The 51365-nt window shown below is 49.5% G+C and overlaps 1 protein-coding gene and 1 pseudogene across 1 annotated transcript; both read left to right on the plus strand.

The window, feature by feature from the left end:
- Window positions 1-32068: 32068 nt before the first annotated feature.
- Window positions 32069-33720, plus strand: LOC125522176 (aspartic proteinase nepenthesin-1-like). The gene has a single exon (XM_048687263.2). It carries the CDS (start codon window positions 32187-32189, stop codon window positions 33537-33539), a length of 1353 nt encoding a protein of 450 aa, XP_048543220.2. The 5' UTR covers window positions 32069-32186; the 3' UTR covers window positions 33540-33720.
- Window positions 33721-38390: 4670 nt separating this feature from the next.
- On the plus strand, window positions 38391-40742 carry LOC147956926 (uncharacterized; annotated as a pseudogene).
- Window positions 40743-51365: the final 10623 nt, after the last annotated feature.

Raw genomic sequence — 51365 nt, forward strand, 5'->3', positions numbered from 1 at the left:
TTAAACTTCCAAAACCTCTTTATGATTCTCGGTCTGACCGATACCCCACTTTCGGTCCTACCGAGATCATTAAGTTGATCTAGGTTTTCGATCTTGGTGCAACCGATTTGAACCTTTCGGTCACACCGAGTTTCAGTAACTGCCTGCAGTTATGAATCTCGGTGCCACCGAGTTGTTCCACTCGGTCACACCGACAGGGTCGGGCTATATATAGTCACGGGCAAAATTTTGGAAATTTCTCTGAACCCCTTCGCCCGCGCGATAGCCCGCTCTGCCAACGTGGTCTCCGGATCGTCTCCTCGCCGCCAGCCGCCTCCAGTCGCTGGTCTCCGTCGCCGTCAACGGGAATTCTACCCCGCCGTTGCCGCCGTAGCGAGTCTGCGCCGAACTAGGGTATGGACTCGATCTTTGTGCTATTCTCCAATCCGATTCTTAGCACATTGTGATCATCATGATTCTTGCCACGATTGAAACACTCCTATCCAGTCAATGCGCTCGTAGATTAGGTTTGATTCGAAAATTTTAGGGTTAGGTTTCCGCCGAAACCATCTCGGACCCACCGAGTTGAAAAACTCGGTCCCACCGACTTGGCTTATGCCATTGCACAAGTGAGACTCGGTCTGACCGAGAATTACTTATCGGTGTGACCGATTTTGGAACTCTGTGAAACCCTAGCAGTCTCGGTGCCACCGAACTGTGACTCGGTCTGACCGAGTTCACTAGTTTAGGTGCCAAAACTGCTTCGGTATCACCGAGTTTAAAAATCGGTAGATCCGAGATGATTTCAGTGGGAAACTAAAACTAAGTTTTTGGATCATTCTTGTGCAAAAATCTCTACATTTTGTGATGCTCATCTATTCTACCTCATCTATAAACTGTTCACAGGGTCAGCAGTCAGCTTGTTCAACATGTCAGATCAGAGTGACAGCCAGAATGTGTCAGAACAGCAAGTGGTGATGAGTGAGGGCACTAGTCCCTCCAGCTCTTCAGATGATGGCAGCAGAAGTACCCCAAGCAATCTGCCAAAAGCTGCCACTAGACAAAGGAAGAAGAGAACTTCTGATTCTGAAGATGAAGATTATGTGGCAGAGGAAGAGGCCACATCAAAGAGAGTTGAGCCAGCTCAAGGCACAAAGCCAGGACTGAAGATCAAAAGGCCAGCAGGCAGGCAGCCTATGTCAAAGTGTAAGTGCATCTAGTGCCACCCTAGTTGGTTTTGGAGTATTGATGACAAACCTAGTTGAGGGACTAATGTGTTCGTGAGAATTGCAGGATAACACAGGTAGAAGTCCCTCATTGATTCGGTTTTACTACCAAAGATGACCCCCAAAAATGTATGAAGACATTGAAGCCAAAGGTGGTATATGAAGATATTCACATTGAAGACTATGACAAAAGAAGACACGTTATGAAGCCTATGGAGCTCGAAGACTTAGATCTTTCGTAGTTCCTTTTCTTTTGTGTTGAGTCATAGGAACCACCGTACTATTAAGTGGGGTCCAGGAGAACCAGTTAGAATGACTGAAGTGATGCCTAAACCAAAAACCTATGTCTTCGAGTGAAGACAATGAGAGCGAATCTTGTCCAGAGCCGGACAAGTCAGCTTTGCTTGTAGCCCAAGTAAAGTTGCCATGAGAGTTTGAAATCTGACCTTTGAGACACGTGTCAGTTCCTTAGTGACCCAGAGTCATTTCGGACAAATCAGGTCGGGTTGCCAAGTGGCTATAAATAGCCCACCCCTACAACCATAAACGGTTGGCTGCTCAGATTTCAGTGCACGGCTTTTGTCGTTTGAGAGCAACCCACCTCGAAGCCTTTAAGAGAAAATTCCTAGCGAGGAGAAAAGCCCTAACCACCCAGAGCCAGAGTAAATTGGGCATCACTTAAGTCTTCTTGTCTGTGTGATCTGAAGACTTATTACACTTAAGGACTGTGAATCCTCCAGACGGTTAGGCGTCGCGTTCAGAGCATCCAAGAGACATTGTGGATTGCCAGTGAACGAAGTCTGTGAAGGTTTGGGAGTCTACCTTGAAGACTTACCAGAGTGATTGGGCGAGGACTAAGTGACCTTAGCTCAAGGAGAATACGGTGATGACTTGGTGTCCTGAGCTGCGTGTTCAGGACTCGGTGTCCGGGACTGTGTGTCCTAAGGTTTAAATACCTAGCCTCTCCAACCAGACGTACAGTTGTCACAGCAACTGGAACTGGTCCAACATATCATTGTCTTCAACGCGTCACTGGTTTCATTTTCACTTCCTTTTACTTACTGTTACTCATTGTGAAGCCATTGCATGCTTGTTCTATCTTTTGTCTTCACAACGTGAATGTATGATCTGTTTGGCATCATAACTTCTTCCTACCTGATCCTTATTACACTGCAGCTGTTTGTCTTTGTGCTTTCACTCTATTGAATACTTGACCATGGCTTGCCTAGTGTAATCTAACTTCCGCTGCATAGTAATAGGCATAATCTTTGCTGTTTGTCTTCATAACTCCCACGTTTTGAAGACTTTCATAAAAATCGCCTATTCACCCCCCTCTAGTCGATATAACACACTTTCAATTGGTATCAGAGCAAGGTGCTCCCTTGTTCTGTGTGATTCGGTTTAACCACCTGGAGTTTTAGCTATGTCGACTGCAGGGATAATCAAAGTCTCCCCTGCGTGCCCCGTCTTCGATGGAACTGAATATCCCTACTGGAAGAATAAGATGCGCATGCATCTTGAAGCCATTGACGTCGACCTATGGTATCGTCGAGAACGGCGTTCCCAAGGCTGGAGAAGGTGTCACTGCTGCTGATGTCAAGAAGTTCACTCAACTGGACTCTACTGCCAAAAATATCATCTGTGGTCATCTGACAAAAGGACAGTATGACTGTGTGAGTGCCTTGAAGACATCCAAGCTGGTCTGGGACTGGCTCTCCAAGGTCAATGAAGGCATCTCAACCCAGAGAGATCAAAGAATCAGTGTTCTTCGCAACCTCTTCAACCGCTTCAAGCGAAATGACAATGAGAATGTCCAGCACATATTTGACCGGCTCACTGACATCACAAATGAGCTTCAAGCCCTCGGCGCCACTGAGATCACCAAACATGAAATCGTCAAGACGCTGCTGAGATCACTTGATAGTTCGTTTGACATCCTAGCCCTGATGATTCAAGAACGTCCTGATTTCAAGACACTCGATCCATCTGACATACTTGAGAGGCTCAACACACATGAGTTTCATCTTTCTGAGAAAAGAGATATCTACGGTCCAAACTATGGGTGAACTCGTGCCTTGAAGGCAAAAGCTGTTTCCTCATCTAAAGAAGAATCTGACAGCAGTTCTGATGATCCTGAAGACATTGGAAGAGAACTTGCAATGCTAGTGAAGAAGTTCCAAAAATTCACCAAGAAGAAAGGCTTCAGAAAATCTTCACGGTCAAGCTCAAGGAATGATGAAGCTTCTGCTCATGACTACAAGAAGAAAACATGTCACAAGTGCAAGAGAACTGGACACTTCATCTCTGAGTGTCCACAGTGGGACAATGAGAACAGAAGGAAGAAGAAGAGCAAGGAATATGATTCTGACGACAAGAAGAAGAAGAAATACTCAAAGTCTTCTTCCAAGTCTTCCTCAAAGTCTTCATCACACAAGAAGAGCTCATCTGGCAAGGCACGTGCGTTTGTTGGCAAGGAAATGGATTCAGAGGAGGAGTCCGCTTCTGAGGAGGCAGAGGTGGAGTCTGAGGAGGAGTCTGATTCTGGCATTGCGAGTCTGGCTACAGCATACGTCGCCAAGTCCATCTTCAACACTGAAGACAATGACTACATCACCGACACCGATGCAAATGACAAGAACGACTCTACTCCTACCTACTGCTTCATGGCACGCGGTGCCAAGGTAAACACACGCACTACTCGCTATCAAACATCTAGTAACGATGACTCTGACTGTGATTCAAAACCCAGCTACAAAACACTTGCTAAAATTGCAACTGAACAACAGAAAGCTATGGAACATATTCAAAAACTGTTAGACAGAAGCAATGATCTGTTGGGTGCTGAAATGACTCGATCTGAATCCTTAATTGAAGACATAAAAAATCTTCACGTTAAGTATCAGGAACTTGAAGATCGTCTTGATACTCTCTCAAAAACTCATGAAAAGCTTTCATATGATTATCTTCAAAGGAAGCAAGAACTTGAGAAATTGAGAGCGGCTCATGAAGATCTTCAAAAGGAAAACGAATCACTTCGCGCCGAACAGATCAGTTCCGCTCAGGAAGGATTTGAACCACCATGTCTTAAATGCATTGAGCGTGATAATGCTACTTCTGTTGCTGAATGTTCCACTGCTACCGCTGTTGCAATATCTTCAACTGTTGATGTGGTGACTAACCCCTTTGATGAGGATACCACTGCTATTGCTGATGAGAATGCTAGGTTGAAGACATTGCTTGAAACAGGGATGTACAAAAGTCTTAAAGGACATCAGACATTATGTGATGTCCTCAAGAAGCAGATTCTGAATCGAAACCCTAGGAAAGAGGGTGTTGGGTTCGTGAGGAAAATAAATGCAGATGGCTCTTACTGGAAACCTGAGCAGTACCCCAACACCACATGGGTTGCTGCAAAGGAACTTTCAGCAGATCCATCCAATTTATCTGGCTTCACTTGTGCTAACCCCATTATCATTGATGAATCCTCTGATGCAAACTATAAATTGTTTAAGAATCAGAATGGTGAAGTGTTTGCCAGGTACATTGGTACTAACTGCAGGAATGGACCGCCTATGAAGAAGATCTGGGTACCGAAAAAGTGTCTGGAAAATCTTCTTGTGAATGTCTTCATGACACCTCACTTGAAGAAGACAAACCTCAGACCAAAGGCTTCATACGGTCCAAAGGCTTCATACAAACAGAGGACTCACCTGAGTCACACTAACGCAAATGTTTTGCAGGGAAACCATACTCAGGCATATGAATATGAGAGCGGTTCATTGAACCGTCATGTTCATATGACCAAAAATTATTCTGCTTATTCCTATGAGTATTATTGTCCACCTGCAAGACTGTTTGCTAAGGCTTCAAAGCCAAAGTTCTCAGATGCTGCACTTAGACTTATTGCTTCTAAGCCACCCTTGAAGATGTGGGTGGTTAAGAAAGCTTAACTCTCTTTTGCAGGGAAAGGTCTCCAGCAGAAAAACAAAATCTTCTGACGCTATTGCTGGGGACCTTAAAAATCTTGTAGGGCGCAAGATAAAATGCCCGAATGGCATCATTATGTACTTCGTTCCTGAATCGCATGCTACTCTCCCTATTAGTCCTAATCTGGATCTAAGTTTTCATAACCCACTGATTCGTCAAATGTTTTTGCTTCACAATTCTCTTCGTGAAGCCTATCCCCCTAACTGCACTGTAGGGTACGACACCAGCGTCTTCAAAGTCTTCAGAATGGATTATTGACAGTGGATGTACAAATCACATGACTGGCAAAAGAAGCCTTCTTATGGACTCAACCTTACGTCCATCCGACAAGAGTCACATCACATTTGCTGACACTGGTAAAAGTAAGGTATTGGGTCTAGGTAGAGTTGCAATCTCAAAGGATCAACACATGGATAAGGTCATGCTTGTTGAATCCCTTGGCTTCAACTTAATGTCTGTCTCAATGCTTTGCGATTTGAACATGATCGTAATGTTTGGAAAATATCGTTGCCTAGTACTAATGGAATCTGACAAGTCTCTAGTGTTTGAAGGGTATCGGAAAGATGATTTGTATGTGGTAGATTTCTCAGCAGGGCCACAACTTGCAATATGTCTTCTTGCAAAAGCTTCAGAGTGCTGGCTTTGGCATCGGAGGCTTGGGCATGCTGGCATGAGGAACCTCCACACCCTTGCGAAGAAGAAGCATGTCATAGGCATCGAGGGCGTCAAGTTCAAGAAAGATCACTTATGCGGTGCCTGTGAAGCAGGGAAGATGACGAGGGCAAAACATCCTTCGAAGACAATCATGACTACTACACAACCCTTCGAACTGCTCCACATGGATCTTTTCGGTCCCACTCACTACTCAACCTTTACTACTACTGCTTGCCTCTATGGCTTCATCATTGTTGATGATTACTCTAGATATACTTGGGTGCACATAATCCTTTACAAGACTGAAGTGCATGATATCTTCAGACGCTTCGCCAATCGAGCTATGAACAATTGTGGCGCCAAGATAAAGCACATCAGAAGTGACAATGTCACTGAATTCAAGAACACTGGCCTTGATACATATCTTGATACCTTGGGCATCACACATGAATTCTCAGCTCCATACACGCCACAGCAGAATGGCATCGTCGAACGCAAGAACAGAACACTCATTGAGATGGCCAGAACAATGCTAGATGAATACAAGACTCCAAGAAAATTCTGGATTGAAGCCATTGACACTGCATGCCATACAATCAATCGTGTTTATCTTCACAAGCTTCTGAACAAGACATCTTATGAACTCCTAACAGGCAAGAAGCCAAATGTCAGTTACTTTAGAGTATTTGGCGCAAGGTGCTGGATCAAGGACCCACACCACACCTCAAAGTTTGCACCAAAAGCACATGATGGCTTTATGCTTGGATATGGAAAGGATTCGCACTCCTACAGAGTCTTCATTCTCTTTCATTACAAAGTGGTTGAAACAGTGGATGTGCGGTTCGATGAGACAAATGGTTCACAAAGAGAGCAACTGCCAAATGTGCTAGATGAAGTTCCAGCTAGTGAATCAATCAAGCTTATGGGAACTGGAGAGATTATACCTTCTGAAGCTCATCCTGAAGAAAAACTTATCATCTCAGCACCTGATCAACATGAAGACAATGCTCAGCCTGAAGACATTCCTCCCAACAACAACACAGATCAGCAAGAGCAAAGTCTTCGCCCTGTACATCCTCGTGTTGCCAATGAAGTGCAGATTGACAGAATAATTGACAGCATCAATGCACCTGGTCCACTCACTCGTTCAAGGGCAACTCAGCTAGCAAATTTCTGTGGGCACTTCGCATTCGTCTCAATATCAGAACCCAGGAAAGTTGAAGAAGCCTTCATGGAACCTGAATGGATTCAAGCTATGCAAGAAGAGCTTCAACAGTTTGAGCTGAATAATGTATGGGAACTGGTTAAGCGTCCTGATCCACGGAAGCACAACATAATAGGCACCAAATGGATATGCCGCAACAAGCAAGATGAGCATGGTCAAGTTGTCAGAAACAAAGCTCGTCTCGTTGCTCAAGGATATACTCAAGTGGAGGGCATTGACTTCGATGAAACAATTGCTCCTGTGGCTAGGCTTGAAGCCATACGCATACTGCTGGCCTATGCAAATCATCATAACATACTTCTATATTAGATGGATGTGAAAAGTGCCTTTCTCAATGGCAAGATTGAAGAAGAAGTGTATGTTGCACAACCGCCTGGCTTTGAAAATCCAAAACATCCTGACATGGTATACAAGCTCAACAAGGCACTGTATGGCCTCAAACAAGCCCCTAGGGCCTGGTATGACACACTCAAATACTTCTTGAAGAGCAAAGGCTTCATACCTGGTTCCCTGGATCCCACTCTTTTCACGAAGACATATGATGATGAACTGTTTGTGTGCCAAATATATGTGGATGACATTATCTTCGGCTGCACCAATCAGAAGTACAGTGAAGAGTTTGGATATATGATGCAAGAGCAATATCAGATGTCCATGATGGGGGAGCTGAAGTTCTTCCTTGGTCTTCAAATACGACAACAACGCAATGGCATCTTCATATCTCAAGAGAAGTATCTCAAAGATTGCCTGAAGAAGTTCGGTATGCAAGACTGCAAAGGCTTCACAACACCAATGCCAGCCAAACATCATCTAGGTCCTGACGAAAATGGTAAAGAGTTCGATCAAAAGGTATACCGCTCCATGATTGGTTCTTTGCTTTATTTATGTGCATCTAGGCCAGATATTATGCTTAGTGTTTGCATGTGTGCTCGATTTCAAGCGGCACCAAAGGAGTCGCATCACTTAGCTGTGAAGCGAATTCTTCGATATTTGGCTCACACCCCAACTCTAGGATTATGGTATCCAAAGGGCTCAGAGTTTGATTTGGTTGGATTTTCGGATGCTGATTATGCCGGTGACAAAGTTGATCGCAAGTCTACATCAGGCACATGTCACTTTCTGGGACGATCACTTGTATGTTGGTCTTCAAAGAAGCAGAACTGTGTATCTCTCTCCACTGCTGAATCTGAATACATTGCTGCTGGATCTTGCTGCGCTCAGCTTCTATGGATGAAGCAAACACTCAAGGACTATGGCATTCATCTGAAGCAAGTGCCACTTTACTGCGATAACGAAAGCGCCATCAAGATTGCCAACAACCTAGTTCAGCACTCGAAGACAAAGCACATTGAAATTCGTCATCACTTTCTCAGAGATCATGTTGTGAAGGAAGACATTGATATCATACACGTCAACACTAAAAAACAATTGGCAGATATCTTCACCAAGCCCTTGGATGAGAAGAGATTTTGCAAGTTACGGTGTGAGCTAAATATCCTGGAATCCTCAAATGTCCTGTGATCAGGCACACATCCTAACACTTATGCATATGATGACTTAGATGTGCAACACACAAAGTAAAGTATATCTTCAATCAATGAAGACATACATTCTAAGTGTGAATACATTAATGTGGAATTTGACTTCGGAGCGCCACGATAATTGTGCGCCGTGTCTGGGTCTAATACTTCCTATACGGTGGGTAACGCACCACCAAACGTTCCATTTTGAAGTGTTTCACTCATGGCGTTACCTTGCAATATCTTCACATTTGGTTTGGCTTCGAACTCAACATGTCTTCATGATTATCTTCACTACGCTGATTATATAGATATATACATACTAGTGTTCTGTCCTCTACAGCATTCACTTATAGCTATGTCTTCTTGGTTGAATCTTTTGAACTAAGTGAATGTGATCGGACCCTAATCTCTCTATGCTTTCTATCTCAAATTCTATCTCTCCAAGTCATATGCATTCTATTGAAACTGTCGAATGTCTTCACTGCGTCCTTGTCAGCAGAAGATAAAGAGACAACCATAAAGTCCGTTTTCAATTCTCATTCCTCCACATAAAATCCGGAGAAGCAGGAACGACCGCCCGACAATCCAGGCGTGCGTGGGACGTGGAACAAACCCCAAACTTCCGCAAACAGGCCACGCGTTCCTCAGATGCGAATCGCCAGGGGCACCTGTGTAATAGCACAGTGCCGCCCCTGTGCCTATAAATTCACAATTACCGTGGTCATTATCTCCTTCTTCCACCCTCGCATGAACCCTAGCGCCACCACTAGCTCTCGACGATGCCGGAGACGAAGCGCTTCGCTGCCGCAACTTCTCCGACACCGTCCTCACGCCGACCGCGGACATCGTTCTCTCCGCCGTCGCCGTAGGTGTCTTTCGTCGCCAAGTTAGGGCACGGAGGACTGAACTGCTCGGCATCATCTCCCACTTCCGTCTAGCAGTTCTAAGTGTGGTAAATAAAACTTCTTTTTACAGCCCCTTTTGATCTCATGGCTCTGTCACTTTCTACCATAAGAGGTTTATCTTCACACAAGTTAGATCTCTCAATCTGCATCTCATAACATGCCTAGTATATTCACTTGTGCTTCATAAAGGAGTTAGATTCCTCACTTGTACTGATCTGTGGGTTCGTACAAATCTGGAACCAACTTCTTATCTATGAGTGAATGTCTTCGCATGATGAGGTCAATGTCTTCTAAACTGATTAATCTTCAAAATCTTCTGAGAATGCATATGACCTCTTCCCCTTCCCTCGCACCTTAATGCTGTCACAGGTACATGTCCGTGGGAGAATCCTTCGGTTCTCATAGTCTGCATTCATTTGCAGAATTCCTATAGCATCACATAAACTCTCCTGAAGCCAGTTCCTGTTGGTCCAGCAAAAGAAAGCCTTTGAAGCCTTTGAAAGTTTTGAAGCCTTTCAAGGTAAAGTTTATGGCTTCAGAAGCAGCAGCAAGGAAGGGGGCAGACAGAGACGTGAAGGAACTTCCAAAGATTTGCCTGAAGACTTGGCAGAGATGTATAAAACAGATCCAGAAGAGAGTTATGGGCAGCGCAAGACCCGAATCCAATGGATTCGACGCTATTGGGCAGAACAGTGGTTCAAATACCGCTTCGTCACTCAGGAGTATGCTGAGAAATGTGCCATCAAGAAACCATGGGGGGACATCATTTACAAGAATCTCATACCCAGGACCAGAGATGAAGCCATTGCTCAAGGCTTCTACCCATGCATGGTCCGAGGACCACAGCCTGATGATGCGCATCCGTCGTCACTCCTCTGGTGTCGTGATGACAATCTGTTCAAGCGCAACTTCTAGTTTGCCCAACAATCAGCGAAGCTGAACAAGAAGAAATTTGGGTTAGACTTCAACCCTGGCCCCTCCGCACCAAGGGCAGATGGCACACGCTACGCAGAACCCAATATCATCGGTCTGTTTGCCAACCTTGAGGGCCTCATCACCCACATCTTAGTCCAAGGGACTGCCGTGAATGACCCTCTAGCTGACTCTGAGTCTGATGAAGCTCCTGCTGAACCGAAGCCAAAGCAGTCGAAGAAGCCAAAAGCTTCAAAGCCGGCCCCTTCCTCAAAAATCTCAAGGGCGAAGCCATTGGCAACTGCACCTCCTGAAGACAGTGTGCAGTCTGAAGACGTATCCCGCGTCTCCAAGCCCCAGAAGGACAAGGTGCCTTAGCCACACACCGGCAAAGAGCTCACAGCTGCTGCCATTCTGCGCAGCGAAGCCATTGATCTATCAAGTGATGAAGATCTTGGAGGTGGCGCTCTAGAGCAGCTCATCAAGAGCAAAGAAGAAGCTGAAATCTTCAACAATTTGCCTCTCTTTGATGTCGCCATCATCCACAACTTCATCGACGAATGGTTTGCCACGCCAAACATAAGCTTCGAAGATCTGCAGCTGCCCGTTGGCCTCAGCGTCGCCTTCCAAGGCGCAATTGCTTCAGAACTTGCCATTGCTCAGCGCATTGTTGAGCTGAAGCAGAAAATTGATCATGAAAAGGCTCAGTTCAAGTAGAATATGGCCAAGCTCAGTGTGCAAGAAGTGAAGAGCTTCAAGACCATGTTGCATGAGCTCAAGGAAAATTTTCTGAAAAAGCGTGCAGAAGCTCAGGGCTCACGTGAGCGGATGAAGTCTTTGGCTGAACGTTGTGTGCAGGCCTACAATGAGGCCGAGAAGCGCAAGGCACTTGGGCGTCCTGGCATCAACCCCAAGATGGCCGCGAAGAAGAAGAAGAAGCCTGCTGTGAATGAACCAGAGGCACCAAGGCAAGAAGCTGTCCCGATTGTCTTCCCAACCGCCACGACTGGCTCGAAGCCAAAGAGCCGGTTAACCGCTTCAGAGCTTAAGAAGACACGGAATGCAGAGGCTGAAGCCAGAAAAAGAAAAAGCTCTGAAGCCTCTCCTTCTGACCCCAGCAAGAAGAAGCGAAAGATCAAGAAATCTCGGGCTGCTCCCATAGAGCCCTTGATAGTTGAACCTATCTCTATGGTTCACCCCAACGCAGAACGCCAATTGACAGTTCATGAGCCTGCTTCCACAGAGGCTCCTGAAGCTGAAGACACACCAGCAGCCGACCCCATTGCTGCTGAAGACATTGGTCATCAGGACAATTTACAAGATGATGCAGCTCTTCCTCAGTATGAACAAAGAGAGCTCATCAGCATTGGTCGTCCTCTGACGCCAATTGCACAAGATGCGTCATGGGCGGATCGCCCTCAAGAGGAAGAAGACTTTGAGGCCCAGCCCGCTCCAACACCACATGCGTCGTCTGCGTTCCGCAGGCTTCACAAAGGTCCAAGGCCTCAAGTCTATGCTGAAGACATTCCGGCTGCATCAGCCGAAGAAAATGAAGAAGTACCACAAGATCCTACTTCCCCGCTACACCATGAAGCAGTTCTCCAGGAGAACGTGGCTAAGTCTGACCCTCCAGCTAGTCGAGTGGAGGCTGAAACTGTTGAGGCTGCCACAACAAACACTGAAGCCAATGTGGAGCCCTCCCCACCAAAAGCTTCAGCAGACAGCGAAGCTACTGATCAAGACACTTCTGTTCCCGAGTCTGCTGCAGGTCCTCAATTTGATTATCATGTTGAGCACAGGCCTCATGTCCAGAAGCCAGTCCCAAGGCTGCCAAGGTTTCCAGGTCCTGCATCAGCACCTGGTTCCTTTGATATCAATAGCTTCAATGCAGACAATACATTCTTCAACAGCTCCAAGAACCCCTATTCAAGGGAAAGGATTGTATCAGATAGGTTGTGGAGCTATCCTCAGCGCAGCTACTATTCATGCATCCTATACAACCAAGGTCGCATCTTCCCGCACAAGCGCCTTGAGGTTGAAGCCATTGCTGGTCTGCCCTGTCTAGAGGAAGCTTTGGATTGCTTTAAGCAAGTGGGTCTGCTGCAGTTTGTCACTGATGAAGAGCACTGGAATGAAGAGCTTCTGCTTCAGTTCTATGCCACCATCCATATTAAAGGATACAACAGAGATCCGAAGACTTGGGTCCTAGAGTGGATGACCGGCAATGTCCATCATGAAGCCAATGAATTTGATATCATTGAGCTCACCGGCCTGCCCACTCCTGGCGAATTCTTCGAGGAAGGCTGTCAACTACATGCTGAAGCTATTGAGAGCATATTCCAAAGGCCTGAACCAAATATGAGTCAGATGATCTCAATGATGAAGCCATTGCCCCATGATACACCCTATCCAACTGAGTTCTTCGTTGAAGACCTTGAGTACCTGCCCAGGACCATATATCACATCATCCGGCGGACTCTCTGGCCCATTAAGGGACACTCTCCACATATCAAGATTGAGGGTGCAATGAAGACTCTCATATTCTATATCCTTCATGGCAAATGCTTCAACGCACAGGATTTCTTCATACGCCAACTTGCAGCGTCAGGCTCAGATTTATTTGGTTTGAATTTCTATGCTCCTTGGGTGATGAGGCTGATCAAACTGCACTCTGCGATCTCGTATCAGCCCTCAGCCCGAAACCATCGGATCTTCTTGCCAGATGTGGATACCTCTGCTGAAGCTATATATCCTGAGCCTGCCAAGCAACCTATAAGTCTTCAGAATGCAGAACACCAGAGCTTCACGCAGAACGTTGAAGGTGTTGAAGCCATATCCAGGGTGTATCCGTTGGCTGGCACTACACGTGCACCAGCATCTACTGAAGCCACAAACAGCACAAATGCTCAAAGACCCAAGAAGCGCGCTCGTGTCCTCAATGACCGAGAGCTTCTTGTGGCCCTTCACCAAAAGCAAGATAGGCATCACGGCTGGCTAAAGCGTCAGATGAAAAGCCTCTTGGTGGATGTTAATCGTCTTCGAAATCTTGCCACCAAGAATGCTTTCGTCACTCATGAAACCTGTCGTCATACATGGAAAGGGCTATCAATGATATGTACTAAAGCTGAACTTGAAGAGGATGGCTTCACAGAGCGATTCAAGTTTGACACCACACCTCCTAGAAGGGCTGTGATGCGCAACACACCATCACTTGAAGACTCTGAGTTTTCTTCATCTGCTGCCACAGTCACTGCCAGAAACATTGATGAAGAAGACGATGCTACATCACCGCCACCTGCTTCAGTGCCTCCAAGCTCTTCTGCACCGCCAAACACCTCCAACGACCCTGCTGCTCCTGGGAACGAGTAGACACTCTATGTCTTCAAACCTTTTTGGTCCTTGCTGACAAAAGGGGGAGAAGCATATGGGTTGATAGTCTTCAAGCGGGTCCATATGGGCGGGTGCTTTATGTTTTGCTATATTTTGCTTCGTGCTTACAACTCTCATTTTTGCTTCATTTGGTTCTTTGAGTTGTAACACTAAAACTCGATGGTCGTCTGCTACTCGTTTGCCACCCTGTTTGCGAAGATAAATTCCGCATGTGCGACGATAAATTCCGCACTTATCTCATTCTGCAGACGTCCATTTTCCATTATGCATGTCATTATCTTCATATACTTTCACATGCATAGTGGATTGTCATCATAAGCTGAATTGGATCTCCACAAGTACAACCTGCCATGTGCATTTGCATTCCAAAAGCAAATTAACTTATATGCACATCTTCAGGGGGAGCCCTTGAAGCTTATGAAGACAATCCCTTATCCTTTACAATTTCACAGACTATATTCCCCGTTGAAAACTTCAACTAGTTTGTCATCAATCACCAAAAAGGGGGAGATTGTAAGTGCATCTAGTGCCACCCCTAGTTGGTTTTGGAGTATTGACGACAAACCTAGTTGAGGGACTAATGTGTTCGTGAGAATTGCAGGATAACACAGGTAGAAGTCCCTCATGGATTCGGTTTTACTACCAAAGATGACCCCCAAAAATGTATGAAGACATTGAAGCCAAAGGTGGTATATGAAGACATTCACATTGAAGACTATGACAAAAGAAGACACGTTATGAAGCCTATGGAGCTCGAAGACTTAGATCTTTCGTAGTTCTTTTTCTTTTGTGTTGAGTCATAGGAACCACCGTACTGTTAAGTGGGGTCCAGGAGAACCAGTCAGAAGGACTGAAGTGATGCCTAAACCAAAAACCTATGTCTTCGAGTGAAGACAATGAGAGCGAATCTTGTCCAGAGCCGGACAAGTCAGCTTTGCTTGTAGCCCAAGTAAAGTTGCCATGAGAGTTTGAAATCTGACCTTTGAGACACGTGTCAGTTCCTTAGTGACCCAGAGTCATTTCAGACAAATCAGGTCGGGTTGCCAAGTGGCTATAAATAGCCCACCCCTACAACCATAAACAGTTGGCTGCTCAGATTTTAGTGCACGGCTTTTGTCGTTTGAGAGCAACCCACCTCGAAGCCTTTGAGAGAAAATTCCTAGCGAGGAGAAAAGCCCTAACCACCCAGAGCCAGAGTAAATTGGGCATCACTTAAGTCTTCTTGTCTGTGTGATCTGAAGACTTATTACACTTGAGGACTGTGAATCCTCCAGACGGTTAGGCGTCGCGTTCAGAGCATCCAAGAGACATTGTGGATTGCCAGTGAACGAAGTCTGTGAAGGTTTGGGAGTCTACCTTGAAGACTTACCAGAGTGATTGGGCGAGGACTAAGTGACCTTAGCTCAAGGAGAATACGATGAGGACTTGGTGTCATGAGCTGCGTGTTCAGGACTGGGTGTCCGGAACTGTGTGTCCTAAGGTTTAAATACCTAGCTGCTCCAACCAGACGTACAGTTGTCACAGCAACTGGAACTGGTCCAACATATCATTGTCTTTAATGCATCACTGGTTTCATCTTCACTTCCTTTTACTTACTGTTACTCATTGTGAAGCCATTGCATGCTTGCTCTATCTTTTGTTTTCACAACGTGAATGTATGATCTGTTTGGCATCATAACTTCTTCCTACCTGATCCTTATTACACTGCAGCTGTTTGTCTTTGTGCTTTCACTCTATTGAATACTTGACCATGGCTTGCCTAGTGTAATCTAACTTCCGCTGCATAGTAATAGGCATAATCTTTGCTGTTTGTCTTCATAACTCCCACGTTTTGAAGACTTTCATAAAAATCGCCTATTCACCCCCCCTCTAGTCGATATAACGCACTTTCACAAAGGCTAGAGCTTCAACTGAAAAGCCTGCACCCAAAGAGCCAGTTGTTGCTGAAGGCAAGAAGAGGAAGGAAAGGGTCAAGAAGACCGTAGCCAGAGTGCTTGGAAAGGCTTCCATTATGGAAGAGGAAGAGGAAGAAGAGGTTGCTGCACCAGCACCTAAGGCACCCAAGCTAATGGGTGATGCTATCAAATCAGGGGCTACTGCATCTAAGCCCAAGGCTGTATCAAAGGTCAAGACAGCACCAAAGAGAAATACAAGGAGCATACCTGCTGCTGAAAAGAACAAGGCCCCAGTGCCTGAAGCTGCTGAAGAAGAGGATGAAGAGCAAGTTCTCAGAAAACTCAAGCCCAAGATCCCAGACCACAACGATGCTCATCCTGTGGCTGAAGACATGAAGCTCAGGAGAGACTCAGGGCTGAGGAAATGGAGAGAAGCAAATCCGTATGCTTCAAGGAGAAGGACTACTGTGGATTACAGATTTCACACCAAGGAGCAGCAAGATTTCTATGAGACAGTACTGCTTGACAAGAAGCCCATTGTTTGTGACATGAGATGGGTCGACTGGACCTACATGAAGGAAAATGAGGAACACTACCCTGGAGTGTATGACAGCTTTAGTGCGTGTGGAGTTGCAGACTTTGTTGGGCAGAAGCTCACAAAGTGGAACGAGGAGCTTATCATGCAATTCTACTCCACAGCACACTTCTACCCAGATGGAAGGATCACATGGATGTCTGAGGGTACGAGGTACCAATCTACTATTGCTGAGTGGGCACAGCTCATCAATGCCCCAGAGGAGCATGAGGATGACTTGGATATCTACGCCAAGAAGAAGATGGATCATAACTCAATGTCCAATATGTACAAGGAAATTCCCAATGAAGCTCTTGATACTTTCAAGTTTGGGTTTGTGCATTATCTTCTGTCAGGGCTGCCTACTATAAATTGGATATTGAGGCACACTCTCTTGCCCAAGTCTGGAGATCACAAGATGATCAGAGGCCATGCAATCAACTTGCTACATGTATTTGATGTGCCACAGAAATTCAAGGTCATGAGCCTCATAGTAGAGACTATCAAGAGGACTGCAGCAGATCAGAAGAGGAGCTGTGGTTATGCCCCTCAAATTCAGGAGCTCATTAACTCCAAGATGGGCACGTGCATATACTTGTTGGACAAGGAACACTTGCCCATCCATCCAGATTTTGAGGACAATCAAGTAGTCATGACTGAGAATGAGCCATCATATGCCCAAGCACAAGCCAAGAAGGAGAAGGCAAGGAAGGAGAAAGCTGCCAAGATGCCAACCCAAGAGGAGGCATCTGAGTATTTCTTGAAAACTAAACAAGAGCAGCTTGGTTACCTGATTGCATCCACCCTGCGGATTGAGAAAGGACTAGCTACCCTAACTCAGAACCAGGCAAGCTTAGAGAGGATCATGGAACAAAAGTTCTATGACTTGGATGTCAAGGTGACAGAGATTCAGACTGCAGTGGAGCAGCTCCAAGATGACATGCAGGAGAGGAGAGGCAGGACTACCACTGATGCCTTTGCCAAAGTGCCACGAGGTCCAAGGTCGTCTGCCGTGCCAGTTGCTGCCACCAGAGCCACCACCTCAGCACCAGCTACAGCCTCAGTTCCACCAGCTCCAGCATCTACTTCAGCTCCAACTCCAGCGTCTACTTCAGCGTCTACAGAAGCCTTCGTCCTTGGAGTGATCCGGACTCCACCACCACCTGAAGATCAAGCCTGAGCGTCGACTTAGCACTATGCATTTTTCTAGGAACTTTTTGGTAAATTGTTGCCGAAGGGGGAGAAAAATGTATAGATCATAGGCTTCGAGAGAGAGAGTGTTGCTTTTCTCTCTTGCTTTATTTGGTGGTTTTTCGAACTTGTTTGCTTTTGAGTGCTTGAGATACTATGTCATTGCTTGTGAGACATTGATGATCATGTGTTTGATCATAAGCTACACTTAATGCTTGCTTAATGCTATTATCTTATCTATCTTATGTGATCATTCACTACTCTTGGTGATGAGTGCATGTATTTCATTCTTATCATTTTAAGCGCTCCACCAAGATGTATGTGACATGGAAGAGTAACCCATGACTCTAACTCCTTGTGCATTTGCAGTCCAAAGCAAATTTTAAATATGCACAAACTTAGGGGGAGCTCTTACTTATCACATACTTCTCAAAGCGACGATATATTTCATGCTTATTATCATTTGTCGAAGCTTTGATCTATATGTTGTCATCAATTACCAAAAAGGGGGAGATTGAAAGTGCAACTATCCCTAGGTGGTTTTGGTAATTCATAACAACATATAGCTCATTGAGCTAATGCTATTCCAAGATGATTATTTCAGGAAAGCTCAATGATTGGCATGGCATGGATGTGAAAGTGGAACCCTCAAAATGCTAAGGACAAAGGATTGGCTCAAGCTCAAAAGCTCAAGACTCTTCATTTTATATTTTAGTGATCCAAGATCACATTGAGTCTTTAGGAAAAGCCAATACTATCAAGGAGGGATGAGGTGTTGCTTAATGAGCCTCTTGCTTCATGTGCTTAGTGATATGCTCCAAAACCCTCAACTACTTTCCCATATCCACATATGACCTAAACCCTAAGCCAAACTCGGTCCTACCGATTCTTCCTATCCGGCGCCACCGAGTTTCACTTGTCATAAGCCACTGCCAAACCCTAGCAATTCGGTTCTACCGATAGGGATCTCGGTCTCACCGAGATGGGATTGCAAACTCTCTGTTTCCCTTTCGTAACTTTTCGGTCTCACCGAAAGAGCGAATCGGTCCCACCGAGATTGCAATGTAAATTCAGTGTTTCCCCTTTGTAAATTTTCGGTCTCACCGAAAGAGCAAATCGGTCCCACCGAGTTTGCCTGACCAACTCTCTGGTTAGCTAATTACCAAATTCGGTCTCACCGAGTTTGTGTAATCGGTCTCATCGAGATTACGTTATGCCCAAACCCTAACCATATCGGTCCCACCGAGTTGCATGTCAGTCCCACCGAAAATCTCTAACGGTCACTAGGTTTACATTTTCGGTCCGACCAAGTTTGTTGATTCGGTCCCACCGAGATTGGAAAACTGTGTGTAACGGTTGGATTTTGTGTGGAGGCTATATATACCCCTCCACCTCCTCTTCATTCGAAGAGAGAGCCATCAGAACACATACACAATTCCTACTCATATGTTCTGAGAGAGAACCACCTACTCATGTGTTGAGACCAAGATATTCCATTCCTACCATACGGATCTTGATCTCTAGCCTTCCCAAGTTGCTTTCCACTCAAATCTTCTTTCCACCAAATCCAAATCCTATGAGAGAGAGAGTTGAGTGTTGGGGAGACTATCATTTGAAGCACAAGAGCAAGGAGTTCATTACCTACACACCATTTGTTACTTCTTGGAGAGTGGTGTCTCCTAGATTAGCTAGGTGTCACTTGGGAGCCTCTGACAAGATTGTGGAGTTGAACCAAGGAGTTTGTAAGGGCAAGGAGATCGCCTACTTCGTGAAGATCTACCGCTAGTGAGGCAAGTCCTGTGTGGGCGATGGCCATGGTGGGATAGACAAGGTTGCTTCTTCGTGGACCCTTTGTGGGTGGTTGCTTCTTCGTGGACCCTTCGTGGGTGGAGCCCTGTGTGGACTCGCGCAACCATTACCCTTTGTGGGTGGAGCCCTCCGTGGACTCTCGCAACCGTTACCCTTTGTGGGTTGAAGTCTCCATCAACGTGGATGCAGGATAGCACCACCTATCCGAACCACGGGAAAAACATCCGTGTCTCCAATTGCGTTTGATTTCTCCAAACCCTTCCCTTTACATTCTTGCAAGTTGCATGCTTTACTTTCCGCTGCCAATATACTCTTTGCATGCTTGCTTGAATTGTGTGATGATTGCTTGACTTGTCCTAAAATAGCTAAAATCTGCCAAGAACTAAAACTGGGAAAAGGTTAAGTTTTTATTTGGTCAAGTAGTCTAATCACCCCCCCTCTAGACATACTTTCGATCCTACACTAACCGGCGAGGGGCCAGCGTTCTGTGCCACAAACTCCTCAAAGCTCATCAACACTGGTTGTGCTGGAGGGCATTGTGCTGGAGGGAACTGAGGACACCTGCCGGCCGCCATATCCTGAAAAGCCTGCTGCATCTGGCTATCCCTCTGCACTTGGTGTTCATAAAGCCTCTGATGCCACGCCATGGTCTCCTGGCGTGTGTACTCCATGTAGGCCTACGGTATGACATGATGGAACTCATAAAACTACTAAATGCGGAAAATGAAGTGAGCAATGAAGATAAGAGGGAAAATACTTACAGATTGTTGCTCCTGAAAGAGGGACTGTGTACTGGTCACTGGCTGGCTCGTGCGCTGGCTCAGGCTCGGGTCGATCCGACGAAGCTGTGTGTAGGACATACTAGGAGTGATCACAACATCGAGAACCGCCTCCCGACCGTGCTCCTTGGGCCCCATTCTCACCACCGCCCTGTCGTCCAGAGGCGCCGCAATGGGGTCAGGTGTGTCAGGATGCAACTTCAGATACGCTTCAGAGTAGGCCTGCTTCCTCCCCGCGGTCTTCTTGCCGTAGTACTGGGGCTCGCCAGGCTTGGAGTCCTTCCGCGTATGGGCGATCTCCCACGCCTGCATGTCTGAGAGCGGCCGCTTCAGTTTCTCCTCCTGCACCACCAAACAGAGGTTAGTCATAAATAAGAAAGTGATGGTAAATAGAAGAAGAAGAATGTTTAATGGGGTTAGTCATACATTAACTGCCTTGTGGAGATAGTGGTTTCGGTTTCCCTGAGCATGTACTCCCTCCGTCCCTTGGTTAGCCTTATTTTTAGTTCTCATAGCCGCCCAGGCTCCAGCCTCATCACACCAAACATCCACTAATGCCGCCCAGGACTCGTCTTTTCCATAACACCAATTTGGACACACCTACATAATAAAAACATAATGGCATGTAGGTGTGTCCAAATTGGTGTTATGGAAGCATAAAGCATAAAGCATAATGTACCACAAGGTAATGAAATCATAATGAAAGCATAATATATGAAAGCATAATGAAAAATCTTTTATACTTACTGCCAAGAACTCGGGCCTCTCCAAGGTAATGCCCATCCTCCGCGCTTCTTCCTTGGTCATCTTCACACCAAGATAGTCGTGGTAGTATGTGGAGATGGCCACATAGCGCACCTCGTACTGCATCTGGCGGGCCTTCTTCTTGCATTGGCGCAGCACGATCTGGTCCGCTCTAGACCTGTGCTCTGGAAGAACTCGATAGAATGTCTACAATCATGCATGAAACAAGAATGGAAGAAGCCATGAGTTAAATCATTCATGAAACTAGAATGGACTTGTGCTTCTGAAGAGAACTCACCCAGAAAGTAGTGATCACGGCCTTGGCATGGGTCTCATGGTCCGCGTGGCGGGCCGCTTCCTAGTGGTCCCAGCTCATGGCCAAAACCCGACGGTCCGACTGCCTGACTGGATCAGGACAGTACAACCCCGGCCAATATAACTTCAGCAAGACGGTGATGAGGCCGTTGGGAATACGGACCCCTTTAGAATATATCCAGTTGCTGCAAAAGAATGAACTATTAGCATGTGACAAGCAAAATAAATAACAACCGGAATAAGCATGTGACAAGCAAAATAATGAACCACTTACTCTTTTCCCGTGGGCTCAATGAGCCACTTCTGCTCCTTAGTAGCAGGAACCTGCTTTGGTAGCTTTGCGTTGCCACGCAGCCACCCCTTCTTGTCAACCCCCTTCCCGTCACCGCCATCATCCCCGCCACCACCCTCCTCCTCGCCTGCCTCCCCCTCCCCAACCTCCTCCTCCTCCTCCTCCTCCCTAGAGTGTACCTCACTAGAGGAGGGTACCTCACTAGAGGAGGGCCTCAAAGACAACACCCCTAAGTCGGTGAGGGTGCGCTCTTTCTGGCCGCGACCCCTTGTAGTGGCTCTCCCCCCAGCACCTCGTCCTCTAGAGGCTCTCCCCCCGCCCCCTCCTCCTCTAGGGGCACCTCTCCCTCGACCTCCCTGTGAGGAGTCATCGTCAAGTAGCCGAGGGGGAGGATTACGTTCTCGACCACTCCGACTAGGCAGGCCGATGACCTTGCGTAGGAAACCCACGCCGTCGGCCTTCCCCTTGCCCATGTTCCACGAACTTGCATTGAAAAGAGAAAAAGCAATTAGTAAATTAATGAAATGAAGGAAAAGGCATGATAATAAACACATTAATAAAAATGCATAAAAAGTCATATTCCTAAACTATAGAAAAAAAATACTTGAAACGTACATCTGCTAGAACCCATATGAATCATCACTATTGTAACCTGTTTCTCGGTCCGTCTCATCATCACTATCAATCATATCATCTTCGTTGTCCGACGGAGGTGGAGGCTCTTCCTCGTCGTACATTTGACAACATTTTTTAGCAAGATCATCATGATAAAATAACTAACCAATATACATCAATCCATCCATTCATCCATACAACATGCATCTATCACATAACAAGCAGTAAAAAATGCAAAAAAAATGAAAAAAAGCTCACCGGGCCAGCCGGGACGGCGAGGCAGGGCGGCCGGGGCAGCGGGCGAGCAGGGGGCGGCGGTGGAGGGCCGAGGCAGGGGCGGCCGGGGCAGCGGGCGAGCAGGGGCGGCGGTGGAGGGCCGAGGCAGGGGCGGCCGGGGACGGGAGGGCCGGGCGCGCGGGCCGGCAGGAGCTACGGCCGGCTCGCGGTCGGGGGGAGGCTGGTGCGGCGTTGGGGTCGGGGGAGGCCGGGGCGGCGCAGCGCGGTAGGGCGAGGCCGGGGCAACGGCGGCTTCAGGCGGCGACGGGGGAGGCAGGGGTGGAGACGGCGAGGACGGCGGGGAGGGGGGACGGGCGAGGGAAGGGGAGAGTGGGCGGGTGGAGCGGCGGCGGGCGGGCGGCGGGCGGCGGCGGCAGCGCGGGTCGGGCTCGGGGGCGCGCGGGATCTGGCCGGGGACGAACGAGTGGAGGGGGTTGACTGGATATGGATAAGGCAAATATGCCGACGGCTAAGCCGTCGGCATATGTAGTGATGCCACGTGGCACCTATGCCGACGGCTTAGCCGTAGGCATAGTTTTTTTTATTTTATATAAATTTTTTAATGTTTTCTTATAGTTATATATTTATTCTTTTTTATTTTATATAGATTTTTAATTTTTTTATAGTTATAATTTTCCTTTTTTATGTATTATTATTTCATATAGATTTTTTATTTTTTAAAACCGCTCAGCCCTCTCCTCTCCCGGAACCACACAGAGGGGAGGGGAGGGGAGGCGCCGAATTCGAGTAGCTTCGTCCGCCAAGACCGTGGCCTGGTCGCGGGTATGGGAGCGCCATGGCCGCCCTCGATCACGTGCTCGATCTGGAGCTTAGTTCGTCAGGTGAGTGAAGGGGGAGGGGGTCGTCGACGGTGAGGGTGGGGTGGGGGCGGGGGTAGCTTAGTTCGTCAGGTGAGTGAAGGGGGAGGGGGTCATCGACAGAGGGACACCTGGGAGCAACATCCGGGCCAAACCCACTGCTACATATCCACACCGTGTAGACCCGACACGTCCGTTTCCCCCCTCCGGGTGCCGGCGGCGGCGCCGTCCGTTAGGGGGCCACACCCCGAAGATGCGTGTCGCCTCTTCGGACATGCCACAACACCACCCCGCATGTATGAGGGCCCGGTACGACGCTCCGGTGGCATTGCTACCCCCCAGGTCCCCCGTCCCGCCTAACCCTGTAGCGTTTGACCATGGGATCTAGCCCTTTGACTTTGCACGGACGGGCTTTGACCAGCGGACCTCCCCACCCGGTTGTGTTAGGTCAGACCATAGGAACACTTTGGAGAAACATCCGGGCCAGACCCACAACAAGATCCCCTCCGTGTAGACCCGACACGTCCGTTTCCCCCCTCCAGGTGACGGCAACTGCACCGTCCGTGAGGGGGGGGCACACCCCGGAGACGCGTGACGGGCGTTTGCAACCGCCACAACACTTCCAGACTTGTGAGAGGCCGCCTACGCAAGATTTGGCGGCATGCTAGCCCCCGGAGGCCGCCGGCCACAGCCGTAGACGCGCGAAGGGCAATCCGCGTAGAGGGAATTTTTCGGAGACTTCTCCATCACCAAAAATTATGAAAAAATAACATCATTCCTATAGCACATGTGCCCGCGTCGTGCAAAAAAAATTATGATTTTATCGCGCTCCGAGTATTTAGTAATATTGACGCCGCATCGTTACCGCAGAACGTCTACTGCCGTGTCATCGCCGTCCGTGAGGGGGGGCCACGCCCCGGAGACGCATCCCGCCTCTTCGGACATGCCACCACACCACCCCGCATGTATGAGGGCCCGGTGCGACGCTCCGGTGGCATTGCTACCCCCAGTGCCCCCGTCCCGCCTAACCCTGTAGCGTTTGACCACGGGATCTAGCCCTTTGACTTTGCACTGACGGGCTTTGACCAGTGGACCTCCCCACCCGGTTGTGTTAGGTCAGCCCATAGGAACACTTTGGAGCAACATCCGGGCCAGACCCACAGCAAGATCCCCTCCGTGTAGACCCCACGCGTCCGTTTCCCCCCTCCAGGTGCCGACAGCAAGGCCGTAGGCATAGATGGCAACCACTTTTTTTCGAAAAAATAGTCCCACCTCGCCCAGGGACAAGCAATTTGACCTGTTTAAATAGTTCACTAATCCATACGTTATAAGTTCCACCCATAGCCCCACCCATAGCTACACCCCGACCCAACCCAACACTAGATTCCCTCCGGTTCCACCGCACCCGCACCATCCCCCATCTAAGTGACAGCTGCTCTGCCTTCCGTGGAGGGGGGGCCACACCACGGAGCCCCAAGACGGGCGTCTACGACCCAACCCAACACTAGATTCCCTCCGGTTCCACCGCACCCACACCATCCCCTCCTCCAAGTGACGGCGGCTCTGCCTTCCGTGGAGGGGGCCAAACCACGGAGCCGCAAGACGGGCGTCTACGTATGCCAGAACACTTTCACACATGCATCGGGACCCGTGCGATGTTTCGGTGGCATAGCTACACCCCGAAGGCCACCCCGAATCCCAGTTGACCAGTAGATCAAGCCCTTTGACTTTCGCCGGACGGGCTTTGACCGGTGGACTCTTCCACCTGGTTGCGATAGGTCAGCCCATAGCAACATCCCCGAACACGGACTGGACCCAATCCAACACTAGATTCCCTCCGGTTCCACCGCACCCGCACCATCCCCCCCTCTAAGTGACGGCTGCTCTGCCTTCCGTGGAAGGGGGCCACACCACGGAGCCCCAAGACGGGCGTCTACGCATTCCAGAACACTTTCACACATGCATCGGGACCCGTGCGATGTTTCGGTGGCATAGCTACACCCCGAAGGCCACCCCGAATCCCAGTTGACCAGTAGATCTAGCCCTTTGACTTTCGCTGGACGGGCTTTGACCGGTGGACTCTTCCACCTGGTTGTGATAGGTCAGCCCATAGCAACATCCCCGAACACGGTCTGGACCCAACCCAACACTAGATTCCCTCCGGTTCCACCGCACCCGCACCATCCCCCCTCTAAGTGACGGCTGTTGTGCCTTCCGTGGAGGGGGGCCACACCACGAAGCCCCAAGACGGGCGTCTACACATGCAGAACACTTCCACACATGCATCGGGACCCGTGCGATGTTTCGGTGGCATAGCTACACCACGAAGGCCACCCCGAATCCCAGTTGACCAGTAGATCAAGCCCTTTGACTTTCGCCGGACGGGCTTTGACCGGTGGACTCTTCCACCTGGTTGCGATAGGTCAGCCCATAGCAACATCCCCGAATATGGTCTGGACCCAAAACAACACTAGATTCCCTCCGGTTCCACCGCACCGGCACCATCCCCCCCTCTAAGTGACGGCTGCTCTGCCTTCCGTGGAAGGGGGCCACACCGCGGAGCCCCAAGACGGGCATCTACGCATTCCAGAACACTTTCACACATGCATCGGGACCCGTGCGATGTTTCGGTGGCATAGCTACACCCCGAATCCCAGTTGACCAGTAGATCTAGCCCTTTGACTTTCGCTGGACGGGCTTTGACCGGTGGACTCTTCCACCTGGTTGTGATAGGTCAGCCCATAGCAACATCCCCGAACACGGTCTGGACCCAACCCAACACTAGATTCCCTCCAGTTCCACCGCACCCGCACCATCCCCCCTCTAAGTGACGGCTGCTCTGCCTTCCGTGGAGGGGGGCCACACCACGGAGCCCCAAGACGGGCGTCTACGCATGCCAGAACACTTTCACACATGCATCGGGACCCGTGGGATGTTTCGGTGGCATAGCTATAACCCGAAGGCCACCCCGAATCCCAGTTGACCAGTAGATCTAGCCCTTTGACTTTCGTCGGACGGGCTTTGACCGGTGGACTCTTCCACCTGGTTGCGATAGGTCAGCCCATAGGAACATCCCCGAACACAGTCTGGACCCAACCCAACACTAGATTCCCTCCGGTTCCACCGCACCCGCACCATCCCCCCCTCTAACTGACGGCTGCTCTGCCTTCCGTGGAGGGGGGCCACACCACGGAGCCCCAAGACGGGTGTCTACGCATGCCAGAACACTTTCACACATGCATCGCGACCCATGCGATGTTTCGGTGGCATAGCTACACACCGAAGGCCACCCCGAATCCCAGTTGACCGGTAGATCTAGCCCTTTGACTTTCGCCGGATGGGCTTTGACCGGTGGACTCTTCCACCTGGTTGTGATAGGTCAGCCCATAGCAACATCCCCGAACACGGTTTGGACCCAACCCAACACTAGATTCCCTCCGGTTCCATCGCACCCGCACCATCCCCCCCTCTAAGTGACGGTTGCTCTGCCTTCCGTGGAGGGGGGGCACACCACGGAGCCCCAAGACGGGCGTCTACGCATGCCAGAACACTTTCACACATGCATCGGGACCCGTGCGATGTTTCGGTGGCATAGCTACACCCCGAAGGCCACCGCGAATCCCAGTTGACCAGTAGATCTAGCCCTTTGACTTTCGCCGGACGGGCTTTGACCGGTGGACTCTTCCACCTGGTTGCGATAAGTCAGCCCATAGGAACATTCCCGAACATGGTCTGGACCCAACCCAACACTAGATTCCCTCCGGTTCCACCGCACCCGCACCATCCCCCCTCTAAGTGACGGCTGCTCTGCCTTCCGTGGAGGGGGGGCACACCACGGAGCCCCAAGACGGACGTCTACACATGCCAGAACACTTTCACACATGCATCGGGACCCGTGCGATGTTTCGGTGGCATAGCTATACCCCGAAGGCCACCCCGAATCCCAGTTGACCAGTAGATCTAGCCCTTTGACTTTCGTCGGACGGGCTTTGACCGGTGGACTCTTCGACCTGGTTGCGATAGGTCAGCCCATAGGAACATCCCCGAACACAGTCTGGACCCAACCCAACACTAGATTCCCTCCGGTTCCACCGCACCCGCACCATCCCCCTCTCTAACTGACGGCTGCTCTACCTTCCGTGGAGGGGGGCCACACCACGGAGCCCCAAGACGGGTGTCTACGCATGCCAGAACACTTTCACACATGCATCGCGACCCATGCGATGTTTCGGTGGCATAACTACACCCCGAAGGCCAGCCCGAATCCCAGTTGACCAGTAGATCTAGACCTTTGACTTTCGCCGGACGGGCTTTGACCGGTGGACTATTCCACCTGGTTGCGATAGGTCAGCCCATAGCAACATCCCCGAACACGGTTTGGACCCAACCCAACACTAGATTCCCTCCGGTTCCACCGCACCCGCACCATCCCCCCTCCAAGTGACGGCGGCTCTGCCTTCCGTGGAGGGGGCCACACCATGGAGCGCCAAGACGGGCGTCTACGCATGCCAGAACACTTTCACACATGCATCGGGACCCATGCGATGTTTCGGTAGCATAGCTACACCCCGAAGGCCACCCCGAATCCCCCCTCTAACCAGATTCCCTCCATGTCGATCGTTTCCCCCCTCTGTGACACGGCGGCAGTGACGTCCGTGAGGGGGGCAATCGATATACCATCGGGGCATGTTTTTTGTTTAGATAAGGCACATTTATGTTGTGAAAAAAATACAAAATAATAAATATATAAACTAAAAATAAAAAAATAAAGGTATGCCGACGGCAAGGCCGTCGGCATAGCTGCGCACACGGAGCTACGATCCCACGGATCGATGACATGGCATTGCACGCGGATTGATGACGTGGCAGATAGCATGGGCTAGGACTATGCCGACGGCTATGCCGTCGGCATATCTCTGCCACACCACAGGCCATCACTCCCTCGGATCGATGGCGTGTCGACGGCGCGGATCGGTGATGTTAGCAATTCTATGCCGACGGCCTAGCCGTCGGCATAGTTATGCCGACGGCCGCCGTTATCCCCCGTCGGCGTAGTTTTGACGCCGTCAAATGGTCGCCGCTAATCGGGTAGGTGGGCCCTTTCTATGCCGACGGCCTCTTCTATGCCGACGGTCCCGTAGGCGTACGGCGAGCTGTCCCGACGGCCGTAATATGCCGACGGCTATTCTACGCCTACGGCCTGCCCTTGGCCGTCGGCATATGTCCATTTATGCCGACGGGCGCCGTCGGCATAGATGAGGCCGTCGGCAACTAGATAATTTCTGGTAGTGAAGTTTGCTCAATCATTAGATGAGGGACGTCATGTTTGGTTTGGCGCTCCCACGATCTGTTTTGTATCCCACATCATGTGAACTTTAATTAATATAAAGCTTGGTTTATAACCCCTTAAAAAAAGAAACCAAAAGAGAAGAAATGACAGCAAGGTCCAAGGTCCGGACATGTGCGTATGTGCCTGCCATCGGCGTAGCCACATGGCCGTTGTCGCCGGGTCAACTCTTTGAGTCTGAGTCTCCTAGATCCACAAAAATTCAAAATAAGTATAGGAGAGGACGTGGAAATAATACCGAGATGGGTCTGTATGCTCGTATATATACGGGTCGCTAGGGCCTGTCGCTGATACACGTCTCGGCATAGCTTGATATAACCGTGACAATGGCAGCTCGTACTTCACTTCTTCTACTCCTCCTATTGCTGGCGCCGCCGGACTCGTCCGCCGTGTCGGTGGCCGGGCTGATTCCGAAGCTCAAATTCTTTGAAAAATCTATCTCGGCCATTGAGGAAGTCGCCGGCTATTACCTGGAGGAAAAGGAGGAGGAGGGCGTCAAGGACGTCTCCGGCGAGCAAAGCAGTGGGGGTAGCTCGGCGGCCGACAGCTACGTACGGCGCCTTGATCTCCGACCTCCCCGTCGGGACATCGCCGCCGCAGGTCCTCCCCTTTGTCATGGACATCACTACCGACCTAGTTTGGGCACAGTGCGGCAAGCCCGGGCCCACATATGCGCCCACAAGTATTTTTTTAAAATACTTGTCTAACATTTTTTCAATGCTTGATTAACATTTTTATATACATGATCAAAAAATATCATCATCTTTTAATACATGCTCAACATTTTTTCTATACACATTTAATGTTGTTCAAATGCTTGATCAACATTTGCAAATACTTGTTCAACATTTTACAAATGTTCAATTAACATTTTTATGTACATGATCAAAAAATTTCATAATTTTATAATTACGTGGTCAAGATTTTTTTCTATAGAAATTTAACATTTTGAAAATGCTTGATCATCATTTTTCAAATACTTGTTTAACATTTTTTTCAAATGCTTTATTAACATCATTGTATACATGATAAAAATAATTCCTCAGTTTTAAATACATGGTCAGCATTTTTTCTATGCACATTTAACATTTTTCAAATACTTTATCAACATTTTTTCAAATAATTGATTAATATTTTAATATACATGATAAAAAATTCATCATTTTTTAAATACATGATCAATATTTTTTCTATAGACATTTAGCAAATTTCAAATGCTTGATCAACATTCGAGCTTCGATGTTTTTTTTGTACCGAGTTCCTCGCATGTTATCTAAGAGCATCTCCAACAGCCGCCCTATATAAGCGATGCGCCAGAAATTTGTGGTTTTTAGCGCGCGCGCAATCGCTCAGCGAGCTCCAGTGGACGCGCAATAACCGCACACCCGGCATAAACAGTTCAGCGCACGGTCCGAAATGTCATCGCACGCTGTTTATGTGATGCGCCCGCTACCGCGTGCCGCACACTCGAGCGCCCGCTCGCGACTTTCACCTACCCTGACCCAGGCACTGGCGCCGCCGCCCGCACCACCCCATTTGTTCCGGCGACCGTTCAGGCGCTTCCCCGGCCTATCCCCGCGCCGCCGCTTCCTCCTTCTCCCTCCAGTCGCCGCCGCCCCTCGCCGTGCCATTCCTCCGGCGGACAGTGCCCGGCCGCCCACTGCCGCTCGTCGGCCACAAGGTGTTCGACAAAACGCTTGCAAGGTATGTATTGGTTCAACTTCACATTTTTTTACATGAATTTGGTGCATGTTGTTTGTAGTTTTTATAGCCTAGTTTAAATTGAACATTGTAGATGAGTTCGTCATATGATTCTTCCAAAGAAGAATTTGATATTGAAGAGGAGAAGGATCTTGCAATGATCCTAGATATGCACATCAATAAAAAACCGAAGTACGGTGGTTCGGTTATTGGTCGGCAGAAAATTTGGAGGGATATGATCGATGTCCTCAACAGATTGACCAGGCACTATTTTGCGGATAATTCCGTGTACCCCGAGTCGTACTTCCGGCGAAGGTTTAGGATGAACACCGAGTTGTTCAGGCGCATTGCAGAGAAACTAGCGAGCCATGACCGGTTTTTCAGTAAAGGAGGAATGCTGCCGGAGAGCTCGGGCATAGCACCTTTCAGAAGGTGACAGCCGCTTTGCGTATGTTGGCATACAATATTCCGGCTGATCTAGTTGATGACCACTTAGCCATGGGTGAGAGTCAAGCCACCATGTGTGTCAAGCGCTTCGTAGTCGGAATTGTGCAAGTGTTTGGCCAGGAGTGTTTGAGATCTCCCAATGTTGAAGACGCCGCAAGGCTATTGGAGATGAACAAAGCTCGCGGCTTCCCAAGTATGCTTGGCTCAATAGATTGCATGCATTGGAGTTGGAAGAATTGTCCTAAGGCATGGCTCAATAGATTGATTGTGTTTGATGTTGTATTGTTGAACTATTTGGTCTATTGCAATATAAACTATTTGTTTGAGTTGTAATAATGAAATTGAACGATTTATTGTTGATTTGTTTTGTTTGTGTTCGATCCTCTTGGTTGTGTTTGGAGTGCATATGTTGTTTGTGCGAGAGCGCACGCACAGTTTTTTGCAGCGGCTACTGGAGCGGCTCGCGCGCACTAAACTTTGAAGCGGCTGCTGAAGCAGGCGCTCCTCACCGCGCAAAAACTCGCGAACAGCGCGGTGCAAACGCTTTTTTAGCGCGCTGCGCAGAGATGCTATAAGCGCAAAAGTTTGTAAGCGGCAGTCCCCATCTCCTGTTTGCCCTGTCATCGCTTACCACTGAGTCGACTGAGCTGAAATGAAATTCGGTTGCATGAAGAATAAAAAACTGAGTTTATTTAAATTTTAAGAAGATTGACCTAGAACAAGATTAGGGAGGTCTATTTTGTGGGAAGGAGGAGGGCTTGTGGTTAAATTCTCATTAAACTAGATTTTAACCCACACACACGAACACCTGCACCCAGGCCCTCTCTATGTAGCCATCCATTCTGTGCATCGCGATTCATGCAAATACATATCTTTTTTTTGTTTCTCTCGCATAAAACATGTTTTGAAGTTCAAACCTTTGCAGCGTAGCCGAGTTTTCTATCTAGAATCTAGGATAAATCTTTCAGATTACAATCTGAAAGATTTATCCTAGATTCTAGATAGAAAGATTTGCCACGCTGCAAAGGTTTGAACTTCAAGACATGTTCTATGTGAGAGAAACGAAAAAGAGAAAATTTTATATACAAAGTTAGTTGTGTTGCACATATCTTAAAGCAATATTGGACAGCCAGGATAGCAGGGCCCGGGTGCAGATGTTCTAAAAATCCACCTACTGAGGCCAGGCCACCAGAGAACAGATGTCCAAGTAGGGTACAATCACAAAAGGCAAGCGCACCAAAAGAGAAGAAATGACAGAAAGGTCCCTAGGGTTTCCCTGAAACGAGGAAAGACACCAACCGGACATGTGCGGATGTGCCTGCAATCGGCGTGGCCACATGGCCATTGTCGCTGGGTCAACTCTTTGAGTCCGAGTCTCCGAGATCCACCAAAAATTCAAAATAAGTATGTCGGAAACTTCTTTGGCCGGAGTATAGCTATAGGGTGTGGAGACAGAAAAAAGAGGACGTACGAGGAAATAATATGGAGATGTGTCTGTAACTCCGTATGCTCGTATATATATGGGTCGCTAGGGCCTGTTGCTGATACGCATCGGCCTAGCTAGCTTGGTATAACCGTAACAATGGCGGCTCGTACTTCTCTTCTACTCCTCCTCCTGCTGCTGGCGCCGCCGGACTCGTCCACTGCGTCGGTGGCCGGGCTGATTCCCAAGCTCAAATTCTTTGAAAAATCTATCTCGGCCATCGAGGAAGTCGCCGGCTATTACCTGGAGGAAAAGAAGGAGGAGGGCGTCAAGGACGTCTCCGGCGAGCAGAGCAGCGCCGACGACCGCCAGCTGGGCAGCTCGGCGGCGGACAGCTACGGCGCCTTGATCTTCGACCTCCCCATCGGGTCATCGCCGCCACAGGTCCTCCCCTTTGTCATGGACATCACCACCGACCTCGTCTGGGCGCAATGCGGCAAGCCCGGGCCCACATATGCGCCCACCTTCCGGCCGAACCGCTCCGACTCCTTCGCCCCGATCGGCTGCGCCGACCCGGCATGCACCCGCCTGATGCCCAAGTACAAATGCGCCGGCCCCGGCGACCGCTGCGGTGGCACGTCGGCCTTCCTCGCCACCGACACGTTCACCTTCGGGGCCACGCCCGCCAAAGGCATGGTGTTCGGCTGCATCGGCAAGGTCCCGGAGCGGAACCTCAACAGCTCATTCGGCTCCGCGGGCTTCAGCAGGGGGCCTCTCTCGCTTGTGTCGCAGCTCCAGATCTCCAGATTCTCCTACTTCATCGACGACGGTGGCGGCGACAAGAGCTTCGTCAGCTTCAGCGTCGGAGACGACGCGGCGCCGGCCAAGGATAAGGGCAGCCGGAGCACGCCGTTGCTCAAGGGCAAGCACCCTGACCTGTACTACGTCAAGCTAACAGGCGTGCAGGTCGACGGCGAGCTCCTCAAGGACATCCCGGAGGAGACCTTCTCCGGCTCCGGCGGGGTGATTCTCAGCACCACCCTTCCCGTCACCTACCTCGAACACGCCGCGTACAAGGTTCTGAGGCAGAAGTTGTTGACCAAGATCCTGCAGCAGAAGGTCGTCGGGGTACCCAAGAGCCCCGATGACGACCGCCTGTGCTTCCCCACCAAGGAATTTGCCGCTGTCAAGGTTCCTAGGGTCGCCATGGTGTTTGACGGTGCCGACGCGACGATGGAGCTCAATGTGAAGAACTACTTCTTCGACATCGCCGGTAGCGACCAGACTTGCCTCACCATACGTCCATCGACCGGTGGGTCCGTCCTCGGCAGCCTGCTGCAGACGGGCAGGAACATGACCTACGACATCCACAACGACGGCGGCGTGCTGACATTTGGGCCGGCAATGCCCGCCGGTGGGCCAGCTGCGGCAGCGAAGGGTGGCGCCCCTGCGCAGGCGCAGGCGTCGCTCGTGACAATAGCCACTCTTCTAGGGTGGGTGCTCATCTTCTAGTTCTAGCAGTTAAGTTCACATGGAGCGAGGCATGTGTTATGTCAGCCGTGTTAGCCAATGTACGTGCATCATTGTGGTATCATGCATAGTGTTAATTAAGTAAGTGCATGCATGAGCATGATGTAAGATTCTTGTGTCAGAAGCTGGAAGCACTAATATAATGTCCATCTTTCACTGTTAAGGCATCTCTGGTTCATTGGGAAAGCTTAGACAAAGTACACAGGAAAAGAGCATATGAGAATAGGAAGGGGGGATGGCTCCCCACGTGACTAGCTTTGCTTCTACTCCATGTCAAACCCATCCCAACCACCGCCACTGACACCACCTACTACCAATGTAAAAAAAACATTCTATCAAAAATAGTATGACCCTTCTTCAAATGCTTAAAATCCACTCGTCAACATCTCCAAGCTTAAATCTTACTCGTCCTTGAGAAAAAGGTTGATAAACCAAAGTTATCCATCTAGCTCATCAATAACATTATTACCCATAGGCGTACCCTTATCTTCTCTCCAAGCTATAAGCAAGATAGAACATATCTGTACAAGGTAGTACATGCTCAGCTAGGTAATTGGAGCTTGAGTAAAAATCCGATGCTTCTTGTCAAAGTTTAATCTATCATGAGAACAAATACTTGAATCCTCTTACTTATTAGGTTGTTTTTCATTTTGTTGTTTTCCATTTTACACAAAATTGACCACAATGAGTTATCAAAAAGTCAAGATATAAAGCTTTTCATTCATGCCCACTAACGTTCTCAAGTCAAGGCTCTCATGCACTTGCTTCAGTTGTGGTGCATCCAGAATAGGTACTTCTAAGTTCTCAAGATTATGCCAAAAGGTGACATACGCGGGGTTTCATTGTGGTTGAAGTTTGAGTATTATGGACCACTATGTTGTCTCTTTTAAGCTCTTACGATCAACTTATTTATTACCACCTACACACACACTCAATAGAAAGACGAATAATATTCGCTGCAGTGTTGTCACTGCGAACGTTAACAAACTCATAGCCGAAATCCGAGTCAAAACTCTCGTGGATCGTTAGTTGGCCAGCGGAGTTCTCAGCATAACATCAAGAGAAGTGATGAAATCACATTTACACGTGTAAAGGCGCATATAGTGACAAGGCCATGGCACCAACAAGAAGCTGAAGCACCATGTAGGAATGCAAAATAGATTTTGGGATATTCTTGAATACTATGGAATGTCAATTCCGTATAAACAATGCCAAAGCAAGGACCGCCGAGACTATTGTATCAAACACCATGGGGTTGAGCTACTTCATAACTTTTTCGTTTAGAACAATTCTATCAAGTGTAAACTTTTTATTCAACCATTATATAAAAGTAGAGGTTGTGGCGATGTCTTTCGAAGTATCACAAGATTGTTCTCAAGCTAAGATTTTTTTTGAACAAAGTACATAAAAATATTAACTTGGCAATATGGGGCCTAACTTGAGCAAGTGATTCCCATATACAAATACAAGTAGATTAGACCTACCTCTAGTTTTCTCTAATCTAGATAATAGAGAGCCCTATGCGGTTCTCTTCCTCCCTCCTTTAAATCTCCGATGATGATATGCTCTGGGCGGTGAAGCTCTGCCAGATCATGGAGCTCGTATGTGTGCAATCCGTAGAGATGTCGTGATTTCAGTCTTCGGTTCGAGAGATTGTCGTGGACGGTTGCAGGGATCGCCGTGGATGGTTCGAGGGACTTCAGGAACTATCTCCACCAACTTTTCTTCCGCTGCAACTCGAGGTTAGTAACGATCCGATTTAATCTTGTGTGCATCTTCATAGTGATCCGGGATCTTGATCATAGGACAATTTTGTTTTTGTTTTCTACTATGTTTCCCGACAATTACGAGTCCACATAAATATAAGCCGGAGCGAGAAGTGACACATGAATGTTGTGTGATAGAGTGACAAAGCTCATCGCCTTGGGATTGACTTATCCACTGTGAATAGGTGGACAACATGATTGTTTCTCTAGTTGCAACATACGTACATGTTTGCTAGTCATTATAATAACCTAACACTATATGCCATACAAAATAATGTTTGAAGTTACTTTTGGTGGTGGTGGCGGTGGGGGAGGGGGGGGGGGGGGGGGGGGGTTGGCAATGCAATGCTCGGGGTGGTGCAGCTCTGCCGGATCATGAAGCCCGTATGTGTGCAATCTGTAGAGATGTCGTGATTTCAGGCTTCGGTTCGAGGGATTGTCGTGGATGGTTCTAGGGATCATCGTGGACGGTTCGACAGAATTCAAGGACTATCTACACCAACTTTTCTTCCGCTACAACTCAAAAATGGTAACGATCTGATCTAACCTTGTGTGCATCTTCATAGTGATATGGGATCTTGATTATAGGTCAATTTTTTTTCTACTATGTTTCCTAACAATTATGAGTCCACAGAAATACAAATCGGAGCGAGAAGTGACTCATGAATGCTGTGTGCTAGTGTGACAAAGCTCAGCGCCTTAGGATTGACTGCGTCCACTGTGAGTAGGTGGACAACATGATTGTTTCTCCGGTTGCAACATACATACATGTTTTTACGAGAAATGAAATAAAGACTTATTTAGCAGGTGAGCGACATAAAAGTACATGTCGGTCATACGAAACAATGTTCGATGCAATTTAAAATATCATACACAAAATAATTTTCTAGATTATTTGAAATAATTTTTTACAAAAATATAAAAGGAATTATTGACCAGGCGTACATGTCATACGCTTCAAGATCTATTGATTCAATTTCCATTTTGGGGTTGCTGGATGTGCAAACCGCACAGGTTGGGGTGGATGTGCTCTCTTTTTGGGACGACCTTCTAAACTGTCTGGGGCCCTTATGAATTGGGGTGCTTGTGTTAAGCTAAGCCATATGTGGGACTAAAAATTACTTCTGTGTCGCTTGTTCGTTCGGTTCACACGTGGTATGTGTGGGCTTAAGGCAGACCGAAATAATGGCCCATGCGTGCGTCAAGGCCCACACCGTTTTCAGCAGCGCACAACTCGATCCATCAAGTCTATCCTATGGATATACGTATACTAACCAGTATTACTATAAAAAACGTATACTGACCAGTACACGTATCTCTGTATCCAAGCTGTGGCATATAGGTGACCAGAAGTGTTGTTTTTGTTGCGTTGCGTCGCCGCCAAAACGTTTGGAATTTTAAATCCGGCTTCCATGCATGGAAGAGTTTGGTGATGGACAACAGATGAATGGATCTGCTTAGTCGGCACTCTGTAGTAGTCCTAGTGGTAGGATGCTTCATCATGTCATGCTCTGAAAGATTCCAACTCAAGGAAGGAGCCATCCAATCACTCATATGATGTTGCCACTAATTGTTATGTAGATTGTACGAACTGGAGCCATCCAAATCATTCATATGATGTTGCTGTTGTGGAAGAAAAATTCTTTGCTTTGTTGACATGGATTCTATAATTGCGGTGAAATTGATCCAGGCTTCAGAGGTTGACAGATCGGTATATTTGTCCATCATCAAGGAGATTAGATATCTTATGTCTCTACGTGAAAATTGTATTACTCATGTAAGTCGTAGTCAAAATAAAGTTAGTGATAACTTAGCTAAATTTGCTCGTAGTGAGGGTAGAACCATGACTTGGTTAGGTTCTGGTCCTCCTGAGGCTCTGGAACTAGCTGCGATTGATTGTAAGGACTTTGGTGGATGAGTAATACAAATTTCTACCCGCAAAAAAAAAGATTATTATCTACCTGAAAATAAGATTTTATTGTTAAAACAGCACTCTGATTATCTGCAGACACACAAAAAAACAATAATAAAGCCCATGGATTCCGTGCTTTCAGGTCTAATTATTCCCACAAGGTGCAAAAGGCATACAAAGGCACACTCCAATATTTATATTTATCATTTCAAAACATATAAAATGATTATGATGGATGAATTAGAAAGGTATAGATATGCTAAGTACTAAAGTTTTCTTTCTAAAAAAAGTTTTCCTAGACAGGTAATGCACTAATGCTACACTATTTACTTATGTAGGAAAAACAAGTCAATCAATTATATTTCTAAGTTTTAGTAATAAGAACATCAACGTGATAAAAAAACATATTCCTAAACTCCGAATTCAGAATGTAGGGATGAAAAAAGGTTTGAACATATGGAACTTCCATATATGTTCACTTGTCAAGCCACGTCAATATAAGTTCTTTTTTCATGCAAATACATTACTCATCAAGAGTGCATTATAATTTTGGAAATTGATTTCATGTTAGATAGATTGATGGGATCATATTTCCATCCCAATTTTTTTTGAATATAACTTAGCAATCAAATATAGTCACAACATTCTGATTTTACAGTGAATGATCGTTCGGATGCAACCCACGTTGCAGGCAAGAAATGAAATAAAAGACTTATTTAGCAGGTGAACGACATAAAAGTACATGTTGGCCATACAAAATAATGTTCGAGGCAATTTAAAATATCATACACAAAATATTGTTTGAGATTATATGTAAATCACAATTTAAGAAATTAAATTATTTAACAGGCTAAACAATGATGCATGAGATTATTTGAAATAATTTTTTTTACAGAAATATAAAAGGAATTTCTTACCAGGCGTACATGTCATACGCTACGAGATCTATTGATTCAATTTCCAATTGGGATTGCTGGATGTGCAAACCGCACAGGTTGAGGTGGACATGCTCTCTTTTCGGCACGTCTCATAAACATCCCCGCGCTCTTATGAACTGGGGTGTCTACGCTGTGCTAAGCCATGTGGGACTAAAAATTGCTTCTCCGTCATTTGTTCGTTGGGTTCAGCCAAAGTTTAGAAAACACAGGGGAAGAGATGGCGCTCCCAACGGCTCCTGTACGGTCAGGAGGCAGCGGCGAAGCGCTCGGTGGCCGGGTGGACGAGGAGGTCTGCTCCGACGAGGAGTGGACGGTGGTGCGGAAGGGCGCGGGGGGCCAGGTGGCGCTCGATGTGCCCCTCCTCCTCCCGGCGCCGTCGGGCGGCAGCCGCTTCTGGGCGTTGGCGGGGGAAACCTCGGACGACGACGAGGTAAGCCAGGTAAGTGAGGGTGGGAGTGTGGGTTCGATTTCGACGCGGGCACGTTCGTCGTGTTCGCTGGCGAACTTTGTCACACACGCCGAGGAGCAGGGAGCTTCCGGCAGGGCGGGCCGCCGCCGGCGTTTTGCGCCCGGTGGCCGCGGCGCGGGTCGCCACGCGGCGTCGCATGGCGGGGTGCCACGGGGTCGCCAGGGGGCGGGTGCCCTTGCGCTTCTGGCGGCGGTGAGGGAGGCCGCGGCGCAGGAGCTGGCTCGGCTGGACGCGGAGCCTCGGCGGTCGGCGTTGGTCGCGCAGGGCGGCGGCGGCGGAGCAGCGTCGTCTCCGCTCGGAGGGGAAACTATTAGGGTTTCCGTGGCTAGGCCGCGGTCCATTGGTGGGCCGCTGGCGTCAGTTGGGCCACCCGGTCCAGTTGGGGGGGCCGATGTGCTCCCCTCGGGGCCTGGCTCCACAGGGGTGGGGTTGGACCTGGTGCTGCGGGCTGGCAGAGCGTTGGAGGCGGCCCAGGGGGCCCAGGGGGCGCCATTGCGGCCCGAGGCCCGGTCGGTCGACGCGTCGCTAGGGTTGCCTCCCCGCCTCCCCTATAAATGGATGTGGGTGCGCTGGGGCGCGCTAGATCCCTCCTTAGGGTTTCCAGCCACCACTGCTCAGATCCGCCGCTTCGGAAAGCAAGCCCGATGGCCGCGTCGTATTTCCCCTCCCCCTCCTCTTCGTCGCTCTTTCGCCGAGGTGGTGCGGATGGGCTCGCGCGGGGAGCGGCGCGGGGAGAAGCCACCGATGTCGCCTCCCCTGGATCCAGAAGCCGAGCGGCAGCACGAGCGCGACCTGCACGCCAAGGCCAAGATGCAGCTCGCAATCCAGGGCGGGCCGCCGCCCCCGTGGTGGATCAAGGAGCAGGAGCGCAAGCATCAAAAAAGGAGGAGCACCGGCGGCGCGGCCTCGACAAGAAGAAGGAGCTGAAGCATAAGGAGATGCAGCACCCTCTCGGCGGCGAATGGGTCGGCGACCCCTACGCTAAGAAGCAGAAGCAGCGGCCGGGGCCCGTGGCGGATCTGCGTCGGGCTGCGCCTGCGCAGACGGGGGCACCGTCTTCGTCCAACGGCACGGCGGCGGAGCCGATCCCGGTGGAGGTGGAGGTGGCGGATGGGCTGGAGTGCTTCAAGTGCGGGCGGGTCGGCCATTTCCAGAATGAGTGCTCGTTCAAGCCCCTCTGCATCCTCTGTCAAGAAGAAGGCCACGCCTCGGCCTACTACCCGACCCGTGGCAGGCCGTTGCAGCTGCAGATCATGGGGAACGCGATCCCGGGCCAGGGGTTCTTCTGCCTGCCGTTCGTGGAGGGCCCGGAGGTCGCTGCTGAGGTCGAGGGGCTGGGCTCGGACGCGGCCTTCATCTCTGCCGCTCTGGGCCTGCTCTCCTCTGCGATTCTGGAGGCGGAGCTGCCGCACCTCTTCGAGGGCGAATGGGATTGGCAGGTGCTTCCGGTCGGCGTGGACCGTTTCTCGATGGTATTTCCCAACAAGGCGATGCTAAGGATGGCGACGCGCAGCGGAAAGCTGTTCCTCTCCCTCAACAATATCATGGCAGAGATCTGGGAGGCGCGCGAGGAGGAGCCCAAGGCCATGACCATGCCCGAGGTGTGGGTGAAGTTGTGGGGCGTCCCCCAAACAACGGCGGGTCGATCGGCTCATGGCGGCCACCACCATGATCGGTCGCCCCATTGCGGTCGACGACCTGTCCCTGATACGGGTGGGTCCGGTGCGGATGCGGTTCGCCTGCCGTGCCCCTGACAAGCTCCGCAGCCGCGTCGAACTATGGTTCAACGACGAGGGGTACGACATCAAGCTGGAGCCAGAGCTGGCGGCGCCGGGGCGCGGCGCGGCACCTCCCCCGCCCCCACCTTCCAATGGCAAAGGCCCCGGCGACAAGGACAAAGATGCGGATCGCGACAACGACGAGAGCATGGGCGATGAATCCATCGACACTGCGGCATGGGACAAACTGGGGATCCACGACAAGTCTCTGGACAAGACGGCGGGTACTCCCAAGGGTTCGGGGGCGGTTGCGTCTGCGCCGCCCGGCGTGACCAGTACGGGTCCAATCTGGCCTTCGACTCCGAGGCGGAACGGGGAGTGATGGCCTCGTGCGACTCTGGGCGTCGCTCCTCTCTCCTGCCAGGCGTGCGCTCCCCGGGGCTCGGGGGCGGAGACCAGGGGGGCGGCTCCACCATGTGGCTGTCCCCCTCCACCGGAGGTGCGAGCAAGAGCGGCTCAGTGCGGCAGGTGAAGAAGACCGCAGGCCGCAAGGTGGCGTCGATCCCTCCGATGGAGAATTTGGGCGCGCCACCTACGCCTAAACAGGCAGTCATGGATTTGGCTTCTCCGCTGGCCCCGGCTGGTGGCGGTCCTGCGGCTGCCTCGTCCGGACTGGCCGCTGCCCTGCGGGAGGAGACGGTGGCGCTCCCGGTGATCAAGGCGCGTCGCTCCAAGGCGGTGGCTACGGACCCTACCCCGGTGCGCACCAATGGTCGTCCCAAGGGAGCCAAAGGGCAACATGCCTTCGCTCCAACGCGCGCAACTTCTGCAGGCCGAGAAGAACATGGAGATTGACGGTAATCCCCCCTCCTCTCATTTTACGATTCTAGAATCTTTCTCCGATACGCATCTGGGGGCTATTTTGGGGGATTGTGGGGTGGACTTGGCGTGTGAGGGAGACGCCCGGTCACTTTTATCTTTAGTTCGTGCGAAGGAACTAGCACAGGCAGCACTTGCTAGTGCTGCTGCTGCGCGCGCGGCCGCAACGGCAGAGGGAGCAGGGGCACTCTTGTCCGTGGCTGCGCTGCCCGACCAGAGCGCAGTATCCGCAGGGGAGGATACCGTCTCTCCCCCTCGTCTGCCCCAAAGGACGAGGCGCGTGGCAAAAGCGGTGACCTCGCGCGGGATCTGCCTTCGCAACCGCATTATTTGATGTGTTTCCTTTTTTTGAACATACGTGGCTTCGGCCACGCTGGGAGACGGACCCAGCTTAAAGAGTACTTGCGCAATGAGGGCATTGTCGCGGCAGGCATCCAGGAAACCATTAAGGCTGAGTTTCGGCATCACGAGTTGCTGGCAATTGATCTTCTGGAGCGCTTCGTGTGGCATTGGTTCCCGGCTCGCGGCCACTCAGGTGGCCTGCTCATGGGCGTAAGCAACCATTGCTTTGAGGTTCTGTCTTGGGAGACAGGCACCTTTTTTATTTCTGCCCATGTTAGACATAGGGCGTCTATGCGGGGAATGGGTGATGCTGGTGGTGTACGGGCCAGCTGACCACTCGCGCTCGCTAGATTTTCTGAATGAGCTCCAGGCCAGGGTGGGCTCTGCGGGCGCCCAACATCTGCCGGTGGTGGTGGGGGCGACTTCAACTTAATCCGCTCGAGTGCGGACAAGAACAATGCTAACATTAACTGGATCGAGTCGCCATGTTCAACAATGCGATCGCAGCCATGGCACTTAGGGAAGTGGCCAGGTCTGGAGCGCGGTTCACCTAGACCAACAAACAACTATCGCCGGTGCGGTCTGTTCTAGATAGGGTGTTTGTTACGGCCGACTGAGAGCTGTGGTTCCCTATGTGTTCGTTGGTAGCCGAAACTAGGATCGGGTCTAACCACGTGCCTCTGGTCTTGTCCACCGGGGAGGACAGGATCAAGCGTTGCCCACGTTTCTTCTTTGAAACTGCTTGGTTCGAAATCCCTGATTTTGATCAGGTATTCAGGAAAAAGTGGGAGGCCTATGTGAACAGGCTCGGCCCCCAACGGGGCCCCATGGAGCGGTGGGTCGCGTCCAGGGCGGGCCTACGCGCGTCTCTTAAGGGCTGGGGGGCCAACCAGGGATGCGAAGATAAACTCCGCCGGGCTCGTCTTGTCCAGGAGCTTGCGGTTCTGGACGCTCAGGCCGATTCCCGCCCCTTCTCCGAGGCCGAGTGGGCCCACCGGTATGACCTGGAGGGACAAGTGGAGTCGCTCCTCCGTGCCGAGGAGGAGTACTGGCGGCGGCGCGGAGGGCTTAAATGGACCTTGAAAGGCGACGCGAACACAAAATACTTCCACGCCTATGCGAACGGCCGCCGTCGCAAATGTGCCATCCTCCGACTGCAATCCGACCAGGGGCTGTTGGTGCGTCCGGTTGACATAGTGCGACACGTCTATCAGTTCTACATTGAACTCATGGGCTCTTGCGAACCTCAAGGGGCTCGCCTTCGCGCGGACATGTGGGGTCTGGATGGCAGGGTGTCCGAGGCCGAAAATGACGCGCTTGGCCTCGCCTTCACCATCCAGGAAATTGACGACGCCATCCATAGCATGAAGTCTAACATGGCTCCCGGCCCGGATGGCTGGGCGGTGGCCATGTTCAAACGCTTCTGGACTCTCCTTCAGGACCAGATTTTCGGGATTTGCAACGGTTTCATGCGTGGCGAAGTCGACATCTCTCGTTTAAACTTCAGGATTCTCTCCCTCATCCCCAACGTGCAGGGGGCTGATAACATTAGGCAGTTTAGACCCATTGCGTTGATCAACGTCTCTTTTAAAATCTGCTCCAAAGCTTGCTCGACGCGTCTATCCCCGGTAGCTCATCGTATTATTAGTAGGAATTAGTCCGCGTTCATCCGTGGGCGCCACATTTTGGAAGGGCCACTCGCTTTGCTCGAGATTATCCACTCGCTCAAACGTTCCCATGAGCCCGCGATCCTTCTTAAACTTGATTTTGAAAAAGTGTATGACCGTGTCAATTGGGACTTCCTTAGACAGGTCCTCTTGGGTAGAGGCTTCTCGCCCTTCTGGGTGCACCGCATGCTACAACTGATCTCGGGGGGCCAGACGGCTATTGCGGTTAACGGGGAAGTTGGCCAATACTTCCGTAACAAACGAGGGCTGCGTCAGGGCGACCCAGCCTCTCCGCTCCTCTTCAACTTCGTCGCCGACGCCTTAGCTGCCATGTTAGACATGGCACGTGTGGCTGGCCACCTTAGAGGGGTTGCCTCCCAGTTGGTCCCGGGAGGAGTATCCCACCTGCAGTACGCAGACGATACGCTGCTGCTGTTCGAACCTGACAGACATAGCATTGCTACTGTCAAGGCTATAATGTTGTGTTTCGAACTAATGTCGGGGCTAAAAATCAATTTTCACAAGTGTGAAGTGATTGCCATGGGGATGGGGCCCGGCGATAGTCAGGAGGTGGCGGATCTGCTTAAATGTAAGTTGGGATCTCTGCCACTTCAATACTTGGGGCTTCCGATAGGGGATCGGGCTCCTACCATCCAGGATTGGGCCCCGTTATGCAATACGGTGGCTGGCCGGGTCGGCCCTTGGCGAGGGAGATTTATGTCGTCGGGTGCACGGCTTATTCTAACTAATTCGAGTCTCTCCTCGATCCCTATGTTCACCATGGGGATGTTTCTGCTTGCCGAGGGTGTGCATGCCAAGCTGGACCCACCTAGGTCTCGTTTCTTCTGGGAAGGCGCCAGCATCAAAAGGAAATACCACCTAGTCAAATGGGTGGCGGTGTGCCGTCCTAAGTCCCAGGGGGGATTAGGGGTGTTGAACTCCAGATTGATGAACATTGCACTAATGTGCAAGTGGATTTGGAAGTTGTCTCAGGGTGAATCTGGTCTTTGGGTTGACCTTCTCCGAGCTAAGTACTTCCCGACGGGCAATTTCTTTGCTGCAACTGGATGGGGGTCTCCCTTTTGGAACTCCATCCAGGAGCTAAAACCAGTCTTCGCCATGGGGGCGAAGTTCCTGGTCAAGGACGGCCGCTCAACGCGCTTCTGGACGGACCACTGGATTGGCGACCAACCTCTCTGGTCCCGTTTCAGATTGCTGTATAATATTGCGCTCGATCCGCACTCTTTTGTGGCGCAAGTTTTGGCCGAGTCCCCCCCCCCCCCCCCCTGTTCTGCAGTTTAGGAGGGAACTCACTGGCCCGGAGACGGCAAGTTTGGGAAACCTGCTATCTGTGTTGGAAGGGGCTGCATTGTCCCAAGGCCCAGACGTGGTATCTTGGCGCCTTACCGCCTCCGGCAAATTCTCGGTTAACTCCCTGTACCAAGCACTTGCTAGAGGCCCACAGCAGCAAGTGGCGACCGGGCTATGGAGGCTCGGCTCCCTCTAAAAATCAAGATTTTTCTTTGGCAATTGTGGCTTGACAAACTCCCAACCTCGGTTAATATTGCCAAGCGCAATGGACCGACGAACGGGTAGTGTGCGGTGTGTGGGGAGCCGGAAACTGCTAACCATGTGTTTTTTCATTGCCATTTGGCTCGGTTTGCGTGGAGTGCGGTCCGAGAGGCCGCTGGCCGGGATTGGGATCCTAGGTCAGGTGCTGAGCTAAGTGCTCTCCTGTCGTCAGTGCCTGGTTCTGCTGGCCGTGTCGTGTGGAGCTGTGTGGGGGCTTTACTTTGGGCATTATGGCGCATTAGAAACAAACTTACGATTGAGGGCGTGTTCCGCTCACATCCGACTGATGTTATCTTCAAATGTGTTATCTTTTTGCAGCAGTGGGCGCCGCTGGCAAGGCGCCAAGACGTTGAGCTGCTGCACATCGCTCTCGCCCGTCTTCGACATGTCTACACTTTGGCGAGAGCTCCAACGCCGCCCCGTAGGGCTCGGCTGATCCTTTTGGCTTCTTTATCGCGAGCCTGCGTGCTCTGGTCTTGCCACCTACGGCATGTAATCCTGAACTTCTGCCCCCCTTTGCTAGAGCTTTTGTGGGCCTTGACATGTTGTAAGACTTGAATATTGTGATCGCTGCCTACTGTTGGCTTTATTAATTTAAAGCCAAACGCATCGAGCGTCTTTATTCTAAAAAAAAAAGTTCCCAATGCGGCGTCTGTGCGTGGGCTTGTCCTTTCTTAAAAAGCCGGAAGCCTAGGTTCAACCATGACCTGGATAGGCAGGCCGAAATGTTGGCCCGTACGTTACTCAAGGCCTTGTTCAAGTACGCACACAGGAGGCGTAGCTCCTAAAAAAAGGAGGCATAGCTCTTGTTAGCGGGACATGTAAAAGAGCGGGACAAAATGGCTAGCTCTCCCTAGTGGCTGTTGACCCGAAACATGGATCGGCATTCCTCCCTCATCATGGACATCACTAGCAACCCCGGCGATCCATGTGGGTACGTGGAGGAGTTCGACGGCCGGACCTCGACGGCTCCTCAGCAGGAGGCCTCTCTCCCTCTGGAATTTCAATACATGCTCCTTCTCGTGATTAACGGCATCCAACCACCTGATCAGTGTCGCTGTCAACTCTTCAGTGTGGTAGTGCAGTACTACCGGCGTCTTCAGCCGCTCATACTATCGCTTATGTTTCTTTTCTTCTGTTGCCTCTCTCCACTCCAGCGGAAGTAGAGCGGTAGTAACCAGCGGGTAGTACCTCCCCGCGCGGCAGTTCTACCTCCTTGTGCAACACTAAGCGGAAGTACCGCTGGTGGGAGCGGTAGTACCGTCCTGCTCTGTGACTCAATCAATTGCACATTGAGACTAATACTACCATGTAGAGCGGTAGTACCGCTTGTGCACGATTTGTAGGCAGAAAAAGTTGGTTTTTCATCAATCTATATAAAGGGAGTCTTCTTCCGTAAGTTGACTTGCCTCTTTTCTTCCAAGCTCCATTGTTGCGCCTAAACTCATTTTTGCCTAATCTCTCTCCTTAGCCATTCAATCTTGTTGATTTTCTAGGGTTTGCTTGAGAGGGCCTCGATCTACACTTTCACTGAGAGAAATTTGATTCTCCCCCATTAATCCCTTGCGGATCTTATTACTCTCGGATGTTTGGGCACCCTAGACGGAAGAGGTCACCTCGGAGTCACAATCCATTGTGGTGAAGCTTCTTGGTGGTGTTGGGACCCTCCAATTAAGTTGTTGAGATTGTACCAACCTTGTTTTAAAGGTTCGGTGGTCCTAATGGCTTTTTAGGAAGTATTGAGCCTCCACACTGCTCCAACGAAGACTTACTTCCCTCTAAAGGGAAGGAACTTTGGTAACACATACCCGTCTTCACCGACTCCACTTGAGGTGTTTTAATAACCGATTTTGGAATATGCAGGTTATTTGATCTGCTTTTTTAAACAATCTCGCGAAGCTTTTTATTAATTCGTCACAATGTTTACAAGGACGAAGGTAGAAGCCAACCACACTAGAATGGATACTAGGCAAAATATTGAAGTAAAACAATAAAAAGTCTTTCCTTATAATAATAAAGCACGAATTGACTCCGTGGGTTCACCATCACAATACGCTTCTTTCCGTGAATTTACGTTTTCAGTTTGAATTTTAAACATATACGTGAGGTGGTACTAAATTTCGTCCGTCCAGTTTCGTTTCACAACTTCGTATCACATGGGCCAGAAAATTTGCTATGGGCCACGGGCCGCCGCCTACCCGGCTCCAGCCGAACGCGCGCCGGCCGCTCTAGCACGGCGGCGGGTTCAGCCTCCGCGTGGACCTGGGCGCCGCACGCACAGGGCTGGACATCGCCCGTGGCATCACCCAGCCCCGTCCTTTCACCGTACGCGTCCTCACACTCGAAATCTACTACGCTTTGCTTCGTTAGGGTGATTTGGGATTTGAAGATGGGTTAGTGGATTCCGTCAGGTTCTGAAGCTGCGGGGTCAGAAGCTAGAGCCTTCTTCTTTCTCGATCTCTTCTCTGTGCCCTAAGTCTGCCCGACATTTCAATCGCGCGTGAATTTACTGCTCCTGCTCCGTTTGGCAGGAGGCGGGCGAGCTGATCACCTCTACACCTCCTGCGGCCTCCCGGACGCCGCGCTCACCCCGGCCCACACCGTCGTCGCAAACTCCCTCCTCCACCTCTACGCCTCCTGCGGCCTCCCCGACGCCATGCTCGCGCTCTTCCACCACCAAGTCTGTCGTCTCCTGGAACACTGCCGTCGACGCGCTCGCCGGCAACGGCGACCACCTCAGCGCGTTCGACCTCTTCCGGGAGATGCAGCGGGGCACGAGCCTCGCGCCCGACGCCTACACCGTGCAGAGCGTCATCGGCGCGTGCGCCGGCGCGGGGGCGCTCTCGTTCGGGGTCTACACGCATGCACTGATGCTGCGCCAGCTCGGGGGCCACGGCGACGTGTCCCGTGACGGGCTCATCAACAACTCGCTCTTAGAGGCCATGGCCAAGCTGGCACTCGACGTTCTGATGATGTTGTCAGTACTGTCTACGTCCTGCTCTCGATAGGTACACTGTCGAGCTCCAGCAGGGAAGTTAGGACATGCAGTTGTGGGCGTGCTCGATTGGAGGGGATGGGGACGGCCAGCACGGGAAGGAAGGTAGCCGGAGGGGATGGGGGAGGTAGGGGGGCCTCGGTAGGGAGGAGGGGAGGGAGGAAATCAAGGGAGAGCATGGCGTGCTCTGCCTCTGATGTGTGCGAGAGATGAGACGGTGAGAAGATGTTGCTCTGTGTGTTTCTCTGCTGCCGGTGATTACTAAGCTACATGTGTGTGTTGGCTGCTGACTGGTAGCTGTGCGCGCGCGCTTTTTTGCGCTGCTGCTAAAATTGCTATAGCTGCAGCTTGCTAGCAGGAAAATTGCTATAACATTGTTAAGTGTAAACTGATGCTTTGTTGATATTGCTTGCTTCTCTGAATTATTGTTATGAACCGTCATGTAGTATAAAACGTTTGTGCTTGAGATAGGTATTTGGTAGGTACGAAATGTTATAATGCGAGTGGGATATAGACAGTGAGAAGTAGTAGAGAAAGGTGTACATTTTAAACTAGAAATGAGTCTAAAATTGTAGATTTAATAAAAACAAAATCAAAATTGAGTAAAAAAAGTATACCGAAGAAAACACAATGCTAACCAAAGGTTGACCAAATTAATACATAATTGAATTATTTTTGTGAAGTTTTAGTGAATTGTTATTATGTGTGTGTGGAATGTTGTGTTATATTGATTTGATAGTTAAAAGAAATTAATAAAGTAGCTCTCGACGTATAAAGAGTCAAATTTGACGCTTCTGTTGAATTTTAGGACAGCGTTTGAGTTATGCACTTCTCCATCCTAAAGCTTGGACAGCGAGCCAAAGATTTTTAACTATCAAAGGGGACCAATTTAAATGGTTGAGTGATGTCACGAGAACAAAAATAATATTGAAGAATTTTTTTTCCAATCAACCCATAGCAACGTACGGGCATATTTACTATTTTTTAATAATATAATAATAAAAGCATGGATTGACTCCCTGGGTTCACCGTCACAATACGCTTTCTTTCTGTGAATTTACGTTTTCAATTTAAAATTAAAACATATACACGAGGTGGTACTAATTGGAGGAACCACTTAGGGTGCATCGAACGATCGCACTTGCTCCCTTCCCCGCCAAACTCCCTGGGCCACATTGAGGGCTAATGGGCCTGTTCCTGGGGGCATAAAAAAAAGATGGGTAACAAAAACAAACGTGACTTTTTTTTTCATCCCTTCGTCTTGATCTTTCCCCGTACGGTTCGACCAGCAATAATCCCACATCATGAATTTACGCTCGATCTAACCAGTTTATATAGGTACAAACTAATGATTTCAACAAGCAACCAAACTAATTCGCAAACAGAGGTCAGGAGGATGATTCGTACACGAATCGACCAAAGAAGGGAACGGTGGTAAAAACAATGCCCAAGGTCTCGTAAAACTAGAGGAGGAGGAGGGATTTGGACGCGAGGGGTGCTGTGCGGAGGAGGCAATCGTCGCGGCTTGAACACGAGCTCCTGGCGGCGCGTCACGGCGCCGGCGGGACTTGGGACTCCGGCGGTTGGTGAGCGGGGGTGAGTGGAGGCCGGGAACGGGCGGATCTCGCCTTGGAGAACCAGATCCGGTGAGGAAAGAACAGGCTGGGAGGGGGCGTGCTCATCTGCTTGGCTTCCCGGTGGCGGCGGAGGAAGGTGAGGGTTGAGGCCGGCGTGGGGGGCGGCGCTGGAGGGAGACGATGGGATCGATAGGGGTGATTGTGGGGATTTGTCTCCCTCTGCTAGGGTTAGAGGGAGTAGGTTGGGCCCGATGGTGTTGGGCTGCGCTGGCCGATGGGCTTCCCTCTCTTCCTTTTCAATTAAACAGAAACTTTTGCGTAAGAAAAGAAATACAAGGCTAGAGAAGGGATTTAGACAAAGATAGATATTTCTCCCGGGTCATAGAAATAATCAACATATATTCAATTTCATCTTCGTCTAGCACTCCGGTCGGATGAGCCGTCCGAGTAGAAGAGGAGAGCGGGTGTTGGAGAGTCGGGAGTGCTAGGAGAGGGCAAAGGAAACAAAAAGGTAGTTTTTGTCAATCTGATACAATATGGTCAAATGAGGGCATGATAGATGGAGCGCTAGCAGTCGAGGGGAGACGAATGGATACGCTTTCAAGCAGGGCAGTGCTTCTTAACACAAGTCATTCAGAATGCATTCCTAAGGAGTACAACATAAGTGTGGGGTATGATACATACATACTCTTCCTCATTCCGGTTTGTTTACTCTATCTCATTATCCTTTTTGTTCGTAACTCCTACTTTTATTTCTTTCACTCATCTGTTTAGATTATAAGATGCACTAAATTTCGCATGCAAGGATTAAAAATGACCATGCAACATTCCTAATCATTCAGTGGGCACCACATCCATTCACCATGGTTAATGGAGACTAAAGCATCATATGTATTTCTTCTAGACCTCGGCATGCACCTACCTGCCTCCAAGGATGTTGTCAAGCCACTGATAGGCATTTTGCTGGACACATTTATTTTCTCCATTGCAACGCACGGGCATATGTGCTAGGATGTTAAAGACTTGCATCATATCATTCTTCTTGAACCATGTGTTGCTCGTGGTGTTTATCTGATGCGATGTACTTATACTGTCTCTCTGGACTGCTACTTAGCTTGGTTTCCCAAGTGAAAGTAAGTCTTCATGCAGTTGCAGTCCTTTTGACATGAAAGAGTAGTGTTACAAATCCTTCACGCTACTATTGAATACTCCTACTACCACACATGTTTGTCAGCTGCATGTTTCTATTTGTAAAATTCCATGTTGAAAAGGAGTTCTATTGCAGGTATGCCATGCTTATTTTGTGGGATTTTAATTTATATAAGGACAACCCAAAAAAGCTATAAAGGAGAAGAGAGAAGACAGTATGACACACATCTCCAGGAGGCAGAGCAGGCTCAGCCAATGTTTATGTATCTGGACATCAGTTTGAAAGATTTGGACACATTGAAAAACCTGACAAAGGACACATGAGGTCTATTCGAACATTAATAATTTGAACTTAGTGATGGTATTTCTGGATAGGCATTGCTATTGCACTCAATGCCATACAACCAGAGCCCCCGCCACGCCAACGGGAATTTACTATATGCATCACCGCACCATCGATTTTTTTCTCTCCCGTTGCAACGCACGGGCTGCCTCCATTGCAAGGTTGTTGTCACATGTTTCTATAAATAGTGTGGATGCAACTTATACATGGTTCATCTTTCATGTAAACGATTCTTGACTCTCGGCATGGAGCCAAATTATGCAAAACTTGAAAACGAACCTTTAAGTAAGTTCACAAAATTTCTGCAAAAAATACTCACGTGCTTATGGATATATACTACATATCACTAGATTATTGATAAACAAATATGTTGTGATGCCAGCTAAACAATTTTTTTTAAATGAACGGATTATGCTTGCTGCAATTATTACTCCTCTCGATTCGTTTGCTTGCTGCTGCAATTATTATTCTAGGTTAGTTT

Source organism: Triticum urartu, chromosome 7A (assembly GCF_056163025.1).
Source record: "Triticum urartu cultivar PI428250 chromosome 7A, HENAU_Tu73, whole genome shotgun sequence".
NCBI lineage: Eukaryota > Viridiplantae > Streptophyta > Magnoliopsida > Poales > Poaceae > Triticum > Triticum urartu.

Bases quoted from the DNA above. Each gene is read 5' to 3' on its own strand.
- LOC125522176 (XM_048687263.2), top strand. From the start codon at position 32,187: ATGGCGGCTCGTACTTCTCTTCTACTCCTCCTCCTGCTGCTGGCGCCG.